The 71,203-nt window shown below is 49.4% G+C and overlaps 1 protein-coding gene across 1 annotated transcript; it reads right to left on the reverse strand.

The window, feature by feature from the left end:
• Positions 1-23,075: 23,075 nt before the first annotated feature.
• Positions 23,076-52,538, reverse strand: MTMR4 (myotubularin related protein 4). Its single transcript, XM_080630051.1, has 18 exons — positions 52,479-52,538; positions 49,990-50,079; positions 47,468-47,584; positions 46,695-46,777; positions 46,306-46,472; positions 44,821-44,917; positions 36,955-37,068; positions 31,565-31,761; positions 31,168-31,296; positions 30,767-30,878; positions 30,150-30,345; positions 29,187-29,372; positions 28,278-28,448; positions 28,000-28,154; positions 26,399-27,662; positions 25,972-26,082; positions 25,599-25,687; positions 23,076-24,243 (listed from the first exon to the last, which is right to left on the reverse strand). The coding sequence occupies exons 1-18, from the start codon at positions 52,527-52,529 to the stop codon at positions 24,066-24,068; spliced, it is 3,507 nt and encodes a 1,168-aa protein (XP_080486177.1). The 5' UTR covers positions 52,530-52,538; the 3' UTR covers positions 23,076-24,065.
• Positions 52,539-71,203: the final 18,665 nt, after the last annotated feature.

The raw sequence follows: 71,203 nt of genomic DNA on the forward strand, positions 1-71,203 counted from the left end.
GACAATCCTTTTCTTGTCCCAGCCTGTTTGCTCTGACGTGCTGCTCTTGCATTTGTTTCTTGGAAGTAGGCTTATCTGCTGTTCTGCTGCTTGACCTTTTTTTAACACCCTTCGGTCAAAGCATGCACTCAGTGACTGGAAACAAATTTCGATCTTGATTCTGTTCCAACACAGTCCTTGTTCTGCACAACATTCACTAACATTGTTCCTGCCTTGTCTTACTTTCCACAGGAAGCACATTTAAAAAACCCCAAAAGATAGGCTTATCTCTTCTCTCTGCTGCACAAGTGCTCAGACAAGGAGTGTGTGCCCGTGCCTTGTCTCCAGTTGTTGCCACAGAGTAAAACTGAAAAAAAATCCCTCAGTTGACTGACAGCTTCAGTCTCTGTTCTCTCCTAAGCATGTTTTTGATAACACAGTAGCAAATGCTGGTGAGCTGAAGGATGACATCTTTAAGTTGCTTTAACCCACTGAGCACCATGACATTGCAGGAAGCTTTTGACTTCAAGTGCTGTCAGTAGCTGGAAATAGATGTAAGAGCTCTCTTAGCAAAGCAGTTTGGCTTGACTTAGAATTTGCTTTCTCCAGTGTTTTGGAAATAATGTGTTCAGTTTTGTTCAAGTTGATTCTTGACCAATGTCTCTTACTTGCTGTGACTTTGTTAGAAAGACCAGATCTTCAGAGATGTGGAGACAATTATAGTAATGTCTAGTAATTGCAGTCAGAGTTTCATTATATCAGTAATTACACACCTAAGTAACAACTCTAAGGTGCCATAATCAGGAACACAAATAATTGTAATTGTATCTTTAAAAATGGTTATCCATTAAAAGAAGTTGGTTCTGGATCCAATTTCTAGGCATAGCATGAAAGGGTTTGTTAGTTTGTGTTAGAGTTTAAATATTTGTAATGAAATTGAGGCTGGTGGATGACTGCATCAGCAGAAGTCTACTGCATAGCGAGGACCTGTAGAACCATAGAATAGTTAGGGTTGGAAAGGACCTTAAGGATCACCTAGTTCCAACCCCCCTGCCACAGGCAGGGACACCTCACACTAAAACACCTATGTTTAATTTGCCTTACTTGGGCAGACTTTAATTTCAGATAGGCTTCCTTCTCATTTTGATCTAGGTTTTTGCCCAAGAAAAGACTTGTGATCTTGAGATGTAATCCAGACTTATCTCAGGTTTTTGTTTGGTGTTACAGTTTGGAATTTCTTGCTTGCCAGATCAGTATTTATTATATGGAGAAGAGAGAACTGACTATATGAACAGAATGGGTCCCTACAAAAGTAACAGCTGTTTGAATTTTACTTGATTTTCTTTGTCCAGGGTTTTAGATTCTAAAGCAGATGCTGTCTGAGGAAAGGGTAGTTCCTCACCTCCCACTGGCCAAAATCTGGGAATGGCAGGTTGGGGTAGCATGCCGTCAGACCGGCCACCAGCGTTTGAAGGCTATCCACTTGCTCTTGAAGATAGTGCAGTGCCCAGAGGTGAGTGGACTGTTCTGTGATGCACAGTAAAAGGAAAAGAGCACGAAAAGAAAAAGGGACTAAGCTGATACTATTTTGAGGGCAGAAAACAATGATTTTAAGTAGATAATTTGCCTTTCTCATACAATTCACAGTGCCTGATAGGTATTTATTATAAAGGATTATTTTGAAACCAGTCCAATGAACTCAAATGTTGTTTTAAAGTAAAACAAGTCACCCTAAAACAGGGCAAAGAAGAGATTTCAGTTAATTTTCTAGAAATTTACTTTCTTTGTATTAGTAGTACTTCAGGATTAAGGTGAAGATGGAATAATAAACTGGTGAAATGACGATCTGCTTCTCTATAAAGTAAATAACTTTTAAATTACTGTTTTTAGTTGTACCACTAAGCTTGCAATTGAGTTTTAGAAGAGATAGGTGTACCAATGCTTACGTATGTATGGCATGGGTATTCCTCATGAAAATACACATTCAAAACAATGTTGAGCTCTTAAGTGTTTTGCAAATGTTCACAGTCACATTAACTCGATAGAAATACTGGAAACACAGACAACAATGCTGGAACACTGACACTTACCTGGTTATACCTTTTCAGTTCAGAATAAGCAAAACCATTAAAATAACAGCATCCTACTAGCTTGCTTTGATAAAGAGAAGTCAAAAAGTATACTCACATACTGTGATAAAAATGGACAATGACATAAAACCATTTGGCTCTCTGCAGACTTTAGATACGCTGATCTACGTCCAAGTCTGAAAACCTGGCTTTGGGATTTTAATCATGGATTTGTTTTTTCAAGTTCCCTTAGGTTTTTCATCAGCAAATGTCGTCTTTGTCACGTGAACAACAGATTTAATTGCTGAAAGGCCAAGTCTCCATTGTGCTTGTATTATTTAATATTTTGCTTGTGTTAATCTGATGATACATTCTGAAATTGAGATTCCCCTTTTCCCTCCCTCCCGCCCCCCCATATTTGTCATCCTATCCATCTAGTAAGTAACATTTGAGTTAGTTGGCTTTAACTCAGGAGTAGGAAGGAGGCAGGGTTGGAATTGTTTTTAAAGCTATAGATCAGTTTTTGTCTGTGCTATGCAAGGGCATCACCTGCTTAGTGCTGTAGTGCAGTACTGGATAATCTCAATGGAGCTACAGTATTTCACAAAGTGATGTATATAGTTATTTTAAAGTCCTCATTTCAGGAGGCCACTTAGTTTTACGGAAGTCATTTAGACATATTCACAGATGTGAGGTTTTCTCCACTTCACTGGTTCGGAATGAAATTAATTGTGCTGAAAAACTTGACTGAATTCAAATTTTAGAATAATTCTTGTGTTTCTTCCTTCATTTATACATCTGTTAAAACTCTGTGGTTTTGTTCTCTTAAATTTGTTTGCAGTTTTGCGTTGTTTTCTTTTCCTTCCCAGAAACAGGCATAAGGTCATGGTTACTCACTACTTCATTTGAATTACCTTTTTTCAGGGACTGTGACCTTACCTTGTTGAAGCCACTTTGGCAGCTTTTTACCCATATGGAAAACAACTTGTGTCATGACACGGCCAAGCCTGGGATTCTTCTTCCTCTTCTTCGTGCACTTGCAGAACTCTTCTTTGTCACAGAAAACAGAGTCACTGTATGCAGTTCCTGTGTTTGTATGCCTCCTCTCCCCAGTGCCCAGAATGATACGTAGTTCAGTGTTAAAGCAGTTTTCCTTTATCTTGGCACAAAGTTCATCAGAGCTTTAGAACCATTAAATGCTTCAGACACATTAAAAACTTTCTCTTGTGGAGTCTGGTAGCAAATTCTAATAGAGGGGCATACTGTCGCCCTATCCATTGTGGGGCCTTATGTAATAGTCACGACTCCTTCTTATGCACTTAAGGCAGCAAGCCTTAAAGCCACTCTTTCTTCTGAGAGGAATGCTGATTTAATTTAAAGGTATTTAAATGTGGTTTTCTTTGAGTTGGTTTTGCACATTACATAGAAACAGTCTGTAATGAACTGATTTCTGTGGTCACAAACTGTGTTCTAGTCAGGGAGAGTCTTATGTGTAGTTCAGGTACCTTTGGTTCATGGGGACTACTGTAATGATTAGCATTTTAATGTTAATTAGTAGGATGATATCTTTAGTAGAAGTGTTGGTGTTCATTGAATGCTTTCTTGCAGGAGCTTGGATGTCTACAGGAGTATCTGCTTGCCTTAAATACTGAAGATCATCTTCATCACTGCACAGCACAGGTAATAAGATTGCACAACCTCAGTGATGTGTGGTTTTGCGATATCTTTCTGGCAGGCAGAGATAATGAATGGTTTCTGACTGCCCAGTGGAGTTGTGTAAAGTCAAAGTACATTTATCTCTACTTTATAATACCATGAAAGGCCTCTGAAACACATGAATGAACTACGCACAAATGTTCTCCTTTAATAATCAGCTGATGTGCCACAAACTGGCTGTTGGGTGTCATCAGGTATATATATCTGGTTTACCAAACTGACCTCTCAACTGCCAAAATGTGGAAATGGGGATGGGGGCTGGTCTTTCAGTAGCTGGAAATGCAGTTGCCTTGCTGGGACTGCCTGGATACATGACAATTATTGCACTACCATGAGAGGACCAGCTAGAAACAGGATGGTTATTTATCTATTTCTGTTTAATTTCATGCAAGGTTTTCTTTCATTTTGGATTGAGGAGAATCATGACTTTGTTTTTTCCTTCTCTCTTTTAGGCCCTGAAAAACATTGCTGCTATCAGCCTTGCCATTAACTATCCAAGCAAATCAACAAGTTTCTGGAATATTTAATACTGGCTCAGGCTGGAGTGCATGGGATAGAGTAGTTTTGTCCATAGGACATTGGAACAAACATCTTAACTCCGTTCAGGAAAAATTCCTTCAGCGTCAGTGTATGAGCACTCTGCAGCCTGCCTGCCTTCCTTCCTTCCTTCCACCTTGATGTAGAATTTGTAAAAGTAAAAGCGCACTTCAAAGAAAAAGCACATCTTGAAGTAACTCACGGGTTGCCTACAGTTATGTATGCACATATTGTAGCATGTTAGAGTAAACTGAACAATACTTTTTTTTTTACCCAGAGGAAGTAAATGGAAGAAGGTAGCTGAGAATGGAAGGCCCCTGCATTGGTATCATCTGCTTCCAGGGGAACTTGATTGATGGAACCTGACACGGAAATGACTCGGAGTGGTGGCATCAGCAGTATCTGTTATCAGCTGAAGTGAGATAGGCAAACCATAAGCTGGTGGGCTGATGCAGAAATGGTCCACACTTGAATCCTGTCATGTCTGCTTTTGCTTTGAAGGCTACTACCCAAGAAAAAAGACATTAATTCTTGCTAAACTTCAGGTTGTAAAACAAATTCTGGTGATTCACGTAGCAGTTAAAGGATTCCAGTCTCAGAGCATCCTTGTGCAAGAAGTTTGTTTTCATGTTCTTTGATTTGATCAGCTGGATCATCTATTCTTACCTTATCTCCAGTGTGGTGTTCTAAGCAGTACATCATTCTAGTGTGGAGAGCAAAGGCTAGCCTCCATTCACAAAGCAGCGGTAATATGAAGAACCGAGGAGCTTACATGTTTCTCAAAGATCACATCTTTACAAGAAATTGTTAATGAAGCTTTTTTCTTCCAATTATTTCAATATTAGTGGCTTAGGAGGTCCTTCTTGCCAATGTTGGGAACCCAGACTCCCAGCACTCAGGGTGGGGGTTAATGATCAATTGAGTCTTACCATAACTGCATTACTCCTAGTGAACATGGAATCAATTGCAGACCTTCTATGCTGAAATAAATTGGCTTTCTTCCTGCTCAACTATGCTGGTTATTCCCTTTCCAAAGAATTATAAAGAACAAAAAAGCATTTGGGGGTGCATTTTATATATCATTAGGCAGTATGGTCTTGTCAGGTATGAATTCAGAGGAATTTATGCTAATTATTTTCTTCCTCCCTTCATCAACATCAGGATATGAAAGAAAGGGACCCAAAAGCTTCAGTAATAACTGAATGCAGGTTGTGTAAAAGCAGCGGCTCTATCAGAAAGAAATATGCTTGCCCAAGGACCTTGCTTGTCCAAAAGGGGAGTGGTGCCTAAACGTCAATGTGCAATGTGTACAGGAGCACTGCACTGGGGGATGACCTCTGAACTGATGGTCTTACCTGCTGGGGCTGGAATTTTAAGGGTGGTCCAATCTTCCCCTGAGAGGGAAATGTGCGGTGATGTATCCCTTTTTCTTGAATGGCCTCTACTGCTGTAGTTAGAGATGATCTGAATTCTGTTCAGCCAGGTGAGTGCAAAGTGAACGTTGCTTCAGATCAGCTTGAATCAGAATGTGATTATTGTGCCTGAAAGACTCAAAACTGAAGACCAAGCAGCAGTATGCTGAAGCCATTGCCTTCAGGATCAGAGTGGCCCTCTTAGCAAATGAGAATGCCAGAATTCAGGGAAAATGTACCACTTATCAAAGTCTGAAAGGAGGCAGAGAGATACTGCTCTGAACCCCTCCTCGAGTATACTTGAAAGTTAAAGCCCTCCTTCGTTCCTGAATGAGACTGTGATGGGAAGGGGCTTACCAGAGTTGGGGCACACCTTTAACACATGGTCCATTTTGCTCCCACATCTGAGTAACATATTGGAGTTTGCAATCTGACTGCAGGGGTGTCTGAGAGATCTCTGAGGAGCAACTGTTCCTGCAGTTCCTAACAGCATGAGCAGATTCTGGGATTCGGGAGTTGCTCCGCCAAAATGAGACGTTCTTTAGTCTCCTTCAGGGAGCCAAACTGATGGGCAGGTGAGCATTCTGAAATTGCTCTTCTGGAGCAGTGGGACTTCCTGTTCACTGCCTCAGTGTGAATCCATGGCTAAGTGGTCAAGGATATGCAATGGGCTGATTTGCTAAGGCATGTAGCACGCTGCTGAGATCTCCCTGTGTTAGAGAAGGCTTTTTTCTTTTTTCACATCAGGGATGAAGACTGTAAATAACCTCTCATGCCTCTAGCATAGTCACTTTCTTTTCCCCAGTAGACTGTCTTTTTGCTCTCTGTATAAAGACATGAGGCTGCGAGGATGACACAGGAGTGGCCAGTGTTCCTCACTTAGGTGTACCACTGTAACTTACTCTACCAGCAGTAACCGGCCCCATGAGTCAGTCGCCTTGCCCTAAAGGGACTGTCTAGGAACAGTGTCCGCTACGTATAATCTCTACCCACTAGATGGACCTGAAGGACTGTGACCTGAGTTGACACCGAATCTGTTGCTGCCTCACAACTCAATCATTATGGATTTTTTAAGAGACAAGAAATACTGATTATTAATTATTTTTTTCCTTCTGATAGTTATAAAGAAAGGAAGCAAATACCCATAATGAATATTCATAATCACATTTTGAGAATCCTGCAGCAGTTCCAAGTGGATGTGGATGATACTATTGAGTAGTATAAAACTGTCTGGGAAAAACAGGGAAAAATGTGCCTAATATAACAAAAACAAAAGTTGTCCTGCCTGAATCACCTGATGATGTGTTTAAATCAAACCATATTGTTCCTAATGATACATTTCACTTGCTTTCATTAAACACTTACAAAAGAGAGTTTTATAATTTCTTTTCTTACGGGTTTAATACTTTGCAATTTTTATCAGTTGTTTAAAATATATCAGGCCTTTAGATTTCTTCCAGTTCCGTTCAACATGTAAAAAGAAAGCTACAGCTGTGGGTAAAATATGCAAATGAAGAGAAATAGATTGTACATTTTTGTTTTTATAGAATTTTTACAACACAATGTCTGGTTTTTTGTTTGCTTTTTTTTCCTCTCCTCCCTGAGTGATGAATGCTTGGAGTTGCAGGGAGAGCCAGGGGCTTTCTTGGATGTCTTCAATGTCAGTGCCTGTAAGCAAGACTTTCTTCATGCAGTCAGTATATATCTGATACTGTATTGAACTACATATGATACATACTTCTGGAGTCATCTCTTAAATTCTAGCCCTGCTGCATACACTCCAGTGGCCTTATCCTAAAAAATGAAGGTTTCTCATGGATATACACTGGTTTCAGTGCCTGCGTTTACTTTCACATCTGAAACACGCATCTGGGGCCCCAGATGTCTCATGTGAAGCTGAGATTTGTCTTGGTACCTCTTGATTTTAACTAGTAGCATTTATCAGTGGAGGTGCTTGTGCCTACCTAGTCTAATAGCTCAGTGTAGAAGCTTATTTACCTTGGGTTTGGCTTTAGAAAAGGGTTGTTCAGGGAAGTGTGAGCAAGTTGACGTCTTTCTGTATTTACCTAAAGCTGTAAGCTGTTTGCACTGGTTCCACCTGCTCAGGGAATGGTTAATTAGGTAATTTTATTAAATACAAATAGTATGGTTGTGAAGCTGTGGGAGAGGGGGGAGCATCCCCTGAGACAGCTGCGTTTGAGGCTTCAGCACAGTGGTAAATCTGATGCATTCAGTTTAATCTGCTGCTAAATTCAGTGTGGTCCCAGGCACTGGGATGTAAGGGAGCTCACAACCATCATGTTTGTGAAACACTGTTTTTCAGAACAAGTTAATTAAAAATGTTCTTCCAAGAGGTCCAGATTAGGCTGCAATGTACCATTAGGTCAAGACCTGCCCTTTTTATACTCTTAAACATGCAGTCACCATCTGCAAATCCATGCAGGTGCCCTGATACAAAATATAAGCACATCAGAGCAGAGCAAGGCTCTGATAATCTGATTCAGTGCTTTCCCTTTTTAATGATGAACGTGGTTTCTTGCGACCAGAAGTGACTCATGTTGGATATCAGCTGGGGAAACCACCAGCGCAAGGAGCCTACCCTGTTTCCAGGGAACAAACAACAGCCACAACCATGGGAGCCTATGAAAAGAATGACCTGGTCTTTAGGCAAAGCTACTGGAATGTTGGAAAACAAATTAATATATGTAAAGGGGACACTTTTCAACACTTCAGGAGATCAGGCTGGATAATAACTAAATGTGCATTGGTAAAATGGCCTGGAAAAACAGGAACTGTGCTGGGCTTTGTATGGGAAACAGCAATCTGGCCCACCTCTGAATTTCAATCACAGAAGTCAATTCCGATCCAAGTGAATAAGAGAGAAATCCACTATGAATAGGGAAGGAATGAAGTAAGAGGTAAAGGAAGTCAGATTAAAGCTCATTTTTTCCATGATGGTTAGGTCTAATTGAATCGGGTCTATTCTGCAGTAATCTTGCCTGGTTTTTACCTCCTAAATAATAATCATAAAAACTAATAGAAAGTCGGTACCCAGTTCAAACCCAGGCTGCAACATTGTGGTGGGCTCATAAATGAGTATGCAGTCTAAGGAGGAATAAACCCTTTAACCCCTGCCCCCCCCCAAACCCCTTATTTCCTCCAACTGGAAACATCAACAAGCATTGCTGATAAACAGATGGAAATCTCAGGTTTGGAGTGGTCCTTAGCATTTAGAGAGTCATCCTTTTTATATTCAAGGGCTGAGAATGTTTGTTCAGATTTAGGGAACATGGGGAGAAGAAGTAGAGAAAGGAAAACCAGACTGTCTTGGAGACAGAGATCTTTCCACCCAAGTGTTATGGATTTTGCTGGGGAGTTTCTCCTTACAAACGCTTTCCTGACAATTTTAATAGTTTTTATTCTCTTTTTTTAAAGCTGGTTTCTCGCTTCCATTCCCCACTTCACTGTCTGACTTCTCATAAATATTACTGGGTTCTTTGTTGTTAACATTTGCCGTGCAAATAACAAATATTTAAGCTTGTCTCGCAGAGAAAAAGTCAGTTTCATTAAAACCAAAGGCATATCAAATTCAAGTGCCTGCAAATATTTGTCAGCGGTACCTTCTCTCACAGGCTTATTTCCAAAGCACTTTGTTAGCTTCTCCTAGCACCTGTGCCATCAAACATGCTTACTCCAAGCCATTTTGAGACCTGCATTTGCACATGAGTGACTGCTAGATGAGATGCCCCATTTTGTAGGCATGGTGTGGACCACATCCAGCAGTGAGTGCTCCTCTCTTCACCAGCACTGTTGGGGAGTGTTCCCCATTCCTACCTGCGAAGGACTGAGGTTTGGCAAATTGTGGTGAGCTTGATTGTGTTCTCTGATGGCTCTGAGCAGTGACTCCAGAGACACATTTTCAGTTGTCCCTTACTTTTGTGACCTGCTTTAGTGCATCTCTGTGCCCTGCTGCAAGTCCCCCGCAAAGGTGTGTTTTGTGGCTCCTTCTCTTGGCAGAGACGAGATGTGCGGTGTTTCCTTAGGGATACAGGGAGAACTGGTGCTCGGGCGTGCTGCTCTCGGATGGTGTTTGCTCTCTTCCAGGAGGTGCTGGGAAGGTGGCTGCTAAATATCATACCTCCTTATTGCATCGTGCTTAATATCTGACATGTGAAATTATTCATGGAATGGTTTGGGTTGGAAGGGACCTTAAAGATCATCTGATTCCAAATTTTTAGCTCTTTGTAATGAGTGATTGCCTTTATCTTTAATGCAGCTCTGTGGAGCTGGGTTCGGAGCTCAGCTTTTACCTCGCTGCCTTTCAGCCCCCCTGAAGGTTTTACCCTCCTCAACCACACACAATTTCTAGGAACCAACAAAACCTCTTACTGGACTCCAAGGAACTGCTGCTCTGCTCATCCACTGCCCTTGCTGCTGCATCAGGAACATGGACAAAGGCAAAACAAAGTGAAAAGAGGTGAAGTGATGCACAGCATGTTTTGGTAATTACTTTATTTAAACATACATTCCTCATGTAGTGTTAACCAGACCCAGCAATTTTCCACAAACTACATGACTGAGTTATTTCTGTACTGTTGGACAGTGGCAGAGTGTTGCTCTAGGAGGGCTTTGCAGGTGGGGGTTGTAGTACCTGTAGTGGTTGTAATCCTGGAAGGGGTTGTAGTGCAGTTCCTGCCATCAACTGCAGGCTGTTGAAGCTCAGTCTGAGTTTCTGGGTGACTGATCCTATATTAATGCCTGAGGAATGACAGAAGAGGCTTCCCCTTGCACTTTCTCATTAGTAAAAGCATCCTATAAAGATTTTTCACTCTCTAATAAGTCATCTTCTATAGAATACCTATAACAGGGAGACTTCAATATGTATATGTAGTGAGACATTTATTAGGGTATTAGGGCTTCAGTTCATCATTGTGCTTAGATTAAATTAAATCTGGAATTAAGGTGTAATAGTAAGCATATGTAGTTAAGCATTTCAGAGGAGGCTTTAACTTGGTTTTGTTGCCTTGGAGCCTAAACAGCCTGCTCTGTTGATAGGAAGATCACAAATTGTACAGCTTTGTCTTGCATCCAGCAGGATCTGCGAAGGCAGAAAACACGAAGATGAATTCTTGAGTCAGGAGAAGCGCTGAGCCAGGAGACCTTTCGTCTTGAGAATAAGCCGTGTCTGCATCTCTTACCCTTCTCCTTTACACAAACCACCCACAGAAAGCTTATTCATAAAACATGTCAATGGTTTCACAGAAATACCCCCCATACCTTGGGGTTTATGCTCCTTGGAGTATCAGGTTGCACTTTTTTCTCACCACCAATTCCCCTTGGGTTTTTTTAAGATGTTTGTGTTCCTTCATACTCTGAATGTTAATATTTAGAGAAAAAAGAGCATTTCATCCTCCATGGGGTCAATTGTGGATATGCTGCTGGATTTTAAATGATGTCTCTTTGCCTTTAATGATTGTCCTTCTTGTGTTGCTCTGAAAAACTGCCTTTTCCTCCTCTCACTCACTGGTCTCAAAATACACTGTGATGCATTTGACCTGACACCTTTTTTGTCTGCAGAAGATGCCTCAGCTTCCTCAGAGCTGATGGCGTGGCGGAGAGTGTGCTCTTTGCTCATGGCCTCCCCAGTGTGCTGGTTTTCTCCCGTGGTTTCATTAGGCTGTGGGAGGCAGGACCCAGGGAGCTGAAAATAGTTCCTTTATTTACCACAAACTCAAAAGCTCTCAGAGAGTAAAGCAAACTCCTCCGGAATTTTGCACTAATAATGCTTAAACCTCTGCTGCTGAGAGGCTATAGTGATACGTGGATAGACTCCACAACTCGTTAAAGTTGTAAAGTAGGTATGCTTTATTCAGCGCTGAGGCACATGGGGGATCCCTCCTCCAAAGCATGCGCACCTTTCCTTTGCCACTCAGTTTGTTTATATTACATATAATGATTACATAAACATGAGATTGCTTCACACCTAATACATATGCAAAACCTATTCCCGTCTAGTATTATAATTAGTTTTCTGGCATTCGTCCCATTGATGCACTTGCACAGTGCCTCCTGGTGCCGGTCATTAGGGGGTCGTGAGGATGAAGGCCTGTAGTTCCTCTTCGTCACCGCGAGTAACCTCTTGCTTTCACGCAGACTCAATAGGGTTTCAGCTCCTATCCAAACCTCAGGTTCGGTACAAGCCGGTTTTATGTATCTTCAAGCACAAACTTGTCAAGCTTGCAAATTTTGTTACTCTGGTTATCTTTTGTTCCTTTTCCTTTTATGGATACTATTTAAACAAGCATGTCTTAAATGTTCATCACACAAGCTATGAATCTTATCTACAATTCTGCCTAGCAGCTGTAACTCCTACAATTTTGCTTCACAATTCTAGCAACTTTAATTCCTACGGTTCTGCTTCACCAAGCACAATGACTGCTTAAGCAAGCAATGTGATAAACGTTAAGCAGGCACAATGTTAACCCTTTATTTCCAGGTATCAGTAGCTTTTCTTTAAGTTTGCAACACAGGCAAGGGGGGAATCCACGGATGGGCAGTGTGGATTGATGTCCGGGATGTCCCATTGACTGTTCCTTGTGCTTGTAACACACTGTAGGAATTAGAGATGCTGCTCTGCTCCACAAGGTCTCCTCCTAGCCAAAATCAGTGTTAGAAGGGCATGAGAAAGATCCCTCCAGTTCCTTAGGGGTTTTGCCTGCTTGCTTTCCAGTGCTCAATGCTTCATGCCCCCTGGACCAGTGAAAGGTGCAGGGTGGCTGCGCTCAGTCTAAGAGCCATTAGTGCTGTTGCGGCTGCTGCCGGTAGAGTTTCTCCCGCATGAAAACCACACGTTTCCTTCTCAGCTCGTTGCTTCCGCAGCTCCGGAGCCCTCGCCAGGCAGCCAAGCACCGGGAACAGCGAGCCCCGTCGTGGGGACCAGGAAGTGCCTGTTCTTGATATAGCGACAAGGGTGGCATCCGGGGCTGCTCGCCCCCGGAGCGGCTGCGGCCCCGCGGCGCTGGGCACACGCTGCATTCCCAGCTCCGGCCACCGTGCAGGACGCGGGAGTCTGCCGGGCTCCCGCGGTCTGAGCGTGCTCAGCTGGAGAGCAGCCAGCCCAGGGCTGTGCCAGAGGAGGTTTAGATTGGATGTTAGGAACGGTTTCGACCCCAAAAGGGTGCTCAGGCATTGGAACAGGCTGCCCAGGGCAGGGCTGCAGTCACCGTCCCTGCAAGTGTTCACACACCATGGAGACGAGGCCTCAGTGCCATGGGTTAGTGGTGGCCTTGGCAGTGCTGGGAACGGTTGGACTTGATGATCTTAAAGGTCTCTTCCAACCTTTTGATTCTTTGGTTCTAAAAGCAGCTTTGCAGCTCCTCTGAGTTGCAACCCCCTTGTGTGTCATTGCTGGGACTGCTCTGCCCTTTGCAATACGTGTGTTATTCCTGGGCTCCTGAGCAAGAGGAGCTTGCTTTCCCTGCTTTTGAATTGCCCTAGAAAGCAGCAGGCTACTCCTCACCAGTGCAGTGCTGAGCAGCAGTGCTGGCTTTACCTGCGTCTGTGTCCAGCTCCTTCTCAACCTTAGGATGTGGCTCCCAGCAGATGGGTGGCCCACCAGCCATTTACTGCCCTGAAGGACACAGCCATGACACCAGCACGGGCTGCCCAAGGCAGCCTTTGGCTTTTGTCCTTTTGAGACTTTTCCTCCTTTGATTTCAGAGAACTGCAGAGTCTGGCCTGGCTTAGCAAGAATTCAGGCTGGCTTGAGCCAAAGGAGACCAGGGTAGTGATTGCTTTGTTTGCACAGGAAGAAACTACAAGTGATTGTCTTAACATTGCTTCTGATTTTTACATTGCCCTTTCCATGAGGCTGCTGGGGAAGCAGATCCCTGCTGCACCCATAAGGTGCCTGTGCTCTCCTATTTTGGTTTCTGCAGCTTTCTTATAGTTGCCCATGTAGCATCTTATAGTGTTGGTGTCCTGGGTTCAGCAGTAGCAGTCGGTTTTTCTCCTTCTTAGTAGCTGTTGCAGCACTGTGTTTTTGACTTTCGGCCTGGGAACAAAGCTGATAACACCGATGTTTACCCTGACCAAGGACTTTGTGAGCCTCATGCTCTGCCAGGGAGGAGGAGAAGCCGGGAGGAAGCAGGGACAGGACACCTGACCCAAACTAGCCAGAGGTATTCCATACCACAGCACGTCATGCCCAGGATGTAACTGGGAATTTCCCAGAAGGGCACGTTCTCTTCTCTGTCAGGCTCATTTCCGGCGGGTGGTATTGTATTCTCTTCCCTTGTTATTTCTCTTATCATTATTATTATTGGTGGTAGCAGTAGTGATTTGTGTTATACCTGAGTTACTGGACTGTTTTTATCTCAACCCGTGGGAGTTACATTCTTTCGATTCTCCTCCCCATCCCTCGGGGGCGGGGGGGGAAGCAGACTTCGTGGTTCTAATTTACAGCCAGGGCTTAAACCATGACAGTTGGGAACCACCGTGCTCTGGTCAGCACTCTGGCTGCCAGATCCAGATGGGAGAGGCATCACCACTTGCTTGTTCTCCCAAATACCCCTTAAGGTCCCAGGCTAGCCCTAAATAGAGATTTGCTTGCTTGTGAGGTTTGGGCTCCTCTTGTCCACAGTCAGCTGCAGGCGTGTTCACGTGGTGTGAGGTGGCTGCACACAGAGTCATGCTGTTGTCAGTGCTGATCCATGGCTTTAATTACAAACTAATCTTTTCTTAGTCTTGGGTAAGTTCAAACAGATGACTGCAGCTCAGCCCCAGCTTGTGAGTGCTTCAGATCAGTATTTGGGAGCCCTCATCTGCAGCAAAACTCAACCTGAGTGTGAATCTCTCTGGGCAGAAGCTGGGGTTTGTGTCCCACCACCAGTCCCCTGGCATCGAGCTGCTGGCTCCCCCAGCCTTGCTCTGCCCCCGCCACCGTGCAGCTTGTCCCTCTGATCAACGCCGGTGGCTCAGCTGAGCTTCTGGCTCACACACACCTCTTTTGTTGGGTTGGATGGCCCAGGTTTGCTGAGCCAGACCCCACTTTCTGCAGGGGACACAGGAGGAGGAAGGCAAGACAGGGGCCTGTGGCTGTTTGGGGATGCTGCACCCCTAGATGCAATGTAATGGTCAGGTATTGGTCAACCCCTGTTATTCATGGTCTTGCTTTGGGCACTGCCTTCAGGGCTTTCTGAGTGGCTGCAAACCCCTCCAGCAGCATTTTGCCTCTCCCTTTGCAGGTGCCTGGGATGGGAGCAAGGAAGGTTTGAGGGTGGTATCCAGCTCAGGCAGCATCCAAGCCTGGGACACCTCTATAAGCTAGCAAACATTAGCCCCAGGCTGCACCTGCAAATGGTGACACCAGAAACACAACATCCTGGTAAGCAGAGCTTGGGGGATCCCCAAAATAAACCATTCCTTTGGGGACCCTGCCATGCCCTGGGGAGCAGCCCCTCTATGACACCCCATCTCCATGGGCCTCCCAGAAACGCACTGCAGCTCCGGCCCCAGGGGATGCTACAGGCACCAGGTTAGTGTGCCCACAGCAGGGGGGTTGGAACTGGATGATCTAAAGGTCCTTTCCAACCCAAACCATTCCATGATTCTATGTTCCCCCCAATCCTGGCTTTTTAGCTCCTGCCTCCCAGGGCCACGGTGGCAGCCCCAGCACCTTCCCAGGGAGCCCTGCCAGCTCATAAACTGCTTTTAATCTCTAAAAGGAGGTCCTTTGTGCAGCCTTTGTCAACAGGGCCTGTCCCATTGCTATAGCTACGGCCCTTTTGCTGCCGGACACATCTATTTGTTTTTCCAGCTCCTTTCTGTTGCTGTCAGATTTCTCTGCCACCTAAAAGAAAACACTGAGGAAAGCTCAGCCCTGGTCCTGTGCCCTCGTCAGCCTTCCTGGTTCAGGAAAACTCTTGCTCCCCTGGGACTGATTTTCTGCAGGCAATGGCCTCAAACCAGCCCGCTCAGCTACAGCTCCTGGGCACAGCTTTGCTTTCTGGCTTTTACCTTTCAAATGGTTGTGCCCGTGGTGGCAGGGCTGGGAACAGCGTGGTTTGCATCGAGGTCCCTGGGAAGGCCTGAGGACAATGATGTCCCTATGGACCATCAGCAGGAATTATGCAGATACATCGAGGGGTTTTCTCACTGAATGCTTTGGCTCCATGCATAAAACCTCCCAAAATTAGTGGGGTTGGGATATTGACCTCATGTGCCCATCAGGCAGCAGGAACTGGCCCAGCTCCTAGGATTAGCACGGGGGCTGCAGTGCAGCATGAAGGGCTGCTTTTCTTCTATAGGATCCTTGCCCTGCGCTTTCCCTGCTGCCGGGAGCCTTCCCAGGGGATTGCATTGCTTGTTAGGGACATTTAGAAAAGGGAAATATTTGGCCTTCATGAGTTGTGGTTGCTGCGTGTCCAAAGGAAAACACCCAGAGGTGGAAATGATCCTGGGGGTATTTCCCTTCACTTGCAAACCTTGCCCCTGCACAAGTTGTTCCTTCTGCCCCAGGTTCAGATCGGTGATGGATTTCAGGAGCCCCGTGAGCAGACAGGGCTTATCTTCACCTTTAGCGAGGTGACTTGACTGTAAGGATCCTGCTTTTCATTTCTTCCCCTGTCAGATGTGGCTGAGGTTTGTCCCTAGCACCGGAATCATGGGACCCACCGTTCTGGCATGGCGGAGCTGCCGGTATTTGTGTTCCTTGCTCTGTGCACGGAACACTGAGTCAGGCTCTCCACTGACTCACTGCTGCACCGAGATCGGGAAACCTCTGGAGCCAGGCAGAGAATTCCACCCCCAGGCTGTGAGGTTTAATCCCACAGCTCCAGCCCTTCCTGCTGGGACCCAACCAGGAAAGGGGAGAAGCCGCAGGGGGTACAAAGCCCCAGCCAGAGCAGAGGTGTGATGGTCCTGGTGACAAGGATGGGCTGGAGGCAGGGAGCAGGCTTCCAGGATTTGGCCTTAGTTTTGTGCATGCTGGTAACAGAAGAATGAAGTGAGATCTCCTCCTTATTTCACCCCCATGTTATTGTTACTTATTGTCCTGCAGCTTCTAAATATTTAATGTGTTGAAAATAGTGGTTTTGATCAATGTGGTGCATTTGGCACGTGGTGTGTTCCCACTTGCAAAAAACATAAATACCTTTAAGTTCTTCATAAAACAAGTTTGGGTTTAGCAACACTGCTGAGGTTTTGCAGCCCTGTGCACGTGCTGACCCTAAGCACTGTGCTAGAGTTGCTGCATCGTGCCTTAAGTTCAAGCTGTTTGGGATCTGCTGTAGCATGAGCCATGTCTTACCCTACTGCAGAATCCCTACTTAATCTCTGGAGCAGGTCCAACAAAGGGCAATGGAGCTGGTGAAGGGTCTGGAGCACAAGCCTGATGGGGAACAGCTGAGGGACCTGGGGGGGTTTAGTCTGGAGGAGAGAAGGCTCAGGGGGGACCTTATTGCTCCCTGTAACTGCCTGAAAGGAGGGTGTAGTGAGGTGGGGTCCGTCTCTTCTCCCAAGTAGCAAGCAATAGGACAAGAGGAAACGGCCTCAAGCTGCACCGGGGGAGGTTTTTATTGGATATTAGGAAAAATGTCTTCCCCAAAAGGGTGCTCAGGCACAGGGCAGTGGTGGAGTCACCATCCCTGGAAGCATTCGAATGACGTGTAGACAAGCGACATGGTTTAGAGGTGGACTTGGCAGTGCTGGTGTAATGGTTAGACTTAAGGATCTTAAAAGGTCTTTTCCAACCTGGATGCTTCTGTGATTCTATGTTCCTGACACCAGCTCCATGGACACCCGCAAGGGCTGCTGCTGGTTTGCTGTGGTGCTGCACATCTGGAGCACAGGCGCATCTGGGAGGGATGGAGCTGTGCAGGGCACATTAGCAGGAAGGGCTGAAGTGTTGAGCGCTGGTCTGGCTTTCCTGCTGCTCCACTCCCTGCGGTCAGCCCAAACCAGGCTGCGCCGGGTGGAAAACAGCTTTCCAGGAGCAATGGCTCACGCTGGGTGGAATGGTTGTGTGCAGGGAGCTGCTGACCCGCGTGTCTGCGGGAAAAACATCCACTTCTGATAGTTAAGATTTCCAGCAATGGAAAATCCACAGCAGCCGAGGGGCTGGCGAGCCAGGCGCTAATAGGCGGAACTTGTAGAAGCAGCGTCCCTCCTGCTCTTTTCCATTGGAAAATCCAAAAGCTTTCTCCAACTGTTGATTTCTCATACAAACGGAATCAAATCACGCTGGGCGGGGGAGCTGGAGTGGGGGAAGAGCCTGACAATGTCGGAGCAGCCTTTTTCACTCCATCAGGGCAAATATTTACATTTTTTTGCCTGCAAAGTTACACCTGTTTGGAAAGAACTGGCTTTAGATTGGGCTCTGTAACCACGCTCTGAAACACCACGAAGAAAACAAAGTGATTTTGCAGAAATACAATGTTTTGGCCAAAGCAGAAAGGGTTTTTTTTTCCCCCCCTAATCTTCCCTGGTGTTGAACATTGACATTTTGTGGCGTCTTCCAACGTGGAAATTTCAGAGTGAGCTCTTGTCCCTGTTTGCCCAATTCTATCATAGACTAATTCTCTGACAGGGTTAATAAATCTTTTCATAGTTTTTTAATCAATCCAAGGTGTCCATTGGGCACTTCCACTGCCTGGATCTCGGGACTGGAGCCATCTGTGATGCTTCCTACTGCTGTGATGCTGTGATGCTTCCTGCTCCTACTGACCCACCTGGAGCATCTGCTGCTCCTGCCGGTGGCATTGCTGTGATTTAGTGAATCAGATAGAAATCATTAATAAATGAGCATTTATTAATGCTAATGACCCAGGTACGTAGCACTGGAAATCAGCAGTGGGAATATGAGGTGCCAGGAGGGTTGTGAGCTCAGGAACGGCTCTTCATCATCCATGTAGTAACACATCATAGCAAGATCCAGTCTGAGCTTGGGAGTTTTCCTTTGGGAGGTGGATTTGAGACCTACTGAAGTGACTGTCCCTGTAACCCTACTGTGGGTTGTAGCAAGGTGGACACAAGTGTGTTGGGAGGCATCCTGGCACTGCAGGTGGGAAAGGCTCCATCCCATTCATCCTGCAGAGCTGTTCCCATTGAGAGCTTTGCTGCAGGGTGTCTGGGGAGAGGAGCAGCTGATGCCAAGGCCCCAGCTCCTTCCCAGCAATGTGAACCTCCCTGTCCCTGGGGATGTGCTTCAGAAAAGCCACTATTAAGGTGCTGGGCCTGTCCTAGAGCAAATAATGTGCATGGCTGGGAGCTGCCCAGTTCCTGTGGAAACTGTGGTTCCGGTGCTCTGACCACAGGGAAACCATCCCTGATGGATATCAGTAGCTCTGGTGTGGGGTCCAGGGTGTGGGTCTGGGGACAGGCAGCCCAGTGGCCACAAGTTTTCTGCTGGAAAACTTCCCTTGTGGTGGAACGTGGCCTTTTTGCATCATTCTGGGGGAAGCTAATCCAGGTTTGCCAGTGCAGGCAGCTGGTTCTGGTGTCTGGAATAGGGCTAAGCCCCATCTAATCAGTAGGGATGGAAAAGGGCCATTCTCTCTTTTGAAAGTCCTTTGCAGGGAGCCCATATCCCTGGTGATGTCCTGCCTAGGGTGGGATGCGCAGTGCGGCCTTGTGGGAGCTCTCCCTCTGCTTCCAGAGGGTCCAGCATCACCTCCCATCCTGTATCTCCCATTCCCACTCCCAGCGCTCCTGGTGAGCAGGCTTTCTAGAGCTCTGATTCTTCATGCAGCTTTTTAGGATTCTGCCCCAGCACAGTGGATTCGTTGCCAGATCTGTTCCGCTGAGCCCGACGGCGGCACTCGGCTCCCCACATCCAATTGTTCCTGCTGAAAACCTGGCTCGGTTTGCAGCATTCTCAGGTTGTTGTTTCGCTCCTGAGGTCGCCAGCTCGTGCCCTCAAGTTTCCTCCGTTTTCCTTTTCAGGAGTCAGCCAAGTTTTCAACACTTCGTTTCCCGATTCCAAAGCAAGAGATTCTCCATCGACAATTGTTTCGGGGGGAGGGGACCATCTGATTGCCTTTTGCGCGCTAGAGAAACAAGCCCAGCACTGCACAAACGATTCCTTTACCTTGCCCGTTTTAACTTTTCGCTGACTCCGAAATCGCTGTGTCCGCTCCACCACTTTATCGCCATCTCCCCAGCGTTTTGGGGCCCCTCCTATTCCCGCCGGGGAGGGCGCACACGCCCATCCCCGCAGCAGTTTATCCGTGGCAATCCCGCCAGCGGCTACGCCGACGTTTTCTGTTGCGTTCAGAGGTTCCACATGTGGCACAAAATCCCCCCTGGGATCCAGCCAGGGCTCCGAGATCAGAGGGGCTGGGGGCGGCTCGGCCGCATCTCTGATGACCGCTGGCCGCGATCATTAAGAACTGTCACGATCCCGGATTCACGAATAGCGCTGTTTATTGAAGCAACAGAAACACAGACTCGAACTGCCCCTGATGCAGGCACTAACTGCATTAGCGCTAAAATCCAAAACCCGCCAGCGATTAACTCAGTTCATCTAGACAAATAAGCTCGAGGAGAGACTTCATAGCTGGGACGATTCGGGCAGAGGATGTTGTCAATTAAAGCAGAGTTACAGCGATTGCTGCAACGGGGAGAAAAAAGGGATTGGAAAGAAAAAGGAAAGAGAAAAGCTCTGCAAACCTGTCGGGCTGCTGCTGGCTGGAGGCCGGGAAGCGGTGCTGTAAATCCTGGGCAAAAGCGATTTGCAGTAGCTTGAGGAAAGCGCGTGGGTCTGGTGATGGTCTTAAATTCACAAAGAGAAACTAAAAGCTGTGGTATTTCTACTAAACGCGCGGGTTCAGAGCAGAGCGAGGGCTGGTTCCCGTCGGCCGGCAGGCAGCAGGCAGCAGGCAGGTAGGTAGGTGCGAGCGGAGCTCCGCAGCCCGAGAGGCTCCAGCGAGATCCAAGGAGAACGTTGCTGCCGACAGCGAGCTCCGGGGCCGGCCTGGCTGGAGGCGACGTGTGCGCAGGCAGCCGCCGAGCCGAGGACGGAGCCGAAGCGGCTCGGGAAGGCTCGTGCAGCGCGCCGGGTGCTGGTCCCGCCGCAGGACGCGGCTGCCGGCTCCAGCGCACGGCGGCGAACGGCGGTCGGGCTGGGCCGGGCCGGGCCGGAACGGGCCGGGAGCGGCGGCGGGGCCGGGCTGCGGGCCCGGCGGGGGGCTGCGGCCGCCGGACACAGGCTCCGCGGAGGCCGCTCCTCGGCCGAGCGCGGGGCGGGGCGGAGCGGCGGGGCCCGCGGGGCGGTGGCGGCCGCGCTCTCCTACCTGGGACACACAGCAAGGGTGGAGACGCCGGAGCCGCTGCTGCCGCGGACGGAGCCTCGGGCTCCCCCTCCCGCCGCACCGCCCGCCTGCAGCGCGGCCCCGGTGGCCGTAGGGGGACTCCGCGCCGGGGCAGCCTCACCCGCACCTTCCACTGGAGCAGGTTGCTCCAAGCCCCTGTGTCCAACCTGGCCTTGAGCACCGCAAGGGATGGGGCAGCCACAGCTTCTCTGGGCACCCTGTGCCAGCGCCTCAGCACCCTCACAGGGAAGAGCTTCTGCCTAAGAGCTCATCTCAGTCTCCCCTCTGGCAGGTTAAAGCCATTCCCCTTGGCCTGTCCCTACAGGCTCTTATTTAAAGGACATTCCAGGTTTCTTCTCGGCCCCTTCAAGTATTTGGAAGGCTGCTGTAAGGTTTCCATAGCACCTGTCTAATGTGCACACTGGCCTGAACTGTAGTAGTAGTTTACCAGAGCATCTGCTTAATTATAAGGTCTCTGGGTGCTTTAAATTCATGACAGGCTTTCTAGAAGATTCTTTCCAGCTCCACCAAAAACTGCAACTTCCCAACATCTCCCTTGGCACATCAAGCTAAGCATGACGGTCTCCATCTGTCTTCCTGCAGGGCCGAACACAGCCATAGAAGTACCAGACAAAATCTGGTATAAACGTGGTGGTGAAGAGCTGGTGCATGCTGTCCGAGTCCTTCCCTGGAAAAGAAAAATCCCTTTTTGGGTCATTACAGGTGAGGCTGGAAGAGGCTGGTGTCCCAGGCAGCTGTGGGTTTGCTGGGAAGAGCATGGGGGGCCTCGGGGTAGGAGACCATAGCACAAGGGCCTGCGTGTCCTGCCCTTCACCCTGATTTGTGACAAGGAATATGAAATCCCTAAAGTACCTTCATCAAGGGGAGAGGCAGCAAGTGCCAGCAGCCTGGGGAACACCGTGAGAAGAATTCAGCACAAACAAAACAATGGGTCCCCAACACAGCAGCACTAATAGAGAGATTTTATTTTGACTGTATTGAGTTGTACAGCACATTTTGTTTGTCACAATGCTATGGAACTGATTTTAGAGGTTTTTGGCCAGCACATTGTGACGAACTCACGAGAGCTAAAAGCAGTTTGGACTAATGGCCTGAACGGAAGGGCCAGGAGTACCTAGTTTCTGGCTTCCCCATCCTATGCAGTCAATCCAACATGTGCAAAACAGGAGCAAACCGAGTTTCTTCTGCCAGCCCAGTGGGCACTCTCCCATGTCTGGCAATGACTGCATGGTAGAAGGCAGGGAAGAATCTGAAGCAAGGTGCCTTCTCTTCCCAAAGCCATCTTGGTTGTTCCCAGTATGGAAAAGAAGCAGAGTCCAAGGACGTACAGGGAAGTACATCATCTTCAGATGATGCTGGCTTTGCTTGCACTATTGGGATTTACAAAACCAGAGGCTGACATATCAAAGTGCAGGAAAGGGTCGTTATTCCACTCCCTCTGACAGAGATGACAAACCATTAGCAAAGAATTTGGGAGATCACAACAGCATGAAGTACTTTGCCTTGTTACTTGAACCAAACCTCCTCACAGGTCCTCCCCACACACACGAAGTCTCAGCTCATGAGGTGCAGAATTTATCAGACATTTTCATTTAGCTGGAACACCCCTCTGCATTTCTGCAGAGAAATCCCCACTTTGAAACTCTTCTTCCTCATTAACACCACAGATTTCTTAGAAAGGAGGTGAGACGGGTGCTCCCCCGAGGGATTGAGGGATGCAAAGCCCACCCAAAGCCCACCTTCTTCCTAAACCTTTTTTCTTTCTAAACCCACTTCCTTTTCCTTAGAGTGAGTTGGATTCCTGCTCTCTAGTTTGAAGAAGCAGAGAGGCAGTTACAAGTTGGCAACTCTGAACTTTGACCACTGTACAGGAAACAAAAAAGTCAAATCCAAGAGGCATTTTAGGTAGCACTGGGGCAAATCAGAGAGATTGTTTCCACCACTGAACAGATCCACATGTCCTGTTGATCACTGCAGCTTGGCTGTACCTGCTGAAGTGAAAAGCACAGAGCACTGTGTCTGTGTAGCCAGTGCCCTTCCCCATCCCCATTTTGGTATCAATGCTTCATTCTCCCTTCTTCGGGTTACATTAAGTGCACAGAAATATATAGCAGCATTTGAACTGAAACCCTCACATACACCAGACAGAACATTCCAGGAGGTAAAACAACACATTATGGCCTGTACCCTCAAGGTATCAAGTTTTCAGGATAAAGAGCAGTAGGAAGTGGAGAACTGAGGGCAGAAAAGGGGAGGAGGAACAACAGAGGAACGTGAGTTCTCTTTCTGTGCCAGGAGAAGACCAGAGTGCCATTCCTGTTAGCACCAGGCTGTGACATGAGCGCAGACAAGCAGACGGGCAGAGCAGAAGTGAAAAGCCAACCTCCCATCTCCCCGCAGTGCTGGGGGCAGGGGCAAAGTCAAGTGCATTCACCAGTCCCAGCGGAGCGTGGAAACGGGCGAGATCTGCTGGGCCCGTTTTCAGCCACAGTGAATTTCTCTTCAGCGCAGGAGAGAAAATCCCTTAGTGATGGCTGATGAGTCTTATTCACCAAGCTGATCGCAAATCACACTCATGGAAAGAGAATCCACACAGCTGCTCCAGCCTGAGGCCCTTCCACAGCCCATGGCACCACTGGAGCCTGCCCTCTTCCTTCTCACACAGCAACCGACCTTCACAGTGGGAGCTGGTTCTAAACATGCCTTTCTATTGCTTCGAGGGTACTTTGCACGGGCACTATCTGTGAAAACGTTGATTTCCAGCCACAAAAGAAAGAGGTTGCAATCCCCTCTTTAGTCCTAGGTTGTCAAGGCTACAATGGTACCAGCATGGGAACACACATACCATACTCTCTAATCTGAGCCCCTCTGCTCCAGACTGATAGTAAGACTGCTGAAGAGAATGCATTCAAGCTTGGTGTTCAAGCCTTGCATCAAAGGCCTTCACAATTACAGTGGAGGCAGTCACCAGTCAAACCCATGAGAGGAAAGGCTGGGCTTAGACAGGTCCCTTGTGCTGGCATTCAGCTGGAAGCTGTGGCGATGGGCTTCTTCAGATGTTGGCTCATGAGCTCCCTGGCACGAGAGACTTGGATGTGGTCATAACAGGAGTTACAAACGAGGACAGGGTCGTACAACTGCTGATCAGGGATGGGCAACTTCAGGTGGCAGCAAGCAGCACAAAACACATTCCCACAGTTCCTGTCAAGGAGCAAAAACAACCTGTGAAAAGAGAGCTGGGAACACCACAGCAAAACCTTATCAAGTACAAAGGATGCAGTTCAGGGGTGAAATACCAGCCTTACTCATGGCTTGTCAACAGGCTTTTTTAAATTACACACTGTGGTCTCCAGTGCAAGCTAACTGGCTAGCACGAAGGAGGGACTAATGGGCTGAGAAAGCTGGGGCTGTTCAGCCTGGAGAAGAGAAGGCTGCGTGGAGACCTCAGAGCAGCTTCCAGTATCTGAAGGGGGCTATAGGGATGCTGGGGAGGGACTCTTCATCAGGGACTGTAGTGACAGGACAAGGGGTAACGGGTTCAAACTGAAACAGGGGAAGTTTAGATTGGATACCAGGAGGAAGTTCTTTACTGAGAGGGTGGTGAGGCACTGGAATGGGTTGCCCAGGGAAGTTGTGAATGCTCCATCCCTGGTGGTGTTCAAGGCCAGGTTGGACAGAACCTTGGGTGCCATGGTTTAGTGTGAGGTGTCCCTGCCTATGGCAGGGGGGTTGGAACTGGATGATCTTAAGGTCCTTTCAAACCCTAACTATTCTATGATTACCACCCAGGAGAAGGACTGAAGGGCTTGGAAAAACAGGAACAGGAACAATGTAGGGAATTCATGAGGCCTGGGAAATAAGAAAAAACTTAAAACTTCCTTCTAGGAGCTGGAGGGAACATTCATTGCAGGCAGGCATTTGGTGAGTTCCGTGGTTTGAGCCCTGCCGGTAACTCTGAACCAAGCACCTGCTCGCTCACTGCCCCCTTTTCCCCTCCTTCCAACTCTTGGAGGGATGGGGAGGAGAATCGAAAGAATGTAACTCCCATGGGTTGAGATATGAGCAGTCCAGTAACTAAGGTGTAACACAAACCACTACTGCTACCGCCAGTAATGATAATGATAAGGGAAATAACAAGGGAAGAGAATACAACCACTCACCACCCATCGACCGATACCCAGCTCAACCTGAGCAGTGATCTAGGCCTTCCGGGTAACTCTCCCCTGTTCATATACTGGGCATGATATGCTGTGGTACGGAATACCCCTTTGGCTAGTCTGGGTCAGGTGTCCTGTCTCTGCTTCCTCCCGGCTTCCTCTGCCCCTCCCCACTGGCAGAACATGAGACTGAAAAGTCCTTGATTGGGGTAAGCATACTTAGCAACAACTAAAAACATCAGTGTGTTAGTTAGCCTTGTTCTCAGGCTAAAGTCGAAAACACAGCACTGCACCAGCTACTACGAAGGAGAAAAATAACTGTTAGAGCTGAACCCAGGACAGTGAGGTTTGTGAGGAAGAGGCTGAGAAGAGCAGTGGAACTACAGGGATAATGTTTACCTGCAGTGGTGCCTCCGCTTGGCCAGCCAGAATTCACAATCACAGTTAAAACAGTGTGAGGCCATATGGTCTGGAACCCATCGCGTGACCTAGGGCAGACACCAGTCCTCATCAGCTCTGTTTGTAACTCCACAACAGCCATGTCTCAGGACCTCAGCGCTGGCTGAGATGTGGCTTTGGGCCACAACAGGTCAGCCAGAGTGAGCCCACCCCACAGGCTGCCTTCTATCAGACACAGCAGCACCAGAGGGTGTGCTAAAGGGCAAGGGTGGCTATTCTCTCCCTTGCTTCCAGATCACTCTCTGCTGCCAAAGTTATCCACAAAGAAACATCCTCTCCTGCTGCATTACTGCTGCTGCACCAGGACACGTACCTCAGTCTCCTTCTTATCCACAGGCTCCCAGCTTGCTTCTGACAAACAGTCCTCACTATGATCAGAACAGAAATCCTCAGTGTCGCTGCTGTCCGATTCCTTCAAACATGTCTGCAAAAAGAATCACAGATCCCCTCAGCTGCCTCTGTCACACGGCCAAGGCCATTCCCTGCTCCAGCCCCACTTGGTGCTTGCTGAGGGCATGCAGGTGGCTCCACAGCTGCCCATACACAGGATTGAAGCATTTGTGACCATGTAGGAGCATTGCTTGGACCTCAAGAAGCAGAGGTACTTCTGGGTGACATGAGAACACGGTGCATGGACAGAAGAGGAACAGGGCTGAGGAAACACAGCAACCACCCACTTCAGAAGAAAGAGATCGAGAACCAGGGTCAGAGAGGGCAGTGTGAGGGGAGCAGTTACTTACAAAGTCATCCTCGTAGTCCATGGGAGGTTCGGCTGGGGGGGCGCAGAAGTGGCGGATGTCCAGGCGCAGCTGCAGCTCTCGCACTTGCCTGCGCAGCTGCTCCACCTCCTGCTTGTAGCTGGCCTCGATCTGCCGCAGCCGGTGCTGGATCACATCCGTGGGGAAGGGCAGCCCGTCATCGTCCAGGTAGAGAGGAGGCACAGGAGAAGGACATTTTGGCAGCACGTGCTTGGGACCAGACACTTGTTTCAGGTAGCAGGGCAGCCATGAACGGCTGGGCTTCCCTGCAGAGCCTGCACAATGCATGCTGTGGCCAGGGCAGGCTGAGGGCCTTGCACCTTCTCTGGCAGACCACTGGCTGCTGAGGCACAAGCTTGGTACCCGCAGAGGTTTGCTGCTCACCCTCTTGCTACAGCAGCCATAGGAGAGGAGGTGCTTGGGTGCAGGCTCCCCACTGGGGAGCGATGTCACCATTCCTTGAAAACTGTCCCAGTTGGACCCCAGGAAGGAGAACTCACTGCTTTGGCTCTGGGAGATGGGTTTGAGCCACTGCTCCAGAGGAACTCTCCCCAGCCGGGCTGGCTCTTCGCAGGGCATGCTCCTTCCAGCATCACCTTTGCTATTGTCTTCATCTGGGCAGGGGATGGTCAGAGCAGGGCCTGGGATGTCCAGGCAAGGGGCGTTTACTGCCAGGAATGCCTGGCTGGGAACGTCTTGGCATGTGGCATTTCTCTTGGGGCAATCTCCTCCACTGGACACCATGCCAGCAGCCTTCAAAGGTTCTTGGGGACTGGTTTCTAGTTTCTGGGAACAGGCTTCTAACTGCTTTCCAGAACTGGTGGAAACCCTGTTGACATCTTCCTCTCCAGAAGAATTTGGAGCTGGACACATGCTGTCCACTTCCTCCGTGTATGTTCCATTTCCCTTTTCAGCCTCCGCAGAGACACTGCTTGCTGGCACTGAAGCCCAGCTGCTCAGTTCCTTGTTGTGCCCTTGGTGCTCAGCACGCTTGCTGCAAGTGCTATTGCCAGGCAGGGCAGCGTTTTTCTCTTCCTCCTCCACCTGCCGTGGTTCTCCTGCAGCCACCGCACTGCCTTCACCCAAGTGCAGCTCAGCTCCCTCAGCGGTGGTGTGCCGGGCTTCCAAGCCCACCCGGACTTCCTGACAGTGGTTATTCAGGTTGGGATCACTAGACGTGCGGGTCAGCGGGCTGCTGGAGTCACAGGCTGAGAGCAGGTCATCCATAGATCTTGTCTTTGGTAACCTAGAGTGCAAAAAAATCTCAACAAACCCCCTGAAACTTCCCTCATTTCAGTCAAAACTGAGATGACAGAAGGGAAATGTTCCTAATTGCAGATGGGCGGGCAGGGAGGGGTGGAGCAGCAGGATGAGCTGAACTGCACAACTCTATAGCATGGCCTTTGCCCTTTTAGGTCCAGAGGAGGACTGGACATGTTCCTCACTGCGACAATGCTAAAGGGCTCCTGCTCTTCACAGGAAGGATGAGAACCACAGGTAAACCAGAAGAACTACAATGAGCAAGGAGGGAAAGAAGGACTAGGAGTAGGCAGCAACCTGGGCCTTGAGCTCTATGCTCTTACCTGTCCAAACATCTGCCACTGAACTCCTGGCTCTGAGATCCAGGGGGTGGATAAATGTCCATATCATCCTGTCCCAGAGGATGCGGTGAGGAAGTTGGGAGATACACTGCCGTCCAAACGTGCAGTGCTCGCACATGGCACACTGGGTGCAGCACCTGCAACAACCACTTCTGATTAGTAAATGAACGCAAAAGGAAACCCCTCCAACCTCTCCCCATGCCACCTCTGTTGCTCGGCAGGCAAAAGGCCTGTAAAGCTGGGCCAGGAGCTTTACGGACCTGCTCAGATCCTGGCATGTAGAGAAGATTGTGGAAGTTCTTATTGCCAGCTCGCAGGAGGGACCAGACAGAGCAGGTACGCTTGTAGATGTTGTGCATCTCTCGCTCGCAGGGGCTGTTCCCAAGGAAGGTCCCATAGAGGCAGGAATACGTGTGCTGCACCAGTTTCACCTGCAGCAGCAGGAGGGGGGCAACTGTCAGAGCTCTTGGGAAATGGTGTCTCCTGTGTACAGGCCAAACATCCTCCACTTCTCTGGGATGGCTCACACATTTCCCACCCAGCCAGTGACCTTGCTGCTGTCCTCTCTTACACACAGGGCAGGGCAGAGAGGAGAGAGCAACAGGAATCACCTACATTAAAGTGAAAGCAACAGTCCACTGATACCATACCTATCCCTCTGGAACCCAAACCTGTATTATTTGATACGACAGAGATTAATAGCTATTATTCCCTGGTTTATGTTTCATACTTGTATTGCTCTGAGATACACAAATCAGGCTTTCAATCAGAACAGCACTGCCGATGGTATCTGGGCTAGAAAGGGACCTGAAGAAGAAGGGATTCAGGGAAACCAGAGAACATAAACTCTTCCTCCCTGTACAATCAGCTGCGTGCTCTGAGCCTGCAGCACCACTGGGAGGGGGAGGAAACGGCCAACAGCTCACAGAAGCATCACACACACAGAGCCAGGCCAAAATATCACAATTGAAGGGCAGGGCTTGGACCCGCACAGAGAAGGGATGTCAGGAATGCAGCAGAGAGCCCCAGCACTGCTCAGACACTTTCCCATTTTTAGAGAATCCAATTTATGTATTCTTTCAACTACCACACTGCAAAATATCATGGCCCTCCCTCCACCTCTGCTCACATCTGGCAAGGAAAAAAAGAGATGCTTGCATATTTCTTACCAAGAAAGCTTCGTTGAATTCAAAGAGGCAAGGAAATTGCTTCAGAAGCTGATGAACAGCATCCAGCCACTGGAGAAAAACTGGGCACTGCTCGTTCTGATCTTCCACCTTCTCCTGGTGACCACAGCGATCGCCAAACTTGTGACCAAAATCCAGCCAATCTGATTCAACAAGCACCTGGAAGCCCTGTTTATACAAGAAAATGTACCTGTAGACCCTTTGCTGTAGACCCTATGCCCAGCAGTGCCAGGCAGGCTCAGTGTTGCACCAGTGCTTGGTCTGGGAGCAAAGCTACCTGAACGGCAGAGATTGCCAAACACGAACTCACAGCTGTTATTTCTATACAACAAACAGCTTGAAGAATATGCACAATTAGAGTAGGGAAGCAGCTGAACCTTGAACACAAGAAGCTATTTACTGCAGCGCTTCACCAGGCTGGGCAGAGCAGTGAGGTACAGTACACTGGAAACAGGCAGAGGTGAGCATGGAAAAAACCAGCATGCACAACAGCAGCTCTGAAATGCCACTAAGCTCATTAACAAATGCAATCCTGCTTTCTCTGGAGACTGTGAGACAAAGAGGGACTACAAAGAAAGCTGGAAAGGGGCTTTTGACAGGGCCCTGTAGGGACAGGCCAAGGGGAATGGCTTTAACCTGTCAGAGGACAGACTGAGATGAGCTCTTAGGCAGAAGCTCTTCCCTGTGAGGGTGCTGAGGCGCTGACACAGGGTGCCCAGAGAAGCTGTGGCTGCCCCATCCCTGGCAGTGTTCAAGGCCAGGTTGGACACAGGGGCTTGGAGCAAGCTGCTCTAGCGGAACGTGTCCCTACCTGTGGGAGGGGGTTGGAACTGAATGGACTTTAAGGTCCCTTCCAACCCAAACCATTCTAGGATTCTATTATTATGATTCTATGAAAAAATGCCTTTTAACAGCCATGAACCAGCAGCACAGCACCATTCGTACCTCCATGGTCCTGTAGTAAGGGTCCAGAAGAATCTTGGCCAGCGCTACAATCTGTGGAGTCCTGTCCCAGCCATCGGAGCAATGAACCAGCACTGGACGCCCTTCTCTGTCAACCGCACTGGAGACTAGCACTGCTGCTTTCAGCATGACAGAAAGGTGCTGCAGCCACTTGGTACTCTCCAGTGCTGAAAGCCAGCTAGAACGTGGGCAAAAGTCAAGAAAACTGTTGCTTAGCTCTCCAGTGAAAAAAGAAGATAAATTTTCATCTAAGTCTTTTTGGAGCTCTCTATGAAAACCAGTCTTCTAAAACATGTTCCAGAGGAGCCAGCCAGCCTGTGATTAAGTGCAAAGAACCCAACTCTTAATTTCAGTTTTCTTCCAGCTACAGCCACATTTGACAAACCCTCAGAGAACACACACAGCTAAGTGACAATTAAGCAGTGCTGCAATCCCCTCTGGAATACCAGGGATCCAAAAGCAAGCATTCAAGCACTGTGAGCACTTTCCTATCTCTCAATTTTCTGAGGTAGAAACCTGAGATGGGAAAAAGGAAAAGGGAGGGAAAAGCCCCAGGACATTCACATAGCATCAAACTCAGCTAGAGAAAAGTCACTCACTTGCTGGGGTCTGGCACCTGGCTGCAGACAGCACGCAGATACTGGAAGCTGTTCCGGATGGAGTGGATGTTGGCCATGCCCATGAACACGACTTCACAGTTTGGGTAATACTCTGAACACAACAGAGATGGAGATGTTCAGACAGAGCTGTTGCCACCGCAGCAACACACGTGGAGGCTGTCTCCTCACCACACAACTCCTGGTCCCCAGCAGGCAGGCAGGCCTACAGAAGCCTTGTGGACCTGCAGCAATGTATCTGCAGTAACAGACTTTGCACGAGCAAGTAGAGGAACATGCTCCCAAAGTACCAAAACCTGACCTGACCCCCACCTGCTCTAGGCCCCACTCAATGAAGCAGGTCCAACAGGAAGATGTCCTGGGATGGGCTCAGCCCTGTGTACCTTCACATTCGCAGCCGCCTCCCTTTGCTCTGTTGGCCACGGCTGCAGTGTAGGACCTGGCATCAAGAATCAGCAGCTTCTGAGGAGTTCCAGCATTCTCCACACCTGAACACGCGGTCAGGGATGAGTCTGCAGAGACAGACATGGACTGAGGTCCTGGCACCTCCCTCTCTCACAACCTGCCCCCAGGGCCACCCAATGCTGGCCATGAATGAGCCCAGCAATCCATCCCACACACTGCAGCCAAGGCATGACAGGGCCCAGATTATCTATTCAGATCCTGGCTTTAATCCCTGCATGGTAACAGCCCTGTCAGCAGCAACAGTGACACTTGGGTGTAGGAAGCATGGGATAATTGTGTGTTTAAGAGAGAGTGGAAAGGAGTGAGCTGGCTCACCGAAGTCGGCATCACAGGCCTCGCTGCCGTCACTGCTCCCGGCGTGCGGCACACTGCCGGAGACCTTCACTCCAGGGTTCAAGGCACAGGCTTTGGCAATAGATGTTACAAGGTACTCATCGTCAGCGTTTCGCCAGCCCCACCAGCTGATTTCAGGCTGGCTGCAACGTGCAATCACTGCTCCATTGCGCACGTGTCTGTAAAGGAAGTGAGACCCTAAATGAAGACCCCTGAAGAGGTGAAGAACAACCCCAGGGAGCTTCCCCTCTGATTATTTTTGTGTCTCTGCTCTGGAGCAGTGATTCAGATCAGCCTGCAGAGGACTTGGGGTGTTGATTGGTGAGAAGCTCCCCATAACCTGGCTTCAGTGTGCACTTGAGCCCAGAACCCCGCTGTGTGCTGTGCTGCACCCCTAGAGCATGACCAGCAGGTCAAAGGAGGTGATCCTGCCCCTCTACTCTGCTCTGTGAGACCCCACTTGCAGCACTGGGTGCAGTCCTGGTGTCCTCAACATAAGAAGGACACAGACCTGTTGGAGCAAGTCCAGAGGAGGCCACAAAGATGATCAGGGAATGGAGCACCTCCTGTATGGACACAGGCTGAGAAAGTTGGGGCTGTTCAGCCTGGAGAAAAGAAGCTGCGTGGAGACCTCAGAGCAGCTTCCAGTGTCTGAAGGGAGCTACAAAGATGCTGGAGAAGGACGCTTCATCAGGGACTGTAGTGATAGGACAACAGGTGATGGGTTTAAACTTAAAACAGGGCAAGTTCAGGTAAGACATAAGGAACAAATTCTTCCCTGTGAGGGTGCTGAGGCGCTGGCACAGGGTGCCCAGAGAAGCTGTGGCTGCCCCATCCCTGGCAGTGCTCAAGACCAGGTTGGACAGGGCTTGGAGCAGCCTGGTCTAGCGGAAGAGGCAGGGAGTTGGAACTGGATGATCTTAACCACAGCTATGACAAGAAGCAGTTTGAATCAAACCAGCGGCCATATCTCAAAGACTTTGAAATCACTGTGGCACTCTCAAAAAGCCTCAGCTCAGTGCTCAAGAGAAGCAAAAGGGTTAAGAATGCACTAGCAGTCATTTGGAAAAGAATAAGACAGAAAATATTATATAAAAATATAATATTTCACATCTTAAAACATCTTCAAAATGACACAAATTTCTCTCTAATCCATCTCGAAAAGGATAAAGTAGTGCTGTGACCTCCAGAGAAGGGTGGCACAGACAATTCAGAGGTGCAGAAGAGCTTCGCTACAGGGATAATGTAAGAAACAGCTCCCCACAATGACAGAAGGGCACAAATGGATGAGAGGCATAAAAGGTCATGAAAGGTATAAAAAGTGGGTTTGGAAGATTAGTCTTATTTTTCCCTAACAGACATGGAAACAAGCACTGGAATGGTCATGTCATATGCTTAACAAAAACAACAAGTATTTTTTTGACAAGCAGCAAGCCAGACAGTGCACTTGCTGCCACAGTGCAATGTGGAAGTGTGAATTCATTCCAAAATGCATCGAAGTCATGGATGAAGGCTTACCAAGCAACCACAAAGCATAAGCCCACACTCTCCTGAATATCTGTCATAGGAAAGCTCAGATAGTGGTTGCTCCAGAGAGGCACCAGGGAAGAATACCAGCACACCTGTCCACTGTGATACTTCCCTGTGATGCTGCTCCTGGGGACAGGATAATGAACCAGCCAGCCTTGCACCTCAGCTCTTTACAACAGCAGTGCCTGTCCCTCCCTACCCCAAGTGTCTCTCTGCAGATGAGCTGCAGTAAGGATGAAGATGTAAAGCTCCTCACTAACCACATCCAAGTGTGTTTATGTGTAGGTCAGCACCTCTGAAAAGGTTGCTCTGATGGCCAAGTTGGGGGTGTAACATTCTAGATCCTACTGCACACCAGCACCAGCCTCACCCCATTAGGCAAGGGCTGCTTAGCTGCAGTGAGGGCTCTAGAAGCACTCCTGAAGATATCGTTCTCCTGCTGCACCCCTGTAAGGGGCTCTGCTGTTCCACAGAGGAGACAATGCCTGTTCTTGGAGGCACAACACAAAAATGCATCAAGGCTTTGGGCTCCTGACAGTGGTGCGTGGTGTCTCACAGCAGCTACTGCAGTTTGCAGGAATGGTTTTGCTTCTCAAAGACAAGGTCCCCTTATTCTCCTGAGGCAACTTGTCAATAAACACAGAAAATGTATTATTGTTAATGACATCTCATAGACAACAACAATGAAGACTTTAAACTGTGGGGTCTTTTATCTTTTTGTACTCTCTGTCTTGTTTTGCAAGGTGACATACAGAGCAGTCATTCCCAGATCTATTCCTGCCTCCAGGATCACTCAAGAATGGTTAACACAGACAGCAGCAAAGGCTTTGTTTATACTAGTAAGTGAAACAGAGCCAAGGTGGGGACTTGAGCACCTGCCTGTGATGGTGCAGGCTGGTTTGTGAGCACACCCACAGCTCCTGGCCTGTGCCAACCAGCACCTTCCCAGTACCTAAGCATGGTTTTGGGAAAGGCAGGTTCTGTGCCAGGGACTGCTCCTGACAGGCAGTTGGGATGGAGGACACTGTCTTGAGGAGCAGAGGCCACTCCAAGTCAGAGCAGCCTGCTTAACGCAGTGCTACCGACATTGCCCAAGAGTCACATTAGGTTAAGAAAACTTGCTGGCACAAACTTCCCAGCACTGCAACAAATGCCAGGCAGAGGCTGGCCTTGAGGTATCCAGTTTCAAGAGACACAGCAACATGCCAATAAACACAAAGAAATACAGCCAGCATTGATGAGCATGAAGTCATCAGCAAGCAGAAGGTATATAAGGAGCTAGTGGGTGAACCAAAACCACAACTGAACTTGCAATGAGCTTCCCAGGTCAGGAAAGTGCCCATAGCTCGACCACATCCTCCTGCAGGTCTCCCAGCATGAGCATATGAAGCATTTCAGGTCTTTCCTTACCGGGGATTTTTGTGGAGGTTTTCCTCAAAGTTAAAAAGCTCTTTTCTTGCCACTGGAGAGTCAGAAGGTGACAGAGTGGTTTAACTTATTCTTTAGGGATCCTTAGTTTAGTTTTAATGACTCGAGACCCTTTCAGAATCCACAGCTGGAGTATGAGGTGCCTTTGCAGTTTATCAATTATCAACTCCCAGATTTATCCAGAGTACAAGGCTAGAGCACACCTAAGACTGTTCACACATGCCATTTAACCCAGAACAATCATCCAGAAAACACCAACTAATATCTCTTGACACACTGTCTGTTATTTTCCGGCCATTTACTGCTCATCCACAATGTAGAGTCAGCGGCTTAGCTTAAAACACAACAGTGAGCTGAGAGGCTGTCACCTAAAAGTTCCCCACTGAGATACATGTGCGTAAGTGCCCTTATTCCTTGAGTCTCTGTGCTAAATTCCTGTCTCTGCCATGCTTCAAAAGCCTGAAACTGAGCACTCAAGCCATGGGGCTGGAGCAATATTGACTGTCTGGCTGCTGCTTCCCAGGCAGCTACTGCAGCACCAACATGGGCAAAGGAGCTGCTGAGCACCCCTGAGGAGCTCTCTTGCTACCATAGGCTCAAGGTCTTCTGAAGGTGGCTGTGCAGACAGCACTCGGGAGGAGCGGCTGGCAGGCATCGCCCCTCTGCTTCTTGTCAGCTAAATAATTCATTGCATCCTTTCCATTGTTTTAAAGGTGAATTGTGCCTGGAGGCTCCTGCATCTCTCCTGTGCCTCTGAGCACTGTGGGCTCAGAGGGGAAGACCTGATTTTCTGCTTTGCTTAACAAATAGAGTATACCTTTTTTTTAAGAAAACTAGTGATGTACCTTTGGCGTCACGTGTTACAGCTCTGACAGTGACCACACGAGCTCAGCCTTGCTCTCCAAAAGCTATGGCATCTACCAATCAGTCCTGTGCTTACAGAGCCGCTGGGAGACACATGCCCAAGCCCACCTATCCGCTCTCTCCTGAACTATGAATGAGGAGGAGCTGAGTGTGAGGCTTTTCATTTCTCCCCCTTCCATACAGCACAAGGCACTCCAGAAGCAGCCGTGGCCCTCACAGACCCTCCTGGCCAAAAGACTTTAAGAGATACACAGTGGCACACACTTGTCCTACCTTGTAACATCACTTTAACATCATAACTTGTAACATCAGCATCTTCTAATCAGATCCCAGGCTGCAAAGGGCAGCTCAGCTTGTAAATTACCCCGTACTATTCCAGTGATATTATAAAGTAAGGAACAAAATAACTGTCGGAGTAGCAAAAAGACTGGGGTGGGAGGCACACCGGGACAGCCTCCAGCACCAGGCAGAATTGCAAATACAATTAACTTTTTAGCTGATTTGGCTACAAAGAGGGAAAGGCTCCATGTGATATGCAGCATTTACTGTTACTCTGTTTTAGAACTTAGTTCTTCTGGAAGTAATACACTGTGTTTTGCCAGCATCTGACAGCCAACCACATAACATGAAGATAAAGAGTTAAGGTACAAATTTACTGGGTTTGTTTCCCAGCTTTTGTACTTCTCAGGGTTGTCCTTTGTTGTGCAGCTCTGGTATTTTCAAAGTCTCTTATACTTGGATTTAGTAATTGCTAACAGAGTCTAAGGCTGACTCCACACTGTACATTTTACAACGCACAAACTGGCTGTGTGCACCTATTCAACCAGCCTCCCATTTGTTTCAAACACGTCAGTCTTCCAGAAGACGTGTTTAGTGAGAAACCAGACCCCTACCCTGAAAAGCTCTGCTCTGCTGCCTGGCCTCCTGCATCTCCCAGTACAGACTATTTCTGGAAGGCTGACCAGGGACTGTTTACCAGCCACATGCAAACATTTCACTCTGTTACCTAGATGTTGTCAAACTCTCAGAACTGAGTCAAAACAGAAGTGATTTGCAGTTGTGTATTAAAAGGAATGTCCAGGCCCGAGTCCTTAGTTGAGAGAGGGCCTTGCAACAGGCTCATTTGGGTTGAGATTTCTTTTCAAAGTAGCAATTCGCAAAAAGGTTTTGAAACTCAAAGAGAATGTTAATGTGGCATTGAGCTCTGGCTGCATCTCCCATAGGAGGAGTCACCCACACCTTCAGTTCTAACTGAAGGCCACACTTGACTGCACCATTGCTTCTCCCTTTGGGAGAACACCCTGTGCTACCACCGCAGGCTGCGTGCCTGGGGAAGCCGATGTGTGTGCTGGGAGCAGTCCTGGGAGCAGCACATTTTCAGGAAGGAAGCAAAAGGAATACACAGCGTGAGGACCAGGAGGCAGCTGTCACTGTCATCCCACTGCCCCATCCACATGCTCTGCTGACCTGGCTTCCCTATGCCCTGTGCAAGACAACAAGGAAAAGGGCAGCTCTCGTGGTGGAGAGCACTGCTCTGGGTTTATGCTTACCTGTACACCACCACAGGGATCCTTTTCCACGACCTAAACGAAGCCACGTTCTCTAGCTCTTTGTCAGTGATCCAGACAGGGACCAGCAGCTTCTGGGGATAACTGGAACAAAGCCTGCAAAAGAGAAAGGATGAAAGCAAGGTGAGGACTCGGACATCAGAAATTTGCTCCAGAGAACCTGTGAAGAGAGAGGGAAGGAGCAGCTCACACCTCCCCAGACTCAGCATACAGGACTTTGGCTCTTCCTCTTCATATTTGTATCAATACAGACTCAACATGGAAAAGTGACCTGAAAAACGCTGTCAGGAATGAGCTGAGAGAAGTCCACCTCCTTTCATCCCAGGCTTCACTTCTGGGCCCATACTAAGCACCCTGGCACTTCCCAAGGACACCTGTAAGAATTCATGATGGTTTAGGGGGACAGTCATTAATTCTGTATAGGGTTTGGGTGTTCTTGTAGCACTTGCAAACCCAGAAACACACAGTGCTTCTGGTAAACGACAATCTGCTTCTTTGTGCCTTGCAGAAAACAGGTCATTGCTTTTTAAAGCTTTACACATCTTTCTGCAAGGAAGATATAACTCTGCCCAGAAAGATGGCAATGGTGGTTTAGTGTATGCTAGGATGAAATGGCATGAGGGGTAACTAAGAGCATATTCTGTTTGGTGGGGTGCCAGAAATCAGATTTCTAATGCACACCTGAACACATATTAGGAGCCAGAGGAATATGATGAGCAAGTCCCTACAAATCTAGTCCTGCAGGGAAGAAACTCACAGCATGCACAGCTAAGAGCAGTGGGCACCTAATCTCACCATGCAGAGCTGCAGGGCCAGAGGAGCCTTTGATGTGCAAAGCAGCTCTGCTGAAATGGAAATTCAGCTGGGGAGAGCGAGGAAGATGAGAGGAGGCAACAGGATTGCAAATGTCCCAAGAAAAGATGTTAAAAACCAAACTGCAAGTACATTATCAGCAGGGCAAGAGGGAAGCCAAGGGAAAGACGGGGCCAGCCAGAGTGCTGAGAGAAGGGGAGAGAGCAGTACAAGTAGAAGGAAGTACAGGGAAAATCCAGGACCACAGGGGCTTCCTGGTTACTGCAGCTACCGTCCCGCTGCTTGGAGCACAGGGCTGCATCTGGGTAGGTCGCAGGCTTCAGACACAAAGCACAGCCTGGTGGTGGACCAGCTGAGCTCCAGCAGCCCAGGCAGACACAGCCCTTCAGGGCAAGAAACATCAAAGAGCAGCTCCAGCTCTAGGATATAACTCACATCATTCAGAAGGAATGTTTCAGGGCAGATGGGAAACAAAGTGAGGGGGCTAAAACTGTCCAGCCATAAGCTCCAGAGGGTGGCCTGGTGTTCCCTGAGCCCAGGCTATCCCAGCTGATGGCAAGAGGCACAATGCAGCGCTTCCTATTCCTCAGCATGTCCTGCTAGCAAGGAGCTGCCTGTCATGGGAGGAGATGGCACTTCTTCACCCAGCATCTAGACAGCTGCTCAGAAAGCCCCAGGCACAAAGCAAGGTTGGTCTACAGGATAAAAACAACAGAGTGAGGAAGAGGAATCCAGGAAGCAAAATTAAAGCTGTCAGGTGAGAAGCTGAAGATGAGGATGTCTGTGGTAGGATACCTAAGCCTGGATGTCTCTGAAATGCCTCAGATTCTCTGTGTAAAGTTGGACAGGAAATTAAAGCAGCAGTGAAGTGTGACTGAGAATAAAGGTATGTGGAAGACGGTTAGCATCAGTTAAGATCTGGAGGACCTTTTGGAATAGCTGAGTCTATACGGGAAGGGGTTTCATTGAAATAAAAACACAATCAGTTCCCTGGCACTTCAGATGAAACATTACAGGAGATGTCTTAAACTAAAAATTGGGGAGAGACAGTACAGGAGAGCTTCAGAAGCATAACTTCTAAAAGTCAAGTCACTAAAACTCCATAGCCTTAGGGAAACAATAAGACAGAATTCAATAACACTAAGGTAGGAAACAGGACAGCCTCCAGAAGTTAAACCAAATTTAAGCAGGGTGCATAAAAACCAGCAATGGGGTCAAGACAAACAGACCTGTGCTTCTAGGCTAGAATTTCAAAAACTGAAGTAGAGCAACTGAAAAGCCAGGATAAAAAAGTGTTTGCTGGTGTAACAGCACCCTAGAAACTGGGCATAAGGAAAATTATTAGTGGTACCCTGAATTTCATGCTTTGTAGGAAGACCAAAATAGGCTAAGCTAGTGAGCAAAGTGTGGCATCTTCCAGGAAAATGGGAAGGTAAAAGTGCAAGGCTCAGAGCTACCAAGATGCAGCAATGCAGAATGGGCACAGATGCAAATACCAAGCCCAAACAGAAACAGGACAGCACTGAGGCTGCACTACCAACCACTGCAGCGACAGTAACAACATCCACGAGAGGCTGGAACTGACACCGAAAGGCTGCGAGGATAGAAACTGCAATGGGGGACTTGTACTGCCTCCACATGAAACACAAAAGCATCACAATAACATGCAAGACAAAAGCGACACTTTTAGACACCATCAGCTGCTTCTTGGTGCTGTCAGCCAAGGAATACAAGAGGACATGACCCTTCCTTCAGTCCCCTAACCTGCTCCACAAGCGAGTAACTGAAAAATCACTTTGCTATTACAGTACTCAGCACACAGCAGAATTCAACAATATTTTTAGGGGGATAAGCCTCCCATGACAGTTGCAATGAGTTTCAGAAAGGGAGGAGGGTGCTTGCAGATAATAGGAGAGCTATTTAAACATGCTCTTCAATGGTCATATAAAATGCACCAAAAGATCAGACAGGGCTGGCAGTTACGCAGTGAACAAAAGGAGGATTTTAGAAATAAGAGCATAAATGTTTCCAAGGGGCATGAGAGAAGCCAATTGTGCACCAAGTTAGAAAAAACTAAACCCAAACAAGGAAAAACGAGACACATGGTGCAGTTTCTGAGAAATGACCTATTAAAACTCTGAAGACTTTTCTCAAACATCTTGGAAGTATCAGCCTGCTGCCAGAAGGTCTAATAGATCCACAAGATCACAGCAGAAAATCAGGACTACCCGTGCTGGTGTTCAGCAGAAGAGCCCACAAAGAAGCTGCCAGAACGAGCCCTGTCTACGAGGGACAAGGCACAAGAAGAGATTGATGTGGAAACTTCTGCAGGGGAAATTATAGCAATCTGCTGGGAACAAGGAGTAACTGATCCCCAGGACTAGACAGTGCTCAGCCTTTGACGTGGAGCTGTTGGAGTGAGTCCAGAGGAGGCCACGGAGCTGCTGCAAGGGCTGGAACAGCTCTGCTCTGGAGCCAGGCTGAGAGAGCTGGGCTGGGGCAGCCTGGAGAAGGCTCCTTAAGGGGAGACCTTAGAGCAGCTCCAGTGCCTGAAGGGGCTGCAGGAAAGCTGGAGAGGGGCTTTGGACAAGGGCCTGTAGGGACAGGCCAAGGGGAATGGCTTTAACCTGCCAGAGGGGAGACTGAGATGAGCTCTTGGGCAGAAGCTCTTCCCTGTGAGGGTGCTGAGGCGCTGGCACAGGGTGCCCAGAGAAGCTGTGGCTGCCTCATCCCTGGCAGTGTTCAAGGCCGGGTTGGACACAGGGGCTTGGAGCAAGCTGCTCCAGTGGAAGTTGTCCCTGCCCGTGGCAAGGGTTTGGAACTGGTTGAGCTTTAAGGTCCCTTCATACCCAAACCATTCTGTAACTCCATGAAGATCAAAGCTGAAAACAAGCACCAACACTGAAGGAAAGGTGAGTGTTTTTTAACTTTTTGAAGGAATTACATGTGCACCAAACCCACAGATGTGAAACAACTCCTGTCTCAGACAGCCTGGGTGCTGATGGGGAATGTCAGAGCGTGTCCATGTCTCAGGGTGTACAGACAACCCAAGATGTGAGAGCCACGGAGAGATCGTGTAAAAATTTTGTTATCATTTTATGCTGAAATAGGATACATCTATCAAGAGCAGGTTATTATATGCTTGTATTGCTCTAAATTTATGATGCCTGTCGCCAGGAAAAAGGTAAGTTTCCAGTTAAGGACATCTCGGAACAGACTTGAAAGACACTGAACAAACCAGTTACCTTGGAGTATCCTAACAATACTGTTTTGCCAATGGTGGGAAGTAAAAGATAAAAGGACTACAAAAGGTTAAAAAGTAACCCAATCCCTATGAACAGGGGCAGGTGGTAATGATCAAAAGCCAAGGCAGGATTTAAAGACACACTCCACAAAGCAGCAAGAGAGAACTGGTTTCTGAGTTGCACAAGTGTATTACACCACCTTGGAGACGTCGGGATGTCTGCAGGAAGCTGCAGCCTGCTGGAATCCCCAGGTAGGAGCCCAGCAAGTTGATGGAAGCAGAACCAAGCCTGCACGCAGCTCGCTGAGGTTTGTTTCAAGTTCTTTCTTCCCTGGTTTGCTTGGAAATAAAACATCTGTCTTTAAAGAAGCTGGCTGTGTATTAGTGGCCAGGAAGTGAACCACAGATGGTAAATGCAAGCTGAACTTTCTGAAGTAGTCAGAAAGAATCACATCCCAGAATCCAGCAACACAGAAAGCCTGACTGCTGTCACAGACATGCAGAGACTGCCCAGGGCAGGGTCTTACAGGGCACGCACTGCAAAATGGAACAGTTCAGGAAAAGTTTTCACTTTACATCCGTGAAGAACCTGTGTAAACGCCATCAAAGTCATGTTAACAGTCCAGGAGCTACGATGTGGTCAGCAAGGCCAAGTAGGAACTCTAAGTCATCCCTCAAATCTAGCACTTGCTGCCTGGATTCTTGGTGAAAAGAGAACAGGCAGCAAACTGCAGAATTCCACCAGGACTTCCCCAGATTTCTCATGGTCTCCACAAGAAACCAGTGACCTGGAACTGGCCAGTCTAGAGGTGATGGGGCTGCTTTACAGCTGAGACAGAGCAAAAAGACTGAGGGATACGAGTCATTTCAAGAAAAGGCTTAAAGGGAAGGCAGAAATGAAAACATCTGTCAAAGCTTGATAAAATCCTGTTGTCTTAATGCCACCAGCTGCAAAGAATGCAGCAGTGCTTCTCCAAGAGCTCCAGCTTTCTTCAGTAGAAGACATGCTGGAATCCCTGACATGCTGGTGGGAAAGACCTTCTAGGGATCTCCACTCCAACCTCCTGCTCACAGGGAACCACCTCTAAAAGCAGATTATCTGAGACTTGACCTGCTGCAATGCCGGAGAACCCTCACCTCTGGTATCTGCCCCAGCACAGCACCACACTCCTGGAGAATGCATTTTTCCCCTCCCATGTCCAGTCTGAACCTCCCAAGCTGCAACTTGTTCAGTTGTCTGCCACTGTCAGCAGTTTCACTCCATCACCTTTGCAAATGCCCTTCCAGCAGCTGCAGGCTGCAAGCAGATCCCCCTTTAGCCTCTTCTGCACCAGACTGACCAAGCTTCACTCGCTTCCAGGACTTCTAAGCATCCCCACAGCACTCCACCGACCCACCTGGTTTTTCAGCAGAGCTGAATCACTGCCTGACTTCATGAAACCTTTGTGGTTTTAATTTCAAACAGTGTGAGCATTTTAGAGAGAGTGACTGACCAGAAAGCCAGGAAGCTAGGGACCAGGTAAGTAAAGCTAAGGCCCAGTTAGAATTGAACTTGGCTAGGGATGTTAAAGGATAGCAGGAAGGGATTCTATAGGTACGTAGTGAATAAAAGACAGACTAGGGACAACGTAGGCCCCCTCTGGAAGATATCGGGAGAGCTGGCTACCCTGGATTTAGAGAAGGCTGAGGTTCTGAATGACTTCTTTGCCTCGGTCTTCACTGGCAAAGTCTCTGACTGCACCACCCAGATCTTGGAAGGCGGACGCAGGGACTGTAAGAATGAAGACCCCAGGCCCACTGTAGGAGAGGATCTGGTTCGAGACCATCTTAAAAACCTAAACGTACACAAGTCCATGGGACCTGATGACATCCATCCGTGGGTCTTGAAGGAGCTGGCAAATGAAGTTGCTACGCCACTGGCCATCATATTTGAAAAATCATGGCAATCAGGTAAAGTTCCCGACGACTGGAAAAAGGGAAACATAACCCCCATTTTCAAGCAGGGGAAAATGGATGACCCGGGGAATCACAGACCAGTCAGTCTCACCTCTGTGCCTGGCAAAATCTTGGAGCAGATTCTCCTGGAAGGCATGCTAAGGCACGTGAAAAACAGCAAGGAAGTGGTTGGTGACAGCCAGCATGGCTTCACTAAGGGGAAATCCTGCCTGACCAATTTGGTGGCCTTCTATGATGGGGCTATGAAACTGATGGACGGGGCAGAGCAGTTGACGTCATCTACCTGGATTTGTGCAAAGCATTCGACACTGTCCCACATGACATCCTTGTCTCTAAATTGGAGAGACATCAATTTGATGGGTGGACCACTCGGTGGATAAAGAACTGGCTGGATGGCCACATGCAAAGAGTTGTGGTCAATGGCTCGATGTTCAGCTGGAGACCGGTAACGAGTGGTGTCCCTCAGGGATCGGTGTTGGGACCGGTCTTGTTCAGCATCTTTGTCAGTGACATGGACAGTGGGATTGAGTGCGCCCTCAGCAAGTTTGCCAATGACACCAAGCTGTGTGGTTCGGTTGATACGCCGGAGGGAAGGGATGCCATCCAGAGGGACCTCGACACGCTTGTGAGGTGGGCTGATGCCAACCTGATGAAGTTTAACCATGCCAAGTGCAAGGTCCTACAACTGGGTCAGAGAAACCCCAGGCACAGCTACAGGTTCGGCAGAGAAGAGATTCAGAGCAGCCCTGCAGAGAAGGACTTGGGGGTGTTGGTCGATGAGAAAATGAACATGAGCCGGCTGCAGTGTGAGCTCACAGCCCAGAAAGCAACCGTATCCTGGGCTGCATCAAGAGGAGCGTGACCAGCAGGTCGAAGGAGGTGATCCTGCCCCTCTACCCTGCTCTCGTGAGACCTCACTTGGAGCATTGTGTGCAGTTCTGGTGTTCTCAACATAAAAAGGACATGGAAGTGTTGGAACAAGTCCAGAGGAGGCCACGAGGATGATCAGGGGACTGGAGCACCTCCTGTATGGAGACAGGCTGAGAAAGTTGGGGCTGTTCAGCCTGGAGAAGAGAAGGCTGCGTGGAGACCTCATAGCAGCCTTCCAGTATCTGAAGGGGGCCTACAAGGATGCTGGGGATGGACTCTTCATCAGGGACTGTAGTGACAGGACAAGGGGTAACGGGTTCAAACTGAAACAGGGGAAGTTTAGACTGGATCTAAGGAAGAAATTCTTTACTGAGAGGGTGGTGAGGCACTGGGATGGGTTGCCCAGGGAGGTTGTGAGTGCTCCATTCTTGGCAGTGTTCAAGGCCAGGTTGGATGAGGCCTTGGGTGCCATGGTTTAGTGTGAGGTGTCCCTGCTCATGGCAGGGGGGTTGGAACTGGATGATCTTAAGGTCCTTTCCAACCCAAACTATTCTATGATTCTATGATTCTAAAGCTGACTCTACAATGGATGGTTCCTTCAAGACTCACCAAAGACTTCAAGGATGAATTATGACCACCACATTATAAATTACCCAAGTCAGCATTTGCAGTTGCTGCTAGCTCTGACAAACCTATGGAATGTTCATGAAGGGACCTAAGATTATCCAGTCCCAACTCTCTTCCATGGGCTGGGACACCTTCCACTAGATGTTTGGGCTTTATTCCTTCTTCAGTTCCACTGTATGAAAGGCAGAAAGAAGATCTGGCTCATGTTTTGAGGGTTACCAAGGCCAGGATGGAGGATTAGCTGGAGCCTGACTCACCCACTGCTCCACATGAAGACTGTGGAGAGGAGAAGGTACAGAAAGAAGACAGTGAGCAGAGCCTGGTGGTGAAACACTCACTTGTAATTGTTGTTGATGTCAGAGACGCGCCAGACATTCTGCAAGTCAAAGCCCATCCTCACCAGCTCCATCTCAAACCGGTATTTCACATGGTCTCCTGGAAGAACAGAGCACAGGACAGCTAAGTAGAACTGAGGAAATCTGCATGTCAGTGGCAGCTCCACAGCAGCTCTCACAGGCTGGGCAGAAACTGCATGACAGCTGAAGGCAGGGATCTTGCATTGAAAGCCAAAAAGACTTGCCCCTCATGGGGGTTCCTCTGGTTTTAGTTTGAAAGCCAGATCACCTCTCAGTCTCAGGGCACAGAGTGGCATGGAAACAGCCTTCTCATGTCTATACGGGAGTGTGGGGGGGGGTTAATTTAATCCACTTTTGCCCTTCTGACAGAGGTAGCTTCCAAATGGACATCAGGAACCCCATGGCAGAGCAGTACTGAGCACCCAGTGTGCCTCCTCCTAACAGACTGCGCTTACAGAGGCTGGCTCAAGTTTTGCTCTCTTATGTTTTAGCCCACCTCACAAATTCTGGATGCCTTTGTTGAGTATCACATCTTGTTAATAAATAAATAATGCCAAGCTCTTTGCCTCATTCATATCCTGCCGCAGTGATTTCCACAGGAAGTTTATTTATACTAGAGAGTAATACTTTCTGTAAAGGAATGACAGCAAGTATCTCCCAAATGCTGGTGTCTGGGACATAACAAGGACATGTAGTCTACCTTTTCTCTATCAGCTTCTCTTAGGTGTCTCCTTCAGCCATACTATTCAACCCTATCCTGCCATCCCAGCCTGCGTTTGGACATTTCATTCTCTCCTCTAGTATCAGCACATTTTTACGTTTAAAGCCAAGTTTGTCACTCATTTTAATCCCCTTTCATTCATGAAGAAGCTGCTTAAAGACAAGGCAACTGCAAGTGAACTTTGTGGTTCCAGAGAAGGGAAACTCCCAATTCACACGAAGGCACCACCACAGCTCTGGTTTTCTCTTTATGGGCTCAGGGATTGCAGCTGTGCCTGTAAGGATGACCCAGACATCTCCACAGAGCTGGCCACGGGAATGGCACAGCATTTCTAGGTATTGGAGAAGTGGCTGGACTCATACTCATGCTGCCCCAAGGCTAACAACATTTACTATCCAGAGCCAAGCCTGCTTGAGCTCACTAGCATCATGATGAGAATACTGAAATATGGGAGGTTTTCTTCATTCACAACGGGAAAGGGAAAAGCTGCTTATGTGTTGCTGGCTCAGAATGTTCCTTATTGTGCTTATTACTATTATTCTTTTACTGTGCCTGATATCCAGACACATCTGGCCATCAGCTGGATCTCTAGGCCAGGTACAGGATGCCCCTCAGTAAGGTGAACTTGGGCTATGGCTACAGCAGAGCTTAAGAGACAGCCAGATATCAGTTTATGAACAACAGTTCGAAGTGCACTGCAGTTTTTCTGGACAGAAGAGAAGGAAGGGAGCAGGCTAGGAGCCTACCTGGACGGCAGAGATGCGCATGTTGATCCTCCTCATCAACACAGACTCCTAAGCACCATGCATGGTAGGCAAATGCAAAGAGGTCCTCAGGCTTAGCAGGGCGGGCAATGGCTCGAGTCAGCCTCTTCAGCCACTCCTGGCACTGCTTAAAGGTAGAAAAATGGCACCTGCAAACCCAAACGCAAACTCTCCTGAGTAGGTATGTTCATCCAGACAAGGCACACACATCCAGCTCTGCTCCACTCAACCAGGAAACAGAACAAGCACCAAGTGTTAGTAACCTCGGCCATGAACAGCTCAATTCCAGGAGAAGCACAGAGGGAGACACCAGAGCTGATCTTGGCAACTACCCTGCAGAGACATCTACAACACAGCAATAAAAGAGATACCTGATCACTTTGGAGTCCTTGCAGACAATGTGAAGCTGGAACATATCCCGGCACTCCACACTTTCCATCATCCTCAAAGGCACCTATAAGGGAGAGATGTCGGGCATAACAACACATACCACATCACAGAGACACATCTATTGCAGCCTCGCCTGCAGGCCCATCATACACAGTCACAGCTCCTTCAACAATCATGAGCTTCTAGCTCAAGCTACAAACCCACTCTGAGGTGTATGAAGCGTCATGACTCAGCATAGAGCCTCCCTCAACAATTACTATTCCTATTTCTATTCTGTCCCTAGGTAGTCTCCCACCTGGGTCCAGTTCCTGACTAAATCACACTCAGACAAATGCAGGAACTGAGCCAAACAAAAGCTGCAATAAAAGATGGCAAGTCAAGACAGCGAGAGAAGGCCTCAGGCTCCCACTGTCTGATCTCTTGGTTGTCTTGGTTGTCTTGAGACTTCTAGGTAGAAGTCTCATTAAAACTGGCTTGTAGGAGACCTTAACAGTCTTAAAACTGCAAAGTTTAATGCTTGAATTTAAAGAGAACAGCAAAAAAAAGACCTGTTACCTGAAGGAAAACCCCCTCCACCCACTGAAGTGCAGCAGCAAAACAGCAACTGCATGACCAGCAGTAACCAGAGACAGCATCAGGTTTGGCATCCTTCAAGAAGCACAGTTCCTATGCCACAGACCATGGGAATGGCTTATGCCCCCCTGCAAAATACTGTGAGAGATTCAGCAGACAGAAAAGGCACATCTAGGCTTACATTGATCACAGAATCCTTGAATTTGATATGAAGCCGGTAGTTGGAGATGGCAATCACTGCGTCGTTTGCATGGCCAAGGTATTCCACTCCCTCACCCTGCAACACAGTGAATGGGACCTGGAAGAGAGACATCATTCATTCAAGACATGTAGAGTACTTTGTGCACCATAAATACCAAGAGTCCCTCTTCCTACTGCCTCCACAGAGCATCTCCTGCAGGAAGTCATTCACAGCAACGTGCTCTTCACGCGCTGAGGTCAGACAACAGCACAGAACAGCACTGGTACCACCACCCAGTCCCACAAGATGGATCTTCTTCTGAGGATGCCTTATGAGCCACCAATCACCTCCTGATGGATTACATCCTGATGGTGTGACAATAAATTCTGTGGGCACCTGGTAACAGGGTCTTGTGTGGGGGCAGAGGGATTTATGGTCCTGCTTTTGGAGAGTGTAAACTCAGCCCTGGCACAAGTGGCATGATAAAGGACAGGACCTCAGGCACAGCTCAGGCACTGGGGAGTGCTTTGCAGAGCTCCAGGCAAAGCTTGAGGTGATTTGCCCCAAGGCAGTGTCCCATATGTGATCCTGCTGCCTCTGTCCTCTAAATGAAGGGGGCTCTTAGCAGCACTGCAGGAACCACTGCTGCCAATCCAGGTAAGTAAACACATTGAGTTTTGTCTAATTTCTGCTAAAAAGGCCCTGAGGGAATTTGTGTGGCTGAGGAAATGACACTGAAGTTACCTGGGTTAGAATTAAAAAAACCTAAATAAAATCCAGGTAATCAAGTGTCTGGTTTCCCCCTCAGCCTGGACAGGCTGTAGCTGGAACAAACAAAACAGGGGATGCTGGAACAGGACAAATTTGAATTATGTTTTCTTGTGTTAAAAAAAAAGGCAGAACAGACTAAAATTCAGCAAAGTCCTTTGTCCCCAGCCCAGCAGCCTCCTGTGTGCCCTGAATGCCACCAACACCAGGCGCCGCTGCTAGCTAGCGATGCTGCTAGCCAGCGATGCAGGAAAAGTCACAGATTTCTCCTTCCAGCCAGAGCCCTTTCCCTGCTCTCCAGGGCACCTGATAGGACAATTCATTACACTGTAATTAGCACAAGTCAGACCAACTTGTCTTTATTTCTAAGTTGCTTCTATCGCTTGTGTATATGCTGCCTAAAGACTGAACTTCAGGCTTCATGTGTGACAACTGTACTATTAACTTCTTCCTTAAGTTACTTGTACAAAAAAACCAACCTTAGACTGGCATCTGTTTGAATACTCTTTAAAAATGATAATTATTTGACATTAAGAGAATATACTCTCTTTTATTTCTGTAGTTTATTTATGCATGCTTGCCAGAGCTGTTTTTAGTTGACATGTGTTTCTTCTGCTTATGTGGCTCTTTCACACAGCAACAGAACTGAGACAGATTAGAAACAGGATGGTAAAACTGCAAGAATCGACAGAGGGAAATCCTGGAATAAACTGAGAAGTGCCCGAATACAGCCTCTTATCAAGCCTTTCACATTCACTTTACCTTAAAGTAACAACTGACTGAAGGCAAGTTACCCTTCGGGAGGGCTGAACTTTATGGTCCTCCAGAGAGAAGACCATAGCAGATTCCATTCTCCAGATCATCTCATCTCAGACTTCTCTCAGTGGCTTCCCCTCCCCAGGGCCGCAGACCTGCAGCCTTGATCCTGTGCAACTCCTCAGCCACATCCACTCCTTCAAGTAAATCCTGCCGTTGCCACATTCCAGTCTTTGCCTTTATCAGCACTATTCACCAAGGTGATGCCAATCACTAAGCAAACCCAAATACTGCAGCAGCAGTGAGAACACAGCTGAGCCTGGCTCCAGCCACAGGGGGAGGACGACAAGCACTGGGCAATGTTACAGGAAGCCACAATCACCAGGAGGCTCTGGCTCCCCCACTCACAATATTGCCTTTCTGCACAGGAGCAGCAGTACCCAGGTCTCTTCCAAGGGCTTTTTGCAGTGGGAGACTGGCACCATATGGAGATTTCTCTTTCCAGCAGCTCTGCTGCAGGAAAATGCCAGGAGCAACGTGTACTAAGGCCAGCTCAGCCACTGCATTGTACACTAGAGCTGTACCGAGCACAGCCCGGCCCCGATACTCAGCCTATCCCAGAGAGCATCTACTTGCTGCAGAGCTACATAGGCAGCACCATGGTTCCTGACTGTTAGTGCAGGCGGACAGGGAACACCCAGCGTGGTGCTGGATTGCATCACGCCACTTCCAAGAAGCAGAGGAGATGCTGTATAGATTGCAGCGCCTTGGCAGACCTGGGAAGGCTGGGCTGGGGCACACAGAGCTCTCATCAGCAGCCTCCACACAAGCACACAGAAGGACCTGGCCGGTTCAAATGTGATCCACAGCTCTGGCCAGCCCACAGCCTCCAGAACACGTCCTGGGCTGCAGAACTGCCCTCAGGTTTCACACTGCCACAGCTGACCCTGACACAACTGCTGCATCCCAAAGCTGTTTTGTGTTTCTTACTTCCTTACCTGCAATGACTCTTCCTCCTTTATGAGCTCTTTCGGTGGGAACAAATCCTTGGCCTGGATATACTCCAAACTGGGAGGGCCTTCCTCACCCTGCATTACAAACAAAACACACATTGAGACAGGCCCCAGCCAGCACGTGTCATGAAAAGCCCAAAGTCAAAGATGCTGGATGCTCTTGGTACCCCAGTACCTTGGGGAATCCCCTGGGCCTGTGCATGGCAATGGCTGTTCTGCCTCCTGACCACACTCTCTGCACTGCAGGACCCCAGCAGTTCCTCTGGCTGCTGCCAAAAACCCACAGCACAGTGAAAGACTGAGGCAGGTCTTCCAACTGTGTGGCGTTTGGAAAGCCAAGCAGATACACCTGGACCATGCACAGGATCTTGAGCTAGTGTTATTTGTCACATCAAATGTTACCTCATCACCTTCACTACCGCACCAAAGCCGAAACACTGTGACACAAAAGGGTTTTCATCTACAGTTCAGCTTCGACCTATTCTTCCTTCTGTATTGATAAGGACTGCTTACTTTTGAGAGTTTTCATTTTCACTCTTAGCCCAAAGGGATCTGGGAAGAACCTGAAGCTTTTTGAGAATACACCAGGGTGAAATGTAACCCTGTAAGAACTGCATCTAAGTACACCCAATTCACAACATGGCACTGAATGGTGACAGCACCCAGGGCATTCCTCCTCAGGGCAGTCTGAGTTGCCCAGAAAGACACCCTGCAAAGCCACAGAGACCTCAGAAATGGTCCGAGAGGACACAGGGTTGTAACTGGATTATCTTTAACATCCATTCCAACCCAAATCATTCTATGATTCTATGACACACGGAACTTGGACACGCTACCCTTGGAAAAGTGGAGAGAGTCTCAGTTTGGGGCCTGTGAATCTTTGATCACTCATGAAGTCTCGGTCCCTACTTTCACCAACCCTCACCCCATGCTTTGTTGAAGCACTGGCTTGCTGTATGAATGAGCTGAGGATTCTCGCTGCTGCGAGCTCAGGACAACGTTAATTCCACACACATTTGGTGTGAGTGTGTTTTCTTTAGAATGCCTCTTTGCTCTCTAACTATAGCTTCTCTAGGCTCCAGCATTTACTAGGAAATAGTCTGTTCTGTAAGCATTAAATAATACTTTCAAATGAGATCTCTTTCTGGGTAAGTCACCCAAGCCATGACCCCAAATTTTAATCCAAAGAAGCAAGAACCATCCCTTTTGGCTCTGTTATATTTAAAATGATGCTGAATCCTGTTAAGTCGCTGGCATCTGCTCAAGTTTTGGCACCTACAGGCACAGCCTGGCCTGAAGCACCCCCTGGACCTCAGACTGGGGCAGCCAGATCCAGCTCAGCTCAGCTCAGCTCCTCTCCAGCTCCAGGACAGGGGGTACGGCACCTGCTTCAGCAGCCACTGGTTACCGGGGACTGCAGGGGGCTCAGAGGCCTCTCCTGCCAGTGCTGTGAGGCCGAGGCGCTGGCCCAGGTGAGCACAAAGGGAAGCTGCATGCCGGCGTGGTTCCAGGGAGCAGAGATCCTCTCCCATCACCACTTTGCAGCTTGCAAAGAAATTCCAGTGAGCAGCAGGAACTGGAACAGGGCAGCCTGAGCCCTCCACTGGCTTGGGTGTCCTTGAGTCCCTCCTCGCTTGCAGCACGGGGACAGGCAGGAGGCTGAGCATCATCTCCTGCCACAGCCCTGTCTCAGGGTACCAGCAGGGCAGCGGGATCAGAACCCTGCTCTCTTCAGGAGCCAGCACCCCCTAAGGCCCTCAGAGCCCATTTGGCCACAAGGCCTTTGGGGCGGCAGGGTGAGGGGCTTTCTGCAAGAAGAGGCATCAGCTCTCCTCTGGGCAGGAAAATGCCTTTCCCAGAAGGTATAAGAGATGTCGAGCTCAGGACTCCCTATGCCTACAATACCACCCTGGCAGCACCAGCACAGGAGGAGGCCTTGAACAGCACCGCCTGTCACGCCACAGCCACGGTGGGAGCGCAGAGCTCCCCTGGGGTTGGCTCCTCTCAAGATGTAATTTTCCAACTCCAGGCAGGGACTGGCTGCAGCCAGCGTGGCATGGCACAGCACGGCACTGCACAGCACAGCATGGCACAGCACTGCACAGCATGGCACTGCACAGCACAGTATGGCAGCACACAGCATGGCACAGCACTGCACAGCACAGCACACCATGCCATGCTCGGCAGGGCCTTCCAGCCAACTCAACCTGCCATGCGGACATTGCTGTGCCCTTGGGCCCGGGCAGGGCAGCAGCACAGCAATGACAGGGGCCATGGTGTCCTCCGGCTGCACATGGGAGGGAGGAGAAGGGGATACCCTCTCGGGGGGGGGGGGGGGGGGCGCGAGCCAGGCCTTGCAGGAGGATCGACACGCAGCCCGGCCTCAGTCAGCACGGGAGCTGGATGGGGAAGCTGGATTCCAGCCCTGCCTGCATGGAGGAGAGGAGGGTGGGGGGAAGAAAAGCAGCACTTACGAAGCAGTTGAGCATGGAGCAGGAGACGCGGCCTGGCAGACTCATGTTCATCTCCCGAGGCGGCGGCTGGGCCGGGCGCACTCAAGCAGCATCTCCTTCCTCCGGTGCCCTGCTGCTGCCGGCCCCGCAGCCGCAGCGCTGGGACTGCCGCAGCCGCCCCCCTCCGCCGCGCAGGGCAGCCGCATCCATCGCGCTGCCCGCGGCCGGGCAGGTGCCGCCGCTGACAATGGAGGAGGGAGGGCGGAGGACGGCCAGACTCCACCTACCTCCGAAGGCCGCGGAGCACGGCTCTGCCATCCGAGTGTCTCCCCGCGAGGCGAGACAGAAAATGGACAGACGGCCGCAGGGATCACCCCTCCCCTCCGCGTCCCGTCCTCATCCGCACGCCGCCGATGGTCGGATGGCAGCGCCGCAGCCCCCTCCCCGCCGCCGGACCGTGCGCGGAGCGGGTTGCCGGGAGATGGAGCCCCGGCCGCGGTCCTTCTCCCGCTGGCACCGGCCTCGTGCGGCGGGAGCGCCGGGAACAATAGCGGTGAGGAGGCTTTGCTCCCCAGCACTGAGCGCCGCGCCCGGGTCATGCGGCCGGAGGTCAGTGGGAGCCTCCGCTTGCAAACCGCTGCCTGGGATCCTCCCGCCGGCCCCGGCCCCCGTGCCCAGGAGAAAGGGGCTGCCCTGAGGCTTCCTTACTGCTGCATCATAGAACCACGGGTGGTTTGTGTCGGAAGGGACCTTAAAGCTCATTCAGTCCCAATCACTGCCACGGGCAGGGACACCTTCCACCAGAGCAGCTTGCTCCAAGCCCCTGTGTCCAACCTGGCCTTGAACACTGCCAGGGATGGGGCAGCAACAGCTTCTCTGGGCACCCTGTGCCAGCGCCTCAGCACCCTCACAGGGAAGAGCTTCTGCCTAAGAGCTCATCTCAGTCTCCCCTCTGGCAGGTTAAAGCCATTCCCCCTGTCCTGTCCCTACAGGCCCTTGCAAAAAATCCCTCTCCAGATTTCCTGTCAGCCGCTGTGGGGGGCCCTAATACTCCCAACCCTTTATGCCCTCCTTGCCAGGAGCTCCTGTGTGTGCAGGCAGTAGCTGGATGTCTCTGACTGTGGTCCCCAGTGTGGACAAGGTTCTCTGGGCCCACCCCCTGGACAGTTAAATCCTGCGGGAAGTTTCACCAACTCTGTTTTAGCAATGCTTACAGACCTCTGGGAAACACCTTGGGTGCAGGAAACACTGTGGGATGAACACTCAGCTCCCAGCCCAGCCCCAAGGAGCTGACTGTTTCTGCCTGTTTGTCAAGTCCAGGAGCAAACTGCAAGCTCCCTGGGCCACAGCCTGTTACAGAAGCCACAGGACAGCAGCTTCCTGGGCAATACCATCTCCACTTCCATCATCAGCTGCTGCTCTGCCCTTCACCTCCCACCACTGAGACAGAGTGGCAATCTCATTCTTAGAATACAGAATTAAAGCCTAGACCATCATTAATCCTCCAATGCCCAGGCCCAATTATTTTGCTTAAATCACATCAGCTTTTTTGCTCCTGGACCACCAAAACTGAGCACAACATGTAGTCATTAAGCTCCTCTTAATGTGGTTGCTCCAAAGATACCACCACCAGCTCTACCTAGCCATACCAACAGTACCTTGAAAGGTTTTACTCAGGTCAGATAAAAGCTTTGGATGTTTAGGGTAACAGCCAACCAAGGGACAGCTTTGCAACACCCAGACCCACTGCCCATTGTCAGTGTAGGGTAGCAGTGCCCAGCAAAAAGCCACTCAATGACCTTTATCACTGAGAAAATATGCACAGGAAGAACCTCACAGACCATGGTCACACAGGCTTCGCTATTCGGGTTAGAAGCCCTAGAAGGAAACATGACCATTCCTGGAGAGAAGCCACCACCTCAGCTTCATCCCACTCCACCATTCACATGGTGGATGGTGGGCAAACGTCAGGCTTTTTCCAGCCTCGGGGGCACACCCACAAACCAGAATGTGTTTGTGTCACGTACAGAGTCAACACAAGTTGAGCAGAGGGCTATGGACAAGGTTATGGATTTGTCTTGGCCAAGACCAAGTGGTAGGAGAGGTGCCCTGCTCCACATAGGCTCTTCTCTAGGGTGAATTCCTGAGGTCTGCTGAGAAACGAGAGCAGCAAAAAGTGCAAGGAGCCTGATATACTGACCTGTAGCAGGAGAAAAGCACCAAAGCATGTCTGTCACTAACAGCAGACAGACAGAAAAGTCGTCACAGTCAGAGCACATATCTCTGTTTTACGTATTAAATGCACACCGCACCTGACCAGTGCTTCTAACACACCAACCCATGGAGGAGGTCAGCTCTGACCCACAGCAAGATCTTTAGGACCAGTGCTCACCTCAGGCCTGGCACAATGACTGCTTCCAGCTCAAGTTGCAGAAGAACCTTTGTATCCCTAAGTTGCAGTTGCATCAAAAGGCTGCTCATCAGAGCATTACTTTGAATTTCCAACCTAAGCTGACCTGAACATCCACAAACAGATCTCTGCTTTCAACAAAAATGTTTTTTGCACTTTTAGCATTAGGAAGACTCACACATGGCTCAAACATCTGCCCCAGCGCTGAGCCTGGTGAATAGCAGAACTAGACCTTGCCATGAAGTTCAGCAGCATCTCGGAAGCTCCTAGAGTTTCAGGAGCAGCTGGACTCAGACTCCACCACTTCCACCTCTGCCTCCAGCCGTTCCCAAAGCACCTGCTCTCGTTTCCATCCAGCCAGGCAGACAACAGGAGTGGTGGCAGCGAGCCTGCTGGGGCTGGGGCAGGCTCATCCTGCTGGCTTAGCTGAGGAGATTTCCTGAATGCACCTCAGACGGCTCCTGCCTGAACAGCTCCATCACCACCAACCACCACCAGACTGGACAAGGCTATTTTCACATGATTGGGCTCCTCCAAGTGCCATGTATATGTGGAGAGAGAGAAACCTCCCTTGTTTTCTCCCAGTCACCACAATCCTAAAGGTTTCAGTCCTCTGAGGAAGAGGGGAGCTGAACATAACAGGGGTAGCATGTTCTTAAGGCCAGTTGGCTGTAATTAACCCTTTCTCCTCCCACCTGCACTGCACTGTTGATGCTGCGAGTGGCTCTCTCCAGTGCTGCTCTTCCCACCTCTCCATCTGTCTCTGCTTACACAGTGCAGGTAAGGGGCTTGTAACCTCTCTTCAAAGTCACCAAAGGGATTTGGAGGTTCTGAGACAGCACAGGGCTTGGCAAAGATAGGCCAGGTGCTCAAGGGGCCATCCTGCAACAGTCAAGGGAGACGATATTCCTGACAGAGACATGCCTGCATGCACCAGGACCCAACCTGCAGCACGGAGGGTCACAGGGTGAGCTGCCCAGGGACCACGCACTGGGAGCACGGGACAACCACAAATGTGCTGAAATCTCTGGAGCCAGTCAACACCCTGAACCACATCTTTCTGCTAAAGGCTAGCCCAGCTTTCTGCAAGACAGGTGGTTGGAAAAGCAGCTACCGGCCCCCCTGCCCAGACACCTCTGATTCCTCTTCAGGGGTCTGCAGCTCAATCTCTCCCCTTCAAAAATCACAGTCCGCCCAAGTCAAGATCTCCAATGCCTCGAAGAGCTTGAATGACACACAGATGTATGGGAGGAGACCAGTCATGGTGTGAACCATCATGGAAACCCAGGTGTCCTCAGTCCCAGTATCCTTGCAGCGAGGAGAGGGAATGCTGCTGTGGGAGATGTTCAGTGAGCCGGAGCTGCTGGCAGAGCAGTGCAGCAGCTTGCACTCACAAGCCGGGCGAGTTTTAGGTAATGTATTATGGTACTGGGTTCTCATTAGGACTGCCATTAGCCAGTTAAGGCTGAACCACCACTAGCACTATCTTGAAGGTCATTTTCATCAGAAGCTACTCTTTGGGAAAGAAAGGAGAAGTCTTACAATCAAAGCAGACAAAGCTCTTAACCAGCACTAGCCTGAGAAACCAGCACTTTCTGTAGGAGCAGAAAGGGGAACACAGCTTGAGATCCACATTTGGGGTGCTGCAGGGTCATGTAGAAGCTTTGGGACATGCCCTTGCTAAGCAGAGGGAATTGTTGCTGTGCCCTCTGACTGTGGTGATCAGGGGGCAGTAACTAAGCACTCCACATGCCTGCAGGGAACGGATTTTCCAGCCAGCCCTCCCAGCAGCTGCCTGAAGTCCAGCCCTGAAGCTCAAATTAATCAGCAACAAAACACCCATTAACCAGCCCCCATCTCTCCCTGCAGCCTTGCCTCTAACTCCAGTCACAACCTTCCAGGGAGGTCACAAAAGTACTCAGAGGAGGTTGTCAGGAGTTCACATCAGCTCCCTACCTTCAGCTGCTGACAGCAGCTCAGGTAAGTAGGAGGAGGTAAATGCTTATTTCTATAGCTCACAATTACAAGCTGCTTTCTTACCCTTGGCATGGGAGAAAAAAAGCCTACACTCTTCCCAAAACAGGGGGCGAATGGGGTGAGGTTTTTGTTTTGGTTTGTGTTTTGTTTGTTTTTTGTTTTCCAAAAGGAAAAAATTATATATAAAAAAAAATCAAAGGAATATTTAATAAAATATAACACTCCCATATATCTTTTTCAGAAGGTCTTTTGAAACTGTAAAGTCATCTTCAGGTATTAAATAAGAAGCAGAAAACTCTCTTGTCTAGAAGAAACCAAACCATCTGTGGTTACAACTAAGGGTGGATCAAGGCCAGGTCAGGATAAGTATCTGTCAATACACTGGGAAGAAGCACAGTGAAAACAGTAAGAAACCTGGAGAGGGGCTTTGGACAAGGGCCTGCAGAGACATGCCAAGGGGAATGGCTTTAACCTGCCAGAGGGGAGACTGAGATGAGCTCTTAGGCAGAAGCTCTTCCCTGTGAGGGTGCTGAGGCGCTGGCACAGGGTGCCCAGAGAAGCTGTGGCTGCCCCATCCCTGGCAATGTTCAAGGCCAGGTTGGACACAGGGGCTTGGAGCAAGCTGCTCTGGTGGAAGGTGTCCCTGCCCGTGGCAGGGGTTGGAACTGGATGAGCTTTAAGATCCCTTCACACTCAAACCAGTCTGGGACTCCATGTATCCAGATATAATGATTAAAAAGTGAATTAACACATGGAAAATGCATCAAAAAATTCTTCCAGGTAATGTGGAAAAGGGCTGGCTGGGTCCATCGAAGACAGACACCCACTGATGAGGGGGCGCCAGTGAACGCCGCAAGGAGAGTGCGGGGAGCATCTCCCTGGTGTGTGCTCTCACCTGTCAGGATCTGCAGCTCAGGGACCCAGTAAGTCAGAAACAATTCAATGTTGTTTTATGAGCCCTTGGTAGACCAAGGTTGCTCCAAACCCTGTCTGACCTGGCCTTGAACACTGCCAGGGATGGGGCAGCCACAGCTCCTCTGGGCACCCTGTGCCAGCGCCTCACGACCTGCACCACTCTTGTCTCAATACTATACCAAGAAGTTGTTGGGTTTTTACAATTCTCAGCTGACACCAGAGTAACTCCAACTTAAAGTGTATGACACTTTATCAGGTTACAAGGGCATACTTCCATCTCTCCACCTTAGAGCAAGCTCCTCAACCTGAAGTTGCAAGAAGCTCTTCCAACAGACAGCACAGAAGATCTTGAGGTAAAACGACGCAGTCTGAAGATAGGAACCACATCAGAAGTGCTGCAGCATAACTACTAGAGCTGACAGTTCAATTAATGCAGAGAGCACATTTCCTTTTCTATTCCAGCTGTGAACAGATCCCATGGGGGACAATCCCATAGGAGATGTCACTATTTCCTCGGGCAGTCTGCCAGCTTATTTGTTTATTTATTTTTAACATGTTTAACCTAAATTTTCATGTGCTCAATTTGAATTCCCAGCCCTTGGCCTGTTCCTGCCGTTCCCCTCTGTGCGCCTTCCAACATAAGGATTTGCTTTTGGCAGGGGTGGGCACGAAGCTGACGACAAAACCGTGTCACTGCAGCTCTGCTCCGGCTCCCTGTCACCCACAGATCATCCTGTTGCCTTCAAACTCCCTGACAACACTCCAGCACAGCTGCCAACGTCGCTGCTCTCAGCCTTCTTCCTCTCAACAGATCACACACATTTGGGGGTATTTCTTGGTGGAGGAATCAGAGGCATATACCCGAGTTCATCAGCAATCTGGCTGTGTTTCAGTCTTTCCAGATTCTTATACCATGTTCTTCTGTGACTAACTATTGTGATATTTCTGCTACCCTGGCAGCACCAGAGCACATGATTAACACAGTGTTAAATCTTCACTGAGAAGTGACAGAGGAACAGAATGAGAAACCCAGCACTGAGTTTTAAAGTCAAAATAAATCAGTAAGCCACAAGAACTGGATGACTATGTCAGTAGTCCAAGGAGGCAGAAGGGGATATTCTAATAAGTTTAGGGGTAAACTTATCCTGTCAACAGCATCTAGGTGATAGCAATAAAAACTCTATTATTATATATAATGCGCAATACTGTAGCACCCTTCTTTCCCATTCTTGTATTTAGCTTCATACATTTAGCAGCAGAACAAGATTTGGACAAAGAAAGCAGAAAACCACCCAGAGGACAGAGGCAGACTAGAACATATACTCACCATCCTCAGATACCGTCCAAAATCTCCTGGTTCAATCACAGCTCAGCCTTTTCGTGTTCTTTCACTAGTCTCACCTGCAGCAAAGAAGAGACAGCCCAGAGCAGAAGTTTAGACCAACAGTCATGATAGTTTGGAACGAACATAGAGGGAAAAAGTCCCCAAAAATCAAGAGCCCAAGAAGCCAGCACCCTGTACCTCTGCCTGCTAACCTCCATTCAGTGTCCTTTTCAGGAGTCACTGGAAGTCAGCTCGGTGTCCCAGGGAAGACACCAAGTCCATTTGGTCAGCTGCAACTCAAGGTATCCGGGATCCACCAGCACAGAGCAGCCAGTACCCCTGAGGTACAAACAACACACCTTGGGGGAGCATGAGAGGGAGCTGAGGGAAGAGAGTCCTTGGCATTATGGTTCAAGGACCTGGGGAGGATCCTTCACATGAAACTCGAGCGCTGGGAGAAGATTGCTGTGGTCTTAGGAGGAACTCACCTCTAAAATCACATCTTGTCCTACTAAGGAGCTAGGGCAGGACACAAGAGCTGCAGCCCCTTCTGCAGCTTTTGCCTCACTAGCAGGGGGACTGGTCACAGGAGGTGTTTCATACGAGAGTAAAAGCCAAGCAGCAAGACTTTTACAAGGTCCTGCTCTGAGAAGGTCCTTTCCAATAGCACTGGGTGGTCCCACAGCTGACCCTGGGATTTCCATGGAGGAAGAGACCATTCCTCAAGGTTTTCAGATCTCTCCAATATGGGATCACTTGATCACCAACATCTCTCTCACCTGTCTACATTCTGCCCTCTGCTCTGCCCTTCTAGCCCCACACCGGGGACTGAGTTACACACTATTAAGCATCACCATGAGGAATGGGCTGGCAGCCCCAGTGCTGCTCACCCGGCTGCACACACAGCCTCTTCACTGTGCACACAAGCAGCACGTGTGTCACAGTATATAACAGCATAACAGTGTTTTCAGTGGGGATGCTGAGGATTTCAGTGTAGCCTGAAGTTGGCTTAGAGCTCCTCAACTAAACCTGCTTCCTGCCGGTGGCCAGCACACGCCTAAGCTCCAGGAGTGCTCAAGGTCTTTGAGAAGTTTTGCCACCATTTATTTATAACCTTGTTCCTCCAGAGATGAAATACAAATGTCACGAATGTGGAACTGGAGACTGACTCTCGCACAACATACCCCAGCTGAGAATCACTCCTCCGGCTGCCACTGAGGAACAGGGCTGCCTATAGAAGAGTTTCTGAATTCCTCCTCAAGGCTTTTCCTTCCACTCAGGGGTTTCTCTCCCAGCCCCAAATTAAGCGAGGTTGGACAACACACGACAGCAGCCAGGCTGAATGCCACCACTGAAATGTAATCCTCACGGTGAGCAAGCAGCAGGCAAGTCTCTCAGCACTCATTCTGCTCCACGCAGGTAGCAATAGTTAGTTACTCTTGTGCTTTCAGGTCATGTCTCATGTCCTGCCATGCACTCAGTGAGAAAGTACTGAAGAAAGGAATGGGATTTCAGAAAGATTCATCACTTGTGCACTGTATCACCTTACGTTTAAAAGCAAATCACCAAGTTTCAGGAAAACATGAAAAAACCCCACAATGGGAATTAACTTTTCTCCTAGGAAAACAGAAAAGGACAGATACTGCAACATCTCCCTTCAAACCCATACCCAGCCTATCTCTTTTCCACTATAAAAACCTTTTCCCCACTATTTAGCACAATGACCACGTATCAGGCTTCACAGGGAGGAAATAACCTGGCAGCAGATTATGATGCCACCAGCAAGAGTCGCTGCCAACTAACTTTCACAAATGAGGTGAAAAGCACAATTAGCAGGGGAAGTAAAACGTTCAGCAAGCTTTGCTCACTGGTCTGGAGCCATCTGAATTACTGATAACCCTGGATGCCGCATGAGTATTTTTCCTGCAGTACACTTTGCACTAATTCATTAAATCATTGCTAATGGCTACTTCAGTTTCTCCCTTCCTTCCTCATAGAAGTCAGTTATCAGTAGCAACTGCAGCTCTCTGCCTACGTCACGTTTGAGGATGTTCCTGCTCACTCCCATCCCCCAAGCTCTTCTGGAAAGCCAGTTGCTCAAGAGGAAGGCTGCCGGGACTCCGGCAGCCGCATTAGCTCATCCCATAGGAATGTTGCCGCTCCTCCGTCTCCAAGGGCTTCCTCCTCCTGGTTGGGCAAGGATGAAGCTGAAGGGGCTCCTGAGGCTTTATGGGGTGAAGGAAGCCAGGAGATACCACAGAAAGCCAAGTGCTGCTACTAGCACAGAGGAGAGCCTTGTGTCTCCAATAGTACCCACCTTACACCTGGCCCACCCTACCCATCTGTGGTTAACTTTCCTCCTGTACTTGTGCAGCTCCACATGCTCCTCTGCTGCATCCCAAATGCATCTCCCTGTTTCAGGACTGGCTATGGTGCTCCTCCTTCCAAAGGCTGCTGGCTCTGCTGCTGTAGCTTCCATCCAGTCTCCAGCCCTCAGGAAGAAGGATGGCAGCTGCCCAGTGCACCCAGCACCACTGCCCAAACACCATTCCGGACTGGCATCTACCACTGCTCCTGCTAAAGTCACCCATGTGCTTCTGCAGCTGCTCAAGGAGCTGTTTCACATGCAGGAAGTTGGAGTCCCCCAAAATCCAGGTCAGAAGCTCCCCTAAAATCTTGGTCACAGGGGACGGGCCAGAGCTGGCCCCCTGCTATGCACAGCCAAGACAGAGGCTGAAGAGGGGACCAGACCTCAACAAAACAAAAAGGAAGAAACTGAAGAGATAAAAAGAGCATGATGCCTTTCCACACATGGGTGGCAACCATGGCCCAGGGCCTTGTGATGTTCTGGGTGGCGTAAACATGGGCAGAGCGTGGGCCTCGTGCCCCATGGCCGGGGCCCATTGCCGGGCTGGCAGGAGGCACAGGCAGCACTAGCAGTGTTGGGTCATGGGGTGGTGCTGCCTGACACAGCGGGGCTGGGGAAGCAGAGAAACAACTCACTTTACTTGAGCATGTTTATAGCCTGGATCCTACCCTGGAACTGTTTATCTCTGAGCCAAGCCCTCTCGTAATAAGTGTCAGAGTTGAGAACGCTCATAAAACTCTCGATGTGCTCTCCCATGGCCACTTGTCTGTGTGACTTGGGTGTTATCATACACTTCGTTGCACAACCATGCTATTCCCTCCAGGGATCTTTGCCTCTGCCAGTGCTGGACAGACTGGCAGGGACTGAGGCAGCGGCCGTCTTGAACCCTCTGCCCCCAATTGCTGCAGATGCTGGAAGAGACGCAGGGGCTGCGAGAAGAGCCTGGATGGAAGGACTGAGCAGCCTGCGGAGCTGCACCCATCCTCCTCCAGCATGGTCGGCCTCCACCTGAGCATGACACTTCACAGATGACCAGAGACTGTTCTCCATTTTCTGAACTCAAACACCAGTTTGTGTCTCAGCTGCAAGGCTAATCAGGGTGGGATAAAACTGAGCATGTGCTGGAAAACCTGACTCTCCAAGCAAACATTAGGCTGTCAAAAATCAGAAGAAACACGTCTCACGGAGGTGCCATGGAAGTGCACTGCTGCTTCACCTGCCTGTGCTTACAGCAGCCTCATAGACAAGCTTGTGAAGAGCTTAATGGCCTTGAGCACAGTTTGATTAACAACAGCGAGCCAGGAAACACCGAACTACAGGGAACGGCGCAGGTGCTCCCTGCACTCACCTGGGAGGGAGGGAGGGAGGAGAGAAAGGATGGCAGTAAGGAAGATGCTCATTAGGGCATGTGGAGCTTTGGGGAGGTGGGAAATGCAGCAAACGAGGTGTGCAGCTCCAGCCCTGCTGGCTCTGCTGTGACGCGGGTTTCGGTGTGTGCCTCAGGTGAGGTGTGTGACCCCTCCAGCAGTCCCGGGCTCCATTTTAATTGCTTATAAACCTTTGCCAATTGTGTGCCGCTGGAGTGAGGTTCCTGCGCTCATTGCCCACCCCAAGCTGAGAGTTTGGTTTAATTTCAGCTCAAATGGTAGAGTTAGTCCTGATGTGCTTCTGGGGGAAAAACCACGTCCCAGTGTCAAGCTGGGGGTGTTAGAAGAAACAATCAGGAATCCGACTAGCCTTAGTTTGATCCCAGATGAAACAGAATAACCATCTCAAGCTTCTCAACTAATTAAAGGCTAAAAATGTAATAGTCAGACCACACAGTTACGTGCAAAGCTGATTGTATGGGACGGTCTTTGTTATTTTAAGCAAAATTACAGGTCCAAGGGCTGTCTCTAATGAAGGCAGCTACCAGCTGGTCTTCAACAACAACAACAAAACTTTTACTGCTGAATAACTATTAACAAGAAAAGACTGGGCTACCGGAGCTTGGGAATGTCACAGCAACACCAGATGATGATGACAAATTGCCAAAGTATTCAGATTGCTCTGCAGCACTGAGTGATCCTAGTGTAACTGCGCTGGGGTGTAATCGGGGGCAAGGTGTGAATTCAGAGGTCCAGGATGACCCACAGGTGAAGGGCTGTTGGAAATGCAACCTGGAAGACCCCACAAGTGCCTCTGCTGGAGCTGCCGGACACGGAGCAGGCAAGAAGTCTACTGCAATGAGATGCAGAAGTGAAGAACAGAAATGGTGAATGCTGTTCCCAGCATGCTAGGGCCATACCTACAGCTGCTTCCAGGTGGCCAGAGCTAAGACAGCAAGTCTGAAGCACAGAGACAAAACCCACCCGGTGATCCAAGGGAAAACAAGCTCCCATATGCAGCCTAACAAATACATCTATAAATAAAGAGAAGACATGTTCAATGTGTTTAAGTATTTATGCAAAGTACAGTCAGCTCTGGGTAACTCTGCTGACAAGGATATAGCTCAATCCAATTACTGGCAGATGAAGTTTCAGAATTAGATAAATTCCACCAAGCCTATGAAAACAGCTATCCTTTTTACTGCTCAGACCACTTCAATGGATCAGATCCTGGGTGATTTTTTCCTGTCCACGTCTGAACCCATGAATCCCCACGTGCCCCTGAGCGCGCAGAGCTGGTGATGCTCTCAGCACAGCCTACACCTTCCTGAGGAGGTTGGAGACTCAGGAGCACAGACCAAATCTCATGTTCAAAGCCAACCTGCCTGTGAGGGGCAGGGAGGGTACAAAAGATGTTCTTCCAGGGGAACATCTGCCATGGCACTGCATGTGCACTACCCACCCTGAGTACCAAGGCACGGTCTCAGACCAACAAGGAGCAAGACATAGACATCACCTCGCTGAGCCCACGATACAGAAAGACACACTGCCCCAGAGTGGAGCCACCCTGGCTCACCTGCCCTCAGAGTGTTTTCCTTCACATTGGAAAATGACCAAGATCTCTCTGAAGACTGATTAGGCTCTTCTTGTGTTTGAAACAGGAACATCCAGGTTTCAAACATGGGACTGCACTCAAGAGCACAGACCAGGGCACAGAAAGCAGCTCTTTGCAGGACTGCGAAGAGACCAGGAGAGCTGCTGTGGCCAGAAACGCTCTTGACTACACAGCACCATAGCAGAGGAGAAAGGCCCTCAAAAAAACAGGCTGAGAGAGCTGGGCTGGGTCAGCCTGGAGAAGAGAAGGCTCCTTAAGGGGAGATCTTAGAGCAGCTCCAGTGCCTAAAGGGGCTACAGGAAAGCTGGAGAGGGGCTTTGGACAAGGGCCTGTAGGGACAGGACAAGGGGAATGGCTTTAACCTGCCGGAGGGGAGACTGAGATGAGCTCTTAGGCAGAAGCTCTTCCCTGTGAGGGTGCTGAGGCGCTGGCACAGGGTGCCCAGAGAAGCTGTGGCTGCCCCATCCTTGGCAGTGTTCAAGGCCAGGTTGGACACAGGGGCTTGGAGCAAGCTGCTCCAGTGGAAGGTGTTCCTGTCCGTGGCAGGGGTTGGAACTGGATGAGCTTTGAGGTCCCTTCCAACACAAACCAGTCTGGGATTCTGTGATGTGGCTGGCGCTTTCTCAGAATGTACAGTGAAGATTCCAGAGGCCACGTCTGAGGCAGCATTGTTATCAGTCCTGGAGTCATGTGGGTAATACCAGGACAGATCACCCAGCCCTGCTGGGCTGACAGCCTGGCATCAAGGAGGAGGGAAACAGCACACACATGTGCCAGCTGCAGAGGAGTGTGTGTCTAAGTAAGAGTACAGAGAGCTCAGAGCAAAAGGAGGATGGGAACCAGAGTCGTGTTGTGAGAGCAGATCCCTATGGAAGTGCTGAAGCAGCAGCAGAGCGAGTTCAGGGAAAGCATTTCCAATGCACAACTGCCTGGAGTCAACCCTCTGGAACAGTGAAGGGGGTGAGAATAATTGGGAGATTTTGCCAAGCTCCAGGTATTTGCAGCAGCAGTTCCAGTGCAGTGGGCAAGGCAGGTTGAGAAGATGAAGGACCTCAGTCTGAATGGCTACGCAGAGGGGACTTACCAGGTGAGTGGGATAAAAAGCCAGCCACAGGAAGGGAGCAGGAGCAGAGGGAGCTTTGCCTCTACAAGGGAGATACTGCACAGCACAGGGAAGGATTCAGAGTTGGTGAGAAATTGAGAATAAGGGGGAAAGGGAATGGTGCAACAGTGAGGAACAGACAGCACAGGGTAAGGGGCAAGAAAACAAAGCAGAACTTGTGCCTGAAGCAGGGGAAGAAGAGCACTGGGAGAATCGCCGAGGCAGGAGGGGATGTGAGCATGGTGTTTTGTCCTTTTCCCTCCTCTACAGTGAAAAGTGAGGGGAAAGAAGACTGGAGAAGTCAGAGGTGTGCCCAAAGCAGCCAAGGGCTTGATGCTGACAAAAGCTCCTGTTTAGGGAAGACCACAGCAGATCCAACCCAAGCCTTGAGCCTGCAGCACAGCGGCAGGCCTGGCCCAGAGCTCTACCATGGAAGCATCACTGCCAAAGCAGGAATGAACCTGGGAAGTCTTGGAAAAGAGAATATGTGACAGGAGAGGTGGGCTGGAGATGGCAAAGCTTGGGAAGAGCAATGCAGACCCTGAGGGCAGACATGCTGGTGGCAACAGGAAGCAGACTGCTTGAGCTGAGCAGGCATGAGGATGGCACTGGAGCACAGGCAGTTTGGGGGTTCATGCTGGTGACTGCTGTAGAAATGAGGACTGCTGAGGGTGGAAGAAACAGGAAGGATTCGGGAATGTAGAAGAGGGTGTGGGCAGAGCCAGAGGGGGAAATGGGCAAACAGGACTAGAGCTGGGGGAAGAAAAATTCCACCTGAATTTCAAAGATGCCAAACTGGACAGGATGGGCCCCAGATGCACAGGCAGTGACGGCCTAGCACCCACCTCTGCTGCAGGCCCAGGGAAGAGCTTAGCCTGGGGTCATGACCAAAGCAGTCTAAGAACAGCCTGTTTTGCAGAAGAATGAAAAACCAGGGGAGGGAGAGACCCTTATGGGGCAACCCAAACTGCAGGAGTGCTTTTCCAGCACCATTTCATCTGTCCCATCTTTCCCTCTGCCACACGTTGTTCAGCCAGCAGTCAAGAGAGATGGCTACACAGAGGAATCAGAGCACACCATGTGCAAGATGGCAGCACACGGGCAGGCAGACACTGATGGACTCCGGCCCCAGCAGTGCCAGCCAGATGTCCCTACACTGTGGAGGATTACAAGGGAAGAGGACAGAGCCCAGGCCCCTAATGCACACTGCTATCCACCACCACAGTTACTGCAAGCATCATGAACTGCAGCAGCCTGCTTGCCTGCCAGCTGGCTCCTCTCTTCACATTAATGACAGTGAAATCAGAGTTTCAAGGGGGAAACTGTGAAGGAAGCCCCAGGTACTGCAGTGAGGACCACCGGTGTGTGTTACTATCACCTCCTTTCTCTTACCAGCACCGTGGAACACAGCTCTGAGGGTGAAGCAGCAGCACTGGTGGCACCAGGTGGCAGCAGCACCTAGGGATGTTCTTGCCTTCCTCTTCCTTCAGCACTGGCAGAGAACAGGCCTGGCAAAGGCGCTGCTATCGCTGCGCTGAGTCACTTCCCATCCTGGCCAGTGAGAAGCTGCAGCACCAGCAGAGAGCAAGACAGACCCTCATTCATCTCTAATGGCACTGGTGCAACCCTGGACTTAAAGAGCTCCCCCTGAACTCCCCCACCCTCCTGGCCTTTCATCCTGAGCTGGCAGAGGAGGGATCGAAGCTGAACTTTGTAACCACTGGACTGAGGGAGATAGGAAGCACAGCTCTGGCAAACATTTCCAAAGCCCCTGGAACTCCAGCCCAGAGTTCTCCAGATTTGTTTGCTTTTCTTAAAACAAACAAACAAACAAACAAAAACCAAAACAAAACAACAAAAAAGAGGCAGTTGGGACATTGGGATTCACAATTAAGCCTTTATTCAAGTACAATCGCCTGGTCCCTACCCAAAGCAGAGCAGAGGGACCCATCCCAGCTGCAGTCCAGGCTCTTGCCTGCTCCCTGGGTCCTCTGCTGGCAGCCTGAGGGATGTGGGTGCTCGGCTCCCTCCCGCTCCGCCACTGCCCCTCTCTACATCAGATTTTAACTCAGTCTCAGGAAGGAAGCAACAACGGCTTCAAGGAAATGGTGCCTGTGTTACTAAGGTCACATCCCAAGTGTCCAGGCTGGAGCAGCTTTGTCTGAACTGGTCTTTGTGCAAACACTCCTTACCCATCAGGAGCGTTTGCCTTTTGATTCTCATCAACTTGTGGAGTCTCTGACAACTGCGGTTTTCTTTGAAAGGCAGACTTCGTGGCTGCAGAAAAGTGTCTCAAATACATGACCCAAATGCACCAGAAAGCTCAGAAATCAAAAGATAAAGCCCTGAAGCACCGCTCCTGCTCTCCACCCTTCACCAGCCCTCCCAGCCTGGCTCAGGGCTCTCCGGAGCACCCACCTGCCATATGCTTATAATCACCATCTGGGTATTTTAAACAACTTCAACCAAACAGCAGTAACACAACTTCAGCCCTGTTGCTATTACAAATATCATTTCTATTATTCCCTTATACAAGAGGGATGTGGAGCTGTTGGACTGAATCCAGTAAAGGGCCACGGAGATGCTGCAAGGGCTGGAGCAGCTCTGCTCTGGAGCCAGGCTGAGAAAGTTGGGCCGGGTCAGCCTGGAGAAGAGAAGGCTCCTGAAGGGGAGACCTTAGAGCAGCTCCAGTGCCTAAAGGGGCTGCAGGAAACCTGGAGAGGGGCTTTGGACAAGGGCCTGTAGGGCCAGGACAAGGGGAATGGCTTGAACCTGCCCGAGGGGAGACTGAGATGAGCTCTTAGGCAGAAGCTCTTCCCTGTGAGGGTGCTGAGGTGCTGGCACAGGGTGCCCAGAGAAGCTGTGGCTGCCCCATCCCTGGCAGTGTTCAAGGCCAGGTTGGACACAGGGGCTTGGAGCAAGCTGCTCCAGTGGAAGGTGTCCCTGCCCGTGGCAGGGGTTTGGAACTGGGTGAGCTTTAAGGTCCCTTCCAACACAAATCAGTCTGTGATGATTCTCTATACAAGTGTGTAAATGTACTCATTTGGTGTTATTCTAGAAGCCTGAAGGTTTCTAAGGCATCTGCCTGCAGCCAGCCAGAGGACATGACCAATGGGGGAGCTATATCCCCAGTGAAGTCAGCTGAAGGCTGGGCAGGATGCCTTTGGCTTCCAGACAGGTACTAGACTAAACTGGTACCCGTCTGCAAGTACTTGAATCCACCCCTGGGACAGACAGTCAATAGAAACAGTGTCTGAAAGAAAAAAAAATGCTGCTGTTATTGCAAGTGATCACATGCCGCAGGGGTGTGACGGCCCCACACAGCCACAGCTCCGGCCAGGCCTCCTGCTTTCTCCAAGGGTAGTTTTCTTCCATGGGAATAAAATGAAGCACTTTTTAGCTACCCACATAAACATGTACATGAAAAAGCTACGATCAAAACTAGAGCAGGTCCGAGAGGATAACAAAGCATCAAGATTTCTTGTTTTGACTCACCCAAGCCAAGCCCAGTTTCCCTGGCAGCATCCCCGCGCCCAGCTTGCACTGACGAGGAGGGTCCTGCACCAAGGTCTGCAGCACTGACTGCAACATCTGACCGCTTGAAACACAGCTGTGAACACAGGTCTCTGCTTGATGCTTCTGCCTGCTTCTGGAAACCCAGTTTCTCTCTAAAACTGGCAATAAGTGCACTATTATCCAGTGAAGCACACAACTCCACCTGCCACGGGAAGAAAGCTCTAAAGCAGAGTAATGAACATCTGCTCGGTGTTTCTACCATCAAGCTACAGGAAGACAGGAGACCACAGCATGAGAGGAAAACCCACAAGAACTGTTATTAGTAAGTTAAGAGCTCACTTGCGATTAGACAGGGTACTCAAAATCTCGCTGCTTGCTGAGCACAGGCAGCAGCTGGTCAGAGCTGTCAGCTCCCGTGGGAGCACCACATCTGAGGGGAAGGTTCTCTGCACGGTGCCCAGTGACAACAGCCTGGACGTCCTCCTGCCCTGTGCTACAGCAGACAGAAGCCCTCTCAGGGCTTCAAGTTGACACCACTGCTCTTCCCAGCCAGGCACATACAGCAGTGAGCTGGGAAGCCTGCCCTTCCTGAGGCTTTTCCTGGGGGTTGTATCCCTCCCAATAACAAGCAATACCTAACCTGGCCTTTAACAGTTCCCCTTTCCCACCCCAAGCCCCCAGAAACTCTGGTTTAAGAAGGTTAAACTGGAACCTCTGGTCTTTAATCTCTTGGTATCCAGAGCCTTCAAAACTGCTTTGCACTTTAGCAGGGGAAAATCACATGAAAGGACTGCCTTGCACACTGACCTGCTTTCATTAATAAGCTCACCTCAAGCAACAGGACAGCAAGTTCAGGTGAGTTTAACCGCCCTCCACCATGAGCTTAGCTGGTGCTAAAAGCAGTGCTGCGCATGACGTCCTCTCTAAAGGCACTCTTAGAAAGGGAAATCCCCAGCAATCAATAAAAGGAAAGAGAAGGCAATTTGATATATATAGCATGTGCCCTGCTTATTGAGCAGCGGGAGCTGCGCGAACCCACACGCGCTGTCCCTTCCCTGCCGGCAGCTTCCACCAGGACAGGATATGAAGACAGGCACGTGACTGAAAGGAGCCTGAGGATTTATACTCATCTGCTGCCATTCACAGAAACTTGTTCAGTGCCAGGAGCACAGCCTGGGACTTCTTACCTCTAATAACTGACTGTATTAAAACTCATTAAGGGTCAAATCCCTGCCTCTGAAATGTTTAGGAAAAACTGAAATGCATCTGACGTACTGTATCTAAACCCAAGGACAAATCTCAAGGAGCAAGGAGACTTTTATCCCAGACTGGTTTGGGCTAGAAGGGACCTTAGAACTTACCCAGTTCTAATCCCCTGGCACGGGCAGGGACACCTTCCACTAGAGCAGGTTGCTCCAAGCCCCTGTGTCCAAACTGGCCTTGAACACTGCCAGGGATGGGGCAGCCACAGCTTCTCTGGGCACCCTGTGCCAGCGCCTCAGCACCCTCACAGGGAAGAGCTTCTGCCTAAGAGCTCATCTCCATCTCCATCATCTTTGCTCAAATACCAGATAGTCACCTTCCTCCTGCCAGCATCCGACAAGACATCTGGCTCCCTGTCTTCTGTCACCCCATAACACCCCTTTGCTCTGCAGTGCTTGGGGGTGGGAGGAAGTGGCACAGCTACCCACAGCACAAACATGGTGGGATCCTGCCCACTGCGCTCCCTGCTCCACAGGGAACCCCAACACATGAACCAGCTGCTTGTGCAAGCCTCAATTTTGTCTACTTTGTCATCAATAAAACATGATGAAAATGTGACTTCCTCTGCTACAAACGCTACTGAATCCTTTCTGAGAAGTCTAAGTAACTTCCTCCTGTATTTCAATGAAAGAAGCCAAGCCCATAGGTGGTACAGTTTCGCACATACTTCTGGAAATCCCTCTAGTAGAAACACCTACTGAAGAAGGGCAGATGCAGTGTGTGGGGGGGGAATAAGAAGGGGGGGAAGAAGGGGGTTTCACTTCTCATCAAGCCTGTGTTTTATTATAAACCAAAACTGCTAGCCCACTTCACAGGATGAAAACTCTTTTGCTTCCTCTTTTGCCCCATTTAGCAATGGCAATGGAAGCTCTGCACACTGTTTCCTAAT

Source organism: Psittacula echo (assembly GCF_963264785.1).
Source record: "Psittacula echo genome assembly, chromosome: 15".
Lineage (NCBI taxonomy): Eukaryota > Metazoa > Chordata > Aves > Psittaciformes > Psittacidae > Psittacula > Psittacula echo.

Coding starts and splice junctions, on each gene's coding strand:
- MTMR4 (XM_080630051.1), bottom strand. CDS start 52,529: ATGAACATGAGTCTGCCAGGCCGCGTCTCCTGCTCCATGCTCAACTGC. Junction 31,297..31,564: donor GGCCTGTGATGCCGACTTCG/GTGAGCCAGCTC, acceptor CTGTCTCTGCAG/ACTCATCCCTGACCGCGTGT. Junction 29,373..30,149: donor CTTACTACAGGACCATGGAG/GTACGAATGGTG, acceptor TTGTATAAACAG/GGCTTCCAGGTGCTTGTTGA.